Source organism: Humulus lupulus, chromosome 7 (genome assembly GCF_963169125.1).
Source record: "Humulus lupulus chromosome 7, drHumLupu1.1, whole genome shotgun sequence".
NCBI classification, from domain to species: Eukaryota; Viridiplantae; Streptophyta; class Magnoliopsida; order Rosales; family Cannabaceae; genus Humulus; species Humulus lupulus.
Genome location: NC_084799.1, coordinates 61,102,190 through 61,174,278, shown reverse-complemented (window position 1 = coordinate 61,174,278; position 72,089 = coordinate 61,102,190). Strand labels below are relative to the sequence as shown.

Below are 72,089 nucleotides of genomic sequence, written 5' to 3'. Positions count from 1 at the left end.
GAAGGAAGGTTGTATAGAAGAGGGTACTCTATGCCATTACTTCGATGTGTCACTCCACCCGAGGCAAAGAAAATTTTGGAAGAAATCCATGAAGGATTTTGTGGAGACCACACTGGGGGACATAGTCTATCCAAAAAGGTGACCAGACATGGGTATTTCTGGCCCACAGTCAAGGTAGACTCTTTCGAATATGTCAAACGATGTGATAAATGTCAAAGGTTTGCCTCAGTTCCACGAGCTCCACCTACCGAACTCAACATGATGAGCTCCCCATAGCCATTTGCATTACGGGGAATTGACCTCATAGGTTCATTTCCAACTGGAAAGGGTGGAGTAAGGTACGTTGTGGTCGCCGTCGACTATTTCACAAAATGTACCGAAGCTGAACCACTGGCCACTATTACCTCAAAAAAGTTCTTAGACTTTGTTGTAAAAAATATAGTCTGTCGATATGGGATGCCCAAAAAAATAGTATCAGACAATGGAACCCAATCCGACAGTGTTCTTTTTACCCATTTCTGTGAGAAAAATGGGATAATAAAAAGTTTCTTCTCCATGGCCCATCCCCAGTCAAATGGCCAGGTCGAAGTAATCAATAAAACCTTAAGGAGCAACATAAAGAAAATTTTAGAGGCAAAGGGGAAATGGCCCGAAGAGTTGCCTAACGTCTTGTGGGCTTATAAAACCACAGCACAGACTTCAACAGGACATACTCCCTTCTCCCTAGCTTATGGATGCAAGGCCATGTTGCCTATTGAGGTCGAAATCCCTACAATACGAAGCCATGCATACAATCAGGCCTCGAACCAATCTCAGTTCGAAGAAAGTCTAGACCTCATTGAATAAAGACGAAATGAAGCCCAATTGAAAAATGATGCATACCAGTAGCGAGCTACTAGATACTTCAACAAGAGGGTTCGAGATAGGAAATTCGGATTGGGAGACCTGATACTAAGGCGTGTATTTTTAGCTACACGAGACGCGTCTGCCGGGGTACTTGGACCTAACTGGGAAATACCTTACCAAATCGAGTCTGTCATTTGACCTGGGGTGTACAAACTGACAAGGCTAAACGAGGAGTTGGTGCCATGAGCTTGGAATAGCAAACATTTGCGACATTATTATCAATAATATAGGAATAGTGTTTCCACTACAACCAAGCATTTTTATTTTTTCTACTTTTCATCAATAAATTCTAAGTTTTATTTTCTTTTATTGTTGTATTTTTTGCAAACCCTTTTAATTTAATGACATATGATCACACTCACAGGATATTAAGGGGGGCATAAGTGGTATATGATCATACCATAGGTTTGAAAAAATAAATAACGTAAAATAAAACTATCTAGACATAACCCGACAGTAAATTTTTTAAGTGTATGGATCGCTAACCAAACATGAGCTAAATTAGTTTGGAACAAACCGACCTAAGTGACAATGAAGAAGTTGGAATTTAAATCCAACTGCGAATTAAAGTCGATCCCAAGGTTGGAAAGTTTTGCAAAATAAGTCTTGACCTCGTAACCTAGAGGATATACTCGAGGGTGAGAAAAAAGGACTAAAAAAGCAAGATATAACTAAACTATTAAAATTACATGCTGATTAAGTACTTTCGAGTGCATGGTAAAAGTAAGGTTCGACCTTGACATTAACGAAGTCGAACATGGATACTCTGAATAAAATTGTGCATGAGTGCATTGAAATTCGAGCTTAAATCCAACAGATGTATTTGTACAAATAAACAAATATAAAAGCAAGCCTTTTATGCTCGAAATATTTCGACCCAGAAATGTAAAGCATAATATTAAGGCAAAAAGCTTAAAATAAAATCAAATTCATAAAAGACTTTCGACCCAGAAAATTGTATGCATAAAGATAAAAGTTACTATTTAATAGCTATAAATCGAGCCATGTATTGTCTTCGCCCCAAGGGCACATAAAATAAATAACATATTAAGTTACAAAAGAATAATGGGATGTAGCCCATGCTCTCGTCTTCATGAGGTAGATGCCTCCCCACCAGCTGTGTCGGGTGCCTCTGCCGTCTTCTCAGCCTCGAGCTTGTCCTCCTCTTCTTCAAGCCGAGCTTGCCACTTGTCAACAAACTCGGCCTCTAAGTTGTATAAGAAGTTGGTATCGAGGTTAGGGTTGTTGACCCAGATTTGATACATCACCATGTCCACGGCGTGATCTTTCTTGGTCATAAACTCTTCAAGAAGGTGGGCCTTCTCACCTTCGATTATCTCGAAGGTTGCCCTCTTTTCCTCCTCCAACTTGACATTCAGCTCCTGAAGTTCCTTAATTTTGGAGTCATTCTCCTTGATCTCAGAATTCTTGGCCTCGACTTCTTTCAAAGTCACTGCCATAGTTGAGTCAAGGTCAGACACTCTCTGGACAGTCTCCAGGGTAGCCTCCAGCTTCAGTTTGAGTTCAGACACCTTGAGAATGGCTGCCTCCCCAGTCGCCGCCTCCAACTTCGCTGCTTTGAGCTCATCTGTGAGCTTCAGCTGGAGGTCCTTGGCCTTTTGAGCATGTGCCCTGCTTGTAGCCACCTCATTGTTCCACTTAAAGTAGCAAATGCCTGTAGACAAAAACAAATACAAGTTGTTAAGCACGCAATGCAAGTCAGTATGACAGTCACAATACAAAGGACTTACTAAAGATAAAAGCTCACCACCCTTGTCGAAGATGGTGTTGGCATCGTGGCAAGAGGTGAGGAACTCCCACTGAGTGGCACCGAGGCTGCTGAGACTCTGGCCAACGCAGGACAGGACATCTAAGCCTAGATTGATTCCGTGCGGCCCAGCTGCATTATCCATCACGTACTCTGGGACGTGAGTTGAGATCGACCAAAAACGTTCCCGTGTCGGGGTTTGTCTCTCTTGGGCAGCAGGAGTTTGTTAGGTGACTCAGAACGAATGAGGAGGCAGGGGATCTATGGGCACTATTGACTCAATTTCAATGGTTACCCTAATCTCGGGATTAGGGCTAGCAGCCTGGCTCGGGCCCTGAGTAGCCAAGACTGGAGGGTCCACCTCGAATTTCTTGGATACTTTGGAGGGACGTCCCCCTCTTTGAGATGCCCTTGGGTGTTTGCTTCCCCTTGCCACCAAGGGACAGTTGATCACATTATCGAGATCAGAATCCATGTCATCTACAAAAAACACAAATCACCTTAGTGATCAAACTAAGGTTACTAAAAAAGGCAAGACTATGGATAAAAGAAACACAATTGGTACTCTCAGCCGAGCTTGAGCTCGGCGACCAAGAGATTCCCCTATCTTCCGAGGACGCTGGGGGAGTCCCATCTCTATAAGTAGGAGATAGCCTCGAGAGGTCTCTATAAATGTTGGTTACGTATTGAACGACAACCCCATCCTAGACCTCGTTTAGACTATACATAGTTTGGTATTGGCCTAACTAGCTATCAAACCTACATACTCTATAATCTACCCATGACCAAACATAAAAGTTATCCCTAGGATTCGGAAAAAGGATCTGCTCGTCAGGTTTGTGTTTTAGCAAAGAGGGAGACCACATGGAGGAGCTAAGCACTACTTTACCCCCATCAACCGAGCTTGGTGAGGCTTCATCTTGGGCTTCGTTGCCCGAGGCAGGCTGATCGTGATGGCGGACCACAGGGGCATGAGCCCGCGAGCTCGAAGACCTCCACCTGGGGGGAGTTTGTCACCAGGAAGTGGCACATGGTCCCACTTCAGGTACTTGTGGTAAGCTGAGTCATCCATAGACTAGCCCTCCTCTAAGAGGCCACAGGCTCGGAGCCGGTCTTCGTGTAGAAGGTAGGACATGGACCTTCGACCATAGGGCAGTTGGAGCAAGGCTGCCCTATGCTCCACCATCGTTTCTGAGGGGGTGGGACGATGGTAATTGGATGCATGAATAATTAATTATCAATATCCTGAGCCTAATTTTTAAAAAAGGAAGAAAAAGGGGAATAAGTGTGATAAAATACTTACGGATACATTGAAATGAGTAGAATCTGGAAGGGGCGAGGCCGTCCGTCCAGAAGAAGGCGAGCTTGAAGTTTGGGGGATGGTTTGGCATATCTTCGAAGAGCTTTCCCTCCTTTGGGTAGCTCGATAAATAATAAAAGCCATCCCATCCATGAGCTCGAGATGGGTTGCTTTTGAGGTAAAAGAGATACAACATCTCTTGAGGCGAAGGCCCTTCCCACTTCAGCTCGTGGTACAGTGACGTGAGGGCTGATAACACCCTGAAGAAATTAGTTTGGAGCTGGAATAGGGTGAGCCCAACGAAATCCAAAAAATCCTTGAAATATGATTTCAGGGGTAGCAGAGCCCCTGCCCTCATGTGCTCGTGACTCCATGCAGTGAGTTTGATTTTACAATTAGGATTGTCATCTCCCAGGGCGAAGCAGCTCCGTTCGTTCGAAGTTGCAGGCCAACACATCTGGGAGCCAGAGAGCCTAAGGTCGTGGTACGCCAGCAGCTTGGATATATGACTGGTAGAAGTGACTGAGCTCCAATAGTGCTCAGCCTCGAAGAATTCTTCTTTCGAGGTGGGAATTAATGCGACTTGGGAGGTGGAAGGATGCTTTGAAGGATCTTCCATTAGTTTAAACAAAAGTGCACCAGGCTCGAAGGCAACGGTGACTTTGAGCTTGGGATCTAGTGGAATAGGCCTGATTTCGGGGTCCGGATTTGGATAAACCGCGACTCAGAGTTTTTTTCTCATTCTCTCCTCGACCTCATCTATTTGGTGTCGAAATCGATCTCGAATATCTTCTTGCTCACACCTTTCTCTATGCTCACGTATCAGATGCTAGTTTCGTGTGAAGGGAGATTCTGGACTGAGAGTTTACGGGGAGTAAGGAATGGCGATCTTAGGCCCCCACCGAGTCTCAGAGTACTGCGATATCTAACAAGAAAGAAAAGGGTGAGGGCCCAGAATATAGGAAATCACAGAAATTATAATTTTTACAATTTGAGCTCGAAAGTTCGAGGTCATGAAGTTACCTCAATCTAGACTATAGCCTCGAAAGGGCGAGATTAACTTGGATGTGATCCCCGAACTATTGTAAAGTTTGGACATCGAGGGGGCACTCATGCGAGAGTAGGAAAGTTAATACCAGTTTAATAGAATCCCAGATTTTCAGGGAAAAAGCTGGAAATTACCCAAAAAGGTGATGGTTTTGGGTTTTGTGTATTTAAAACCCTAAACCAAAAACCCCTATTTCTTAAGCTACACGGAATCTACTATTTTCAGAGAAACTCCATTTTTACATGTTCATACTAGAAATTGTGGGTCTGAAACAGTGATTCTAACTACATCAAAATTATTCGGATCAGAATTTTGCCTAGTATCGACGTAAAAGCTTAATAAAACTGGTAAAAATCAGAAAATGTATTCTCACAGACAGAAGAAGTATAAAAAAAAACATACAAAAAATAAAAAGGATCAAGAACATGAACTTACACAAAGTTGTTTGTGGGAATGATGAAATCGTCAACTGGAGGACTGGTTGCAGGAAAGATTTCACGGAGTTGAGTGTATTGGAGTTTCTTTGCTTCTTCGGTTTAGAGAACATGCAAAGGCAGAAATAAGGCTCTGGTTCATTTTCTTCTACCTGAAAGTCGGAGTGCAAAAATGGGAGTGATAAAGACGAAGTGGGCATATATATAGACCCCAGGGGATATCAAGGGTCAGACAAATCTGGGCCATTGGTTTGATTTGGAGCCAGATCTGATGGTTGGGATATAAATATGGAAATTGTAGCAAAAAGGAGATACAAAGAGACGTGGGCAGATGTAAAAGGTACTCAAGTACTCTGATTGTACAATCCTTAGCTGACGTCTATCCACACTCGAGTGTGGTAGGTGGCACGATTTTCAAAAGCAGCAGTTCAAAAGTTTCCTTCTCATATGATTCGAACTAATACTTTTGAGGGGGCAAAATGTTACACCCAAATTTCGAGAATAGAAATTTCTGATCTTGAAAGTCAGGCTCATAAGTTGTAAGCTCGAAATAAGTAGACTGGCCATGAGATCAGAATTAATGAGAGTCGAGTTTGACAATCTCGTTCAATATTAAAACGACGACGTCATAATTGGTAAGCACAGAACCACGTGATCTCGAAAGTGTTTTGAGGTTACAAGACAAGCTCAAAGCAACAGTGACAAGGGTTCAACTCTTGTTACATTTTCCTGGTCTGTTTGTATTAGCATCAGTCCAAAAGGTTCGAGCCTGAGCATTGCAAGCTCGGAGGAGACGACCTCGATAAAGTTACTTAATAAGACCAAGGGAAGCCGAGATAGCAAGCTCATGATGATTTTCCGATCCCAAAGATATGTAAGTCGAATGTTCGAGATCGATAGCCAAATGTGGACGCGGTTACTGTTTAAGAATCCCTATATTTAAGGGATTGGCTGTAATCTGTTAATAAATCCCTTATATCAGGGGATTTACATGCACATTATATATTTATATGCATTTAATTGTATTTATATTGAGATTTTTGAATCATAACTTCCCGAAATGTGAGGGGAGATATTCTGTAAACCAGTCTATAAATAGATTGGAGAAATTCATTTGTAGACACATTGAAATTGGGACTGAGAATACTTTGCTGAATTGCTTCCAAAAAGCTTTGAGAAACTTCCATAGTTGAATAACATCAACTTGTCGACTAGGCATATTTTAACTACTGAACCACATAAAAAATAGTGTTTTTCTAATTTTGTGTTTAGTGCTCTTCATTTCTAAGTTGACGAAAAACAACGTCAACAATAATAACTTAAATTAATTAATATATTAAGCTTAATAATATATTTATTTTTAATAATTGTTAAGTACATATTAATTTAAATATTAATATCTTGTAAATATCTTATTTAAGTTTAAAAAATATGCAACTACATTTTTTTAAATGTGCATGGTACATTTTTTTTAACTTAAATTTATTTTTTAGTTAATAATTACAAGTACTCCTTACCACCCAATTGTTGACGCTGTTTTTTGTCAACTTAAATCGTAGAGCAATTAAACAATATAAACTATGAAGTGAATGGATGATGAAGAGAAACAAGAAGATTTTTACGTGGTTCAGCAGTTAATTCTGCCTAGTCCACGAGTCTATGTTATTAAGACTTAGATTTTTCTGGAAATTCTTCAGAGATGAATTACCCAGAGCTTTCTCTCAAGAAATCAGAAATTCATCTTTTACAAGTGGTCATTCCTCCTCTATTTATAGGGAAGGTTACAGAGTTCATTCCCACATATTTCGGGAAGATATTCTGTATATTAAATCAAAATAATGACATTAAATGCAATATCTCCTATATACATGGAAACATCCCATAATAATTGGGAACATATAATAGACTAAATGGTGTCCCTTAAATATTGGGATTACACAACAATAAATATGTTCACACGTAATGGGCTATCCCAGGTGACTCATCAGGTCTTCGAGATCAGCAATCAGCCTTATGACTGTTAGGACTTAAGAAACTGCTATGAGCTTGCCACCCAACTTCAGGCCATGCTTGGGATAGGTAGGTATTGTTGAAGCTATCACACCCGAGTTTATACTTCCCAAGCTCGGACTGTTTTATCTGAAGACAATCGGTAAAATATGTATCCTAGTGTCGTGCCATTTCGAACTTAGAAAATATCCCGAGGTTACACATCTTCGAGGTCGTTGTTTTACTTCAGAGAGTTTTATGGCTGGACCATATGATGTTTTCATACGTTTCGAGCTCACACCTGACGAGCCCAGTTTTCGGGGTCATAACCTCTTGTCTCGAAATATGGGTGTAAGATTTTGCCCCCTCAAAAGTATCAGTTCGAATCCAATGAGAAGGAAACTTTTAAACTGCTCCTCTTTGGAACTGTACCGTCTAATACACTCGAGTGTGGACACGCGTCAGCCGGGCATTGAACAATCAAAGTACTTGAGTTCCTTAGAAATCTGCCCACGTTCGTTCGCCAGCCAACTTTATGGTACCATCTTCTCGTTTTTCCCTTGCCGTCGGTTCTGATACGGAATCTGGCCAATGGATCAGATTAATTCAACTTTTTACATTCTCAAGGGTCTATAAATATATCCCCATTCATATTCCCCTTTTTACTTTCACGTTCAAGCTTTTAGAGAGAGAAAGGAAGAAACCAAAAATTTCTTTACCAGTTCTTGCATGTTCTCCAAGCCAAGAAGACAAAGCAACGTTGGCCTCTTTGATTCCATGAGATCATCTTTGCAACTGCTTATTCGGTCATCAACCTCTCTATTTTCACCGACTACATTGTGTAAGTCTATGTTCATAGCATCGTATGCCCGTGTATATGCATTGTTTTCATGTACGTTTATATTGTTGCACTATTGGTTCACTTACTTGTTTTGCACACTGTAGTGTTTCAGTTGATAAATATTAGTCTTAAGTTCTGATATCACGGGTTCCAAACCCTGATCATGGTTCTTTTACTGAGTTTTTTAATTTCGAATGACATATCTTGTACACCAAGATATTGGGTGCAAAATTAGGGTTTTATAAATTGCACGTTTCCCAAAAATATCATTTTTTGAGTAACCGCCAACTTTTTTCCCTGAAAAATCGGGATCTTCAAAAATAAATCCACCTTCCTTTCATTTCGTGGAATACACGCTCTGAGACTGGCCTTGTCTTTTGGACCAAGTTTTCTTTGTAGCCTCGATCATTCGAGTTTAGATCATCCTGATTCTCATTCTTCATTTCTTGTTGGCCTGGCCCTCACCCTTTTGCTCTCTTGCTAGATGCCGCAGACCTCGGGAAAGCGGTGGGGGTCAAAGCTCGCAATTCCTTACTCACCGAAGGCTCCGAGCCCAAAGTCACCTTTCACCCGGAACCAGCGTCTGATTCGGGAGCACCAACTAAAGTGCGAGCAAGAAGATACCCGAGATTACTTTCGACGTCAAATCGAAGAGGTCGAGGAGGGGAAAAGGAAGCGCCTTAGGGTCGCCATATACCCAGATCTAGACCCCGAGCCCAGTCCAATCCCCATCGATCCCACTCTTAGAGTGACAATCGCCTCCAAGCCGGGGGACCTTCAATTTTCACTGATGGGAGAACCATCAAACCCCTCTTCCATCTCGCAATCAATCTCCATTCCCACCTCGAGGGAAGAATTCTTTGAGGCCGAGCACTACTGGAGCTAGGTTTCTTCATTGGGGTAGATCTCAAGGATTTTTTCCCTCCATGGGATCGGGCTGTCAGGCTCACTGAAGTGTCGAGCCTCGACCTCTCATGAGAAAAGTTGTCACGCTCCGGGAGATGGGAATTCTGACAACAAGCTGAAGTACGCGGCCTGGAGCCAGGAGCACATGAAGGCAAGGGCTCTATTGCCCTTGAAGTCCTTTTTCAAGGACTTTTTAGACTTTTTTGGGCTCGCCCCTTTCCAGCTCAACACTAATTCGTACAGGGTTTTGTCCGCCCTGAGGTCGCTTTACCACGAGCTAAAGTGGGAAGGACCTTCACCAAAGGAGATCCTGTATCTCTTTTGCCGAAAAAGCAATCCATCCCGAGCTCAGGGAGGGGACGGCTTCTACTACCTTTCGAGCTATACCAAGGAGAAGAAGATCTTTGAGGATCTACCCATCCATCCCCCAGATTTCAAGAAGGCTTTCTTTTGAAAGAATGGCCAGGCTCCTTCTAGACACTACTCGTTCAGGCGAATCCGTAAGTACATAAAAAATTTCTTCTTTTGGGCTCGAATTTTTGCTTAGGCTCGTACCAGTAATATTATGTTCATTTTTCCAGCCAACTACCATCAACCCACTCCCACCGTGAAGATGAAAGAGCATGAGGAGGCATTGCTCCAACTTCCCTATGGCAAGCGCTCCCTTTCCTATCTTCTTCATGAAGATAGGCTTCAAGCCTGTGGCCTCCTGGAGAAGGATCAGTCCACGTTCGACTGGTCCAACAAAAAATATACCAAGTGGGAGTTCGTGCCTCTCCCAACTGGTAGCCTTCCTTCGAGGCAAAGCGCTAAGCCACAATCCCCAGTTCGACGTCCCCGGAGTCCGCAATCGAGGAACGAGACCAATGATGAGGCCTCGAGCTCGAGCGACAGAGGTATGGTCATCCTTAGCTCGGACTTATGGTCTCCTTCACTACTTAAATATATGCCCGATAGATTAGTCCTGTGTAAGGATGATAGGGACCATTTTTATGTATGGTCCTGGGTAGATGAAAGGGTTCATAGGTTTGATAGTTGGCTCTGGAAGTATGACACTATGTATAGTCTGAACGAGGTATGGAACAGAATAGCCATTCAATATGGGACAAATGACTATAGAGACCTTTCGAGGTTGACCTCCACGTATAGGGAAGGTACTCCCCCTGCCTCCTCTGAAGATGGGGGAATTACGTGGTCGCCGAGCACAAGCTCGGGGGAGAGTTCCAGTTAGGTTTCTCTCTACTTGTCTTTTTATTCCTTGCCTATCTGCATCATGCTAAATTTTTTGTCTTGGAGTATCTTATAATGTGGTGTAATTGTGCAGGTTCTATGGAATCCGACCTCGACACCGTGCTCGCCAGTGGCGAGGGGGCCCAGAGGAGTAAGTGCCGAAGGGGCTCGTGAAAGTCAGACCGACCTGCCAAGGTCCTTAAGAGGACTAAGAAGACTCCTCCTCCACCAGTTCCCACTGTCACGAGCTCGGCTATGGACCCTACTTCCCAGGTCGAAGCTTCCACTATAGATGTCCCTTTAGTGCCTCCTACTATCCTAGTCCACCCAACTCTCGACCCTCCTCCGAAGAAGCCAGCGTCGAAAGAGCGCTTGTTGTCGATTTCTACTCATGTTGATGAGTATGTAATTGACAATGCTGCTGGGCCCCATGGGGCTACACTTGGCTCGGACATTCTGTCCCGAGTGGGCCAGAGTTTGGGTGGCTTCGACGCCCCTCAGTGGTAGTTTTTAAACAATGCTCGGGACTGCAATACACTTTACTACAAAAGTATCAAGCTCACTGCTGCGGTAACTTCTCTCATCTTTTTTCTTTTTCTTTTTTAGTTGTACTTATGCTTAGTGTATGTCCTAACTTGATTTCTTTATGTGCCAGGCTCTTACTGTCTCTGCTCAACTTAATTATAAGTTGAACAATGAGGTCCATTCGAGCATGTCCTATGCCCAGGAGTCGAAGGATCTCCAACTTAACCTTACTGACGAGCTCAAGGCCGTGAAGGCAAAGATGGAGGCTGAAGTTGAACAGATAAAGGCCAAGATAGCCAAGCTCAAGAAGGTGAATGACAAGCTCGCAGATCTTGAGAGGATCAATGCCAAGCTTGAGGAGGAGAAAGCGTCCACTTTCGAGATAATGGAGGGTGAAAAGGCTCGTCTCCTTGCAGAGTTTAAGGAGAAGAAGGATCGGGCGGTCGACCTGGCCATGTATAGGATATGGGCCAGTAATGCTGATCTCGATACCAGATTCCTAGGCTCCTTCGAGGCAGAACTCGTGGCCAAATGGCAGGCTCGGCTCGACGCGGAGGACGCTGCTTGGGATGAGGCAGAGAAAACCAATGAGGATGCTGAGGAGGCTAAGGAGGATGCTCCTCCCTCCTAAGTCTCGACTCGAGGCTGTGTCCCTTTGAATTTTTTTGTAATAGCTTTTATCCTATGTTTTTATGCCCCTGGGGTCGAAAAAATTTATAGCTCGTGTGAGAGCTATTTTTTCTTTTATTTATGATATTCATGGTTGACTTTACTTTAATATTTTTTCTTGTTATTTCTTCAGTTGAAATATTTCAAGAAATTCGTATTAAGTGTCCTTATGTCTGTTTATTCATACAAACATGTGGTGGATTTTAAGCTCGAGCTCTGATGCATTCATGCTTAGATTACTCGACGTATCCATGTCTGACCTTGTGATTTGTCAAGGTCAAAAGTTACTTTTACCATGCACTCGAAGGTACTAATATGGTGTGTAACGTATGTGGTTTAGTTATATCTTGCTTTTTTAGTTACTTTTCCTCATCCTTGGGTAGCTCCCCAAGGTTATGAGGTCGAAACTATCTTCTTGCAAGATATTCCAGCCTCGATCTCGACTTGGCTTGAAGTAGGTTATGTTCCAACTTACTGTCGATTAATTTGAGCTGGTTTGTTCCAAACCTATTCAGGTTGTGTTTTTGGTTCGTAGTCCATACACTTTTAGTTATGTCTTAGATCGTGCATTTGGTTATATCCAAATACTTTTATTTTTAATAATTTGGTTATGTCCAAACTATCTTAGCTCGCGCATCTGGTTATATCCAAACACTTTTATTTTTAATAATTTGGTTATGTCCAAACTATCTTAGCTCGCATATTTGGTTCTATCCAAACACTTTTATTTTTAATAATTTGGTTATGTCCAAACTATCTTATCTTGCGTATTTGGTTATATCCAAACACTTTTATGCTTTTCGTATATGCTATTTTATTTTTTCAAGCTGACGGTATATGTACCACTAATGCCCCATTAATATCCTATAAGTGTGACCATAGGTTATTAAATCAAGAGAGTTTACAAAAAATACAACATATTGAAATGAAAACGAGGTTTATTCGAAATTGAAAAATTTATTACAAAAACATAGCAAAGATAAACAAGCACGGTTACAGGTGTCATCGTTCCTACACTATTGATAGTAAGGTCGCAGATGTTCTCCATTCCATGTTCATGGTACCAAATTCCCATTCAATCTTGCCAACTTGTAGACGCCAGGTCGGATAACTGATTCGATCTGATAAGGTCCTCCCTAATTAGGCCTGAGCACGCCAGCAGCTGGGTCCCGTGAAGCCAAGAACACACGCCTCAGCACTAAATCACCCACACCGAATTTTCTATGTCGAACCCTCTTATCGAAATACTGGGTAGCCCACTGCAGGTATGCATCATTTTTTAGCTGAGCCTCATCCCTTCTTTCTTCAATCAGGTACAAATTTACTTCGAGATGGTATTGGTTCGAGGCTTAGTCATAAGCGTGGGTTCGGATGGTGGGTATTTCGACCTCGATTGGCAGCATAGCCTCGCATCCATATGCCAGAGAAAAAGGGGTGTGTCCCGTTGAAGTACGGGCTGTGGTTCGATATGCCCACAAAACTTGGGGCAATTCTTCAGGCCATTTCCCCTTAGCTTCTTCCAACTTCTTCTTCATTGAACTCTTCAGGGTTTTATTTACAGCCTCGACTTGGCCATTCGCTTGAGGATTAACTACGAAGGAGAAGCTTTTTATTATCCCATTTTTCTCGCAAAAGCTGGTAAACAAGTCGCTATCGAATTGAGTACCATTATCGGACACTATCTTCCTTGGCATCCCATATCGACAGATGATGTTCTTTACCATGAATTCCAAGACTTTTTTCGAGGTAATTTTTGCCAGAGGCTCAACCTCGGTCCACTACATAAAGTAATCTACTGCGACTACTGCATACTTGACTCCGCCTTTGCCAGTTGGAAACGAGCCTATGAGGTCAATTCCCTAGACCGCAATTGTCCATGGGGAGGTCATCATAGTTAGCTCGGAAGGTGGAGCTCAAGGGATTGTAGCGAACCGTTGACACTTATCGCATTTTTTGAGGTAATCAAACGAATCTGCTTTGATGGTAGGCCAGAAGTACCGTTGGCGTATGATTTTCTTGGATAGGCTATGTCCCCCAGTGTGGTGTCCACAAAATCCTTCATGAATCTCTTTCAATGATCTTCTTAGCCTCAGGTGGAGTCACGCATCAGAGTACCCTCTTCTATATAGCCTTCCATCCACAATGGTGTACCTGGGAATCTGATACATCAGTTTTCGAGCCTTGGTCCATTCTTCTAGGAGAATGCCAGTTTCAAGGTACTCAATTATTGGGGTCATCCAGGTTGGCTCGGAGTTAATCATGCAGACATCTTCCTGTTCAGGCTCACTTATACTGGGTGTCGATAGATGTTCAATTGGCACGACATTCAGCTCGTCGACCTCGGTGGATGTGGCGAGCCTGGCTAAGGTGTCTGCATTCGAATTTTGCTATCGGGGAACCTGTTCTATCGTGTAAAATTCAAAATGCTTGAGTGTTGCCTTTGATTTTTCTAAATATGCAGCCATTCTCGTCCCACGAGCCTGATATTCCCCTAAGATTTGGTTGACCACCAACTGGGAGTCACTGTGGCAATGTATCACCTTAGCCTTGAGTTCCTTGGCAATTCGAAGTCCTGCTAGTAGAGCTTCGTATTCAGCCTCGTTATTTGACGCTTCGAATTCAAATCTCAAAGCGGAGTGAAACCAACTTCCTGTTGGGGTGATCAATATTATTCCTGCCCCCGACCCATTTTCATTGGAAGACCCATCAACATAAATTTTCCACAGCTCGCGGGCTGGGGTTATAACTTCATCGTTAGTCATTCCAGTGCATTCAACTATGAAGTCTGCCTGGGCCTGTCCTCTTATGGTTGTCCTCGGATGGTAGGTGATCTCGAATTTTCCGAGTTCAACGAACAATTTTAGTAATCGGCCCGAGGCTTCTGGCTTGGATAAGACTTGTCTTAGTGGTTGATCGGTCAGCACATGGATGGGGTGCGCCTGGAAGTATGGTTGGAGATTTCGAGATGAGTGGATTAGGCTGAGAGCCTACTTCTCCATTAAGGGGTATCTCGATTCTGCCCCCAGTAACCTTTTGCTGACATAGTATACTGGCTTTTTCACCTTTTGTTCTTTTCGAATGAGCATGACGCTAATGGCGTGCTCGGTCGTAGCAAGATATATGTACAACACTTCTCCCTTGATAGGTTTTGACAAGATAGGAGGCTCCGCGAGGTTCTTCTTGAGCTCCAGAAAAGCTAGTTCACATTCTTCTGTCCACTCAAATTTTTTGCCTCCCCTCAAAAGGTTGAAAAATGGAAGATAGCGGTCTGTAGATTTCGCGATAAACCTACTCAGTGTCGTCATCTGTCTAGTCAAACTTTGGACATCCTTATGCTTTCGAGGTGAGGGCATATCAATTAGTGCCTGGATCTTTTCTGGATTAGCCTTTATTCCTCGGGCAATCACAATGAAACCTAGGAACTTTCTTGATGACACTCCAAAAGAGCACTTCTGGGGGTTGAGCTTCATGTCTTACTTCCGTAACATGACAAAGCATTCTTCAAGGTTGTCCACATGGTTATTGTTATGTTTAGATTTAACTAACATATCATCAACATAAACTTCCATGTTATTACCTATCTGTTCGGAGAATATCATGTTTACGAGCCGTTGGTATGTGGCTCTAGCATTCTTGAGTCCGAACAGCGTGACGTTGTAGCAATATAGTCCTTTGTCTGTCACAAAACTCGTATGCTCTTGGTCTAAGGCATGCATGGCGATCTGGTTATATCCAGAATAGGTGTCCATAAACGAAATAATTCCATGCCCAGTTGTGGCATCTACGAGCTGGTCGATCCGAGGTAGGGGAAGCAGTCCTTAGGAAAAGATTTATTGAGGTCTGAATAATCGATACAGGTTTGCCATGTCCCGTTAGGTTTCAGAACTAGCACCAGGTAGGCGACCCAATCGGGGTAGAAGGCATCTCGTATGAGTCGGTTTGCCTTTAACTGGTCGACCTCTTCCTTTAGAGCCTTCTTCCTGTCGTCGTGAATGAGTCTTCGCTTCTACTGCTTCGGGGGGAAGCTCTTGTCAATATTTAGAGCGTGGCTTACCACATTCATATTTATCCCTACCATGTTCGAATGTGACCATGCGAAAACATCCTGGTTCTTTTTCAAAAAGCAAATTAATTGCTATTTCGTTTCTTCTGGAAGGTTTTTCCCTACCTTCACTGTCTTCGGGGGGGTATACTTCTTCGAGCTTGACCTCTTCGAGCTCTTCTAATGGCTCGAGGTCAACTCTTTCCTCTATTCTCGGATCAATTTCTTCATCTATCTCGAAGACTGTCCCATCCTTATTCTGAATTATGACAAGTTTTTGTGCACTTGTCTGTTTCTTTCCTCTAATGGAAATGTTTTAACATTCCCTTCCTGCCACTAGAAGTCGGGAACTTGATGGCCAAGTGCCTCACAGACGAAATTGCCCCAAGCCCTACTAGGGCGGGTCTCCCGAGCAGTACTTTGTAGGCCGATGGTAGATCCACTACTATGAATTCCATCATCTTATTTGTCGAGACCGGGTAGTCTCCCAAGGTTACAGGGAGTTTGATGGATCCCATTCAGGCAATCCCTTCTCCTAAAAAGTCGTACAATGTCGTTGCACAGGCCTTTAGGTCACGAAGTGCGAGTCCCATCGTTTCTAAGGTGGATTTATAGAGGATATTCACTGAGCTCCCATTATCAACCAGGACTCAGTGAACCCTCTTGTTCGCGAGCTGAAGGGTGATGACCAGCGGGTCATTGTGAGGAAACTGCACATGAGACGCGTCGTCCTCAGTAAAAGTTATAGGTTGAGATTCAACCCTCTGGTGTTTTGGAGCTCTGGGTTCGGGTTCGTAACGGGATCCGTCAACAGTTTTTAGCTCATTCACGTATCATTTTTGGGCGTTCCTACCCGATCCTACAATATGAGGTCCATCCGAGATGGTTACGACATCTTCTCCATCAACCGGAGGGGGTCGCTCGTCCTCCCTTGCTCGGGAGTTACGGTTTTGGGCAGGCGGTGCTGCAGCTGCCCTCTGGCTGGTAGAAGCCTGATTGGGGTTTTTGTTCCTTACATATTTCCTGAAATACCCTCTCGAGATCAGGCCTTCAATCTCGTCCTTTAGTTTCCTGCATTCATTGGTTGTATGCCCGATATCTCTATGGAATCTGCAGTATTTGCTGGAGTCTCTCTTTGCTTTCTGGTTCCTCATGCGGTCTTGACGCCTGAAAGGGACCTGGTTTTCATTAGCTAGGTAGATATTCTCCCGAGACTCATTGAGCTCGGTATACACTTTGTACACGGAGAAATATCTTTCCCATTTCTTCTTCTTTCCTCCTTCTGCCTCGGGATTATTCCCTTCATTCTTCTTTCTTTTGGAAGGGTTGCCCGCAGGGGTTTTGAGGTCGTAGGATCCGTCGAGGTTGAGGCAGAGTTTACATTTGTTGTTGTAGTTGCGAGCTGAGAGGCCATATTCAATGCTGACCTTGCCTCTTCTACATCAACAAACCTCTTAGCTCGTCGATTGAACTCAGTTAATGACCTCACGGGTTTCCTCTGCATATCTTCCCAGAAAGAGCTTCCAGGCATTACTCCGGCTCAAAAAGCCATTAAATGGACGCTGTCATCTACGTCACGAGCTCGGGCGACTTCCAAATTGAACCTTGTAAGGAAACTTTTCAATGTTTCATTCGGCTGCTGTCGGACATTGGTCAAGGCAGACGCCTTTGGCCTTATTCCAATCATGGCCCTAAATTGCTTCTTGAAATCTCTAGACAATTGATCCCAAGAGGCAATCGAATGCCTCTTATATTTTTCAAACCAGTTTTTTGCTGGTCCTATGAGCAAGGCTGGAAACAGCATGCATCTAAGCTCGTAGCCCACATTACTCGCTCTCATAATTGTATTGAATGTACTCAAATGACTGTATGGATCGGAATTCCCATCAAATGGTGGGACATGAGGAATTCAGAATCCTTGAGGAAACGAGGTGTTGGAAATATGGGGGGCGAAAGGCTCGAGTTCCTCGTCGAACTCTTCGTCCCGATCCCTACCTCGTTCATTTTGTAAGAGGCTGAACCCTCTTTCCAGTTGTTCAATCCTTTCTTGGACTAGATCCACGGGGGTCTGACTTGAAACTGGTTATCGTTGATCACAATCCTAGCTTCGCGCCTCAGCATAGGATTCCTGCGTCCATTGAGGTGATCCCTCAGATCTGGGTTTGAGGGGTTATCATTACCCCTATTATGGTTTAAGTGTTCTTGTAAATTTGGGTGATCCCTTCGATTCTCAGTATTTCTGCATCCATGGTCATACATACTGACCGATCTAGTGTCTCCCAAGCCTTCACTGACATGGCTCGTCGCACGGTTGTTTCGAGATGGGTTCTTTTCTGGTTGCCTCGTCTCAATAGTATGAGACCCAGACATTTGGCTTCTCATGGGTTGGCTACCTCTATGCTCCCTAGCAGTCTCCCCATTTCCATGTTTTAGCCCAGCTCGCCTTTCCCTATCACCCTGAGTCGGTTGTGTGTTTCTCTGAGTTGGTGAGGGATACCTTATCGGCGACGGTGGGTGCCTTATGGGTGATGGTGGCTGCCATCCATTATGGGGCCTAGAAGGTCCCGAGTTTTCCTGAGCTGGTTCAGGAACGTTTTGCGCGTTATCAGGATTTTGGGTCCAAGTCTCCATGGGGGCTCAGTTATTCCCTATCTTGGCTGATACCTCTGCAGTTAAGTTGGCAGAGGCTCTAGCCCAGGTACTTCTCCGGGGCCTTGAGGGAGCAGGCTGTTCTGCAAGTGGCGGAGGTTGCTCTGTTCTTCGGGTGGCAGCATTTTTGCGAGGTCGTCCACGAGGCCTGCGTGGTGGAACATGAACATCTCGTGGAGGCGGAGCTTGGGCCTTGGCAGCCAGTCTGGATAGCTCCTCATTACATTTCTTGGCCTCCGCCAACTGTTTTCGCAGTTGACGATTTTCAAGCTCCACAATAGGGACATATCGTTCAGGGTTATAGTACATGTCCTCGTCGTCCCTGGGGGCCAGTGGTGCCGGTGGTCCTCGAGAGTCAGAGGACCCATTCCTCTCATCACGGTCTGAATTCACCATAGGCTGCTTCCCAAGGCGCCAGGGGTAGTCATCTTCCTCTAATATTTCCTCCTCAGGAACATTGGGATCATTCGCGGCCATAGTTGATTCAGGGAGGCCTCTTCGACTGAATAGACTCATGTACGCACTGCTTAATGCTCTCAATGAAAGCACCAAACTGTTGACGCTGTTTTTTGTCAACTTAAATCATAGAGTAATTAAACAACATAAACTATGAAGTGAATGGATGATGAAGAGAAACAAGAAGATTTTTATGTGGTTCAGCAGTTAATTCTGCCTAGTCCACGAGTCTATGTTATTAAGACTTAGAGTTTTCTTGAAAATCTTCAGAGATGAATTACCCAGAGCTTTCTCTCAAGAAATCAGAAATCCATCCTTTACAAGTGGTCATTCCTCCTCTATTTATAGGGAAGGTTACAGAGTTCATTCCCACATATTTCGGGAAGATATTATGTATATCAATTCAAAATAATGACATTAAATGCAATATCTCCTATATACATGGAAACATCCCATAATAATCGGGAACAGATAATAGACTAAATGGTGTCCCTTAAATATCGGGATTACACACCAATAAATACGTTCACACGTAATGGGCTATCCAAAGTGACTCATCAGGTCTTCGAGATTAGCAATCGGCCTTATGACTGTCAGGACTTATGAAACTGCTAAGAGCATGCCACCCAAACTCAGGCCATGCTCGGGATAGGTAGGTACTGTTGAAGCTATCACACCCGAGTTTGTACTTCCCAAGCTCGAACTGTTTTATCTTAAGACAATCGGTAAAATATGTATCCCAGTGTCGTGCCATTTCGAACTTAGAAAATATCCCGAGGTTACACATCTTCGAGGTCATTGTTTTACTTCAGAGAGTTTTATGGCTGGACCATATGATGTTTTCATACGTTTCGAGCTCACACCTGACGAGCCCAGTTTTCGGGGTCATAACCTCTTGTCTTGAAATCTGGGTGTAACACCAATCTTCCTAAAAAAAATTTAAAATTAAATTAATTATAATAGATAGAGTGGTTTAAAGAGTTTACATTTTTTTTAAACGTGTATGGTACATTTTTTTTAAATTAAATTTATTTTTGAGTAATTTTTAAAAAGTAGAATTAGAATTAATTACTATTATTATAATCTATAAAATGAATAAAAAATGATATTAAATGAAAAAATAGATAATGGTTTAAAAAGTTTTTAGAGTGTCACATCATATCTTTGGTGCTCTTTTGTAATTATTAAAAACTATGTATTTTTAAATATTTTTTGGGAGATTGTGTGGTAGAGATTTATTTTCACTCTACTCATACAACATGCTCTTTATATGGACACGTGAGGGCATCTTGACCACAATTTTTTTTCATGATGGTGTTTATTGTATAGGAAACCTCAAGCAGCGTTTCGAGAAATTATGAATAATTAAAGTACTGAAAATAAAGTTCAAAAAGCTTATTGTACGTGTGTTTTTATTTAATATTATTATTATTATACACTTTACGTGGTTTTTTTTTTAATAAAAAGTCTAAATTATGTATAAGAAAAATTATGTTTTGTGTAAATGTTATTTTGGCTAATTACTCGTTTGAACCTTTTTATTTTTAAAAATTTACTTTTAGACCTTGTATTTTGTCAAAATGTTAAAAATAGGAATAGATAGATCGATTGTTTGAACATTGTATTAAGGCCAATTACCTATTTTGACCATTTATTTTTAAAAATTAACCTTTGGACTATTTATTTAATCAAAAGGTTAAAAATTCTTTATAGAAAGTAAATTATATATATTTATATAATTTATGTTTCCTGTCAAGGTTCACACCATTTTGAAGCTTGTATTTTAGTCGATTACTTGTTGGGACCCTTTATTTTTTAAAATTAACTTGTGGATCTCAAGTTTTGTTGAAAGGATAAAAATAAAAATAGATAGATTGATCGATTATTGAACACTATATTTTGGTTGATTACCCATTTTGACCATTTATTTTTAAAAACTAACCTTTGGATCATGTATTTATTCAAAATGTCAAAATTCTTTATAAAAAGTAAATTATATAAATATATATAATTTATGTTTTCTATAAGGGTTCACACTATTTTGAATCTATTATCTTACCTGATTACCTGTTTGGACTCTTTATTTTTTAAAATTAACTTGTGGACTGGTTGAACCACGTGTATTTTGGTTGATTACCCGTTTAAACTAAAAAAAAAAAAAAGAACAAATGTTTATATTTATAATTTAATTAAACGATTTTTGTAATTAAATATCTAGTCAAATTTGAATTCAAATTATATATCATTTAAATAAATCAAATTTAAATTTAAATTATATATGTTGTTAAGATATATTTTTGTAAAACTATTTACGTTTAAATAAAAAACAAAAAATAATTTGAATAAACATTTATTACATTTATTATTATTATCATTATCGACCATGTTGACGCCGTTTTTCGTCAACAGTGAAAGAAGAGCACGTAAACAATAATCAGTAATGGCCAATAAAAATATGATAATATAAACACGATTTTTTACGTGGTTCAGCAGTTAAATCTGCCTAGTCCACGAGTCTTTCTTATTAAGACTTAGGAATATCTCTGAAAACCCTTCAAGGATGAATTCTCCAGAGTTTTCCTTAGGCTCACAAAATTTTGGTCCCTTTACAATGGTGCATGACCTCTCTATTTTTGGAGAAGATTTCAGAATACTATCCCACATATTTTGGGTAGTTACTCTTTTTATCCAAATAAATTAAATGGCCTTAAATGCCTATAATCCAATATAAAAGGAAACGTCCCCTGAAGACCAGGGGGCGTATAACTAATCAAATAATATCCCTTGATTGTAGGGGATTTATAGTAATAAATGTAGATCGCGTCTCTTATAGATGACTCATAGGATATTAAAAGTTATTATCCTATATCACCAAGGCCATATTCTCCTAGGTTTCTTACTGACTTTTGAGCTATAACATATCTCGAGGCCACATGACTTCGAGCTCGTATGCGCGTCAGGCTCGGAGCCCCTGATCCGAGGTCATCCTCGAGAACAGATGCACCTCGGGGTCTACCTTTCGAGCTTGTGAGGATTTCGAGGCTACCATCTTCGAAGTCGTCTCTATTTCGTAGGCTCGATGTTTAGATTTCGCACATATTCCAGACTTTACGAGTTCATTCATTATGCATTCAGTTTTCGAGGTCACACTCATCGTGGCTCGAAATCTGGGTATAACATCTTGCCCCCTCAAAAGTATTTGTTCGAATCCTAAGAGAAGGAAACTTTTGAACTACTTTCTTCGGGAATCGTACCGTCACATACTTAAGAATGGACACGCGTCAGTTGGGTATTGCTCATTCATGGCACTCGAGTACCTTGGAAATCTGCCCACGATCATTCGTTTGCCACCTTTTCGGTGCCATCATGTCGTCGATCCCTGACCGTTGGATTTTATAAGGATTCTGGCCAATGGCTCAGATTAATCCTTTTTATCACTTTCCTCCCTCTATATATACAGGGTCTTCTTCTTCCTCTTATTTTACACGCATCAAAGGAAAGAACAAAAACAAAACCAGAAAACTCTCCCTGGGAACTTTTTGCTTGTGCATGTTTTCTCAGCCGAAGAAACAGAGGACCGCCAATCTGGACTGCCAATCTGGACCGCCAATCTGTTCGGGACCGTAAGCTCATATCTGCAGCCTCTCCTTCAATCAACAATTTCTCTGCAATCGCCATTATTGTGTAAGTGTCCAATCTTTATTTTCCCTTATGCCAGTTTCTGTTCATATTGTTTTTGTTATTTCTGTGAATGTACTAGTTTACTTTCTTAGTGTGATACGTTAGGGAATTTTTGACCGATAGGATTCCATGTTTACGTCTCCATACTGGGTTTACATCACTGGTTCCATACCCAGTTTTGATGTTTGAGCAAGATCTCTTTTTTTTGGGTTTTAAAATTTTAAAAGACATTTCTTATACACCAAGATATCGGGTATAAAACCTTGGCCTTGATGAATGCACGATACCCAAGATTACCTTTTCTGGTTATCCGCCACTCTTTTTCCCCTGATTTTTGGGATTTACAAAAAAAATTGTCCACTCTCCTCCTGCTTTTCATAGAATACACGATCTGACTTTTTAATAAGGATCTTAGTATCGAGCTCGTTTTGTTCCTAAACTCCGAGCTTGTCCTGTCAAGCTCGTAATTCTTGCATGCATGGCCCTCACCATTTTTTCTTTCTCGCTAGATGTCACAGAATCTGGAAAGACGGTGGGGGTCGTTGCTGGCAATCCCTTATTCGCCCAAAACCCCGAGCCCGGAATCGCTGTTTGCTCGGAATCAACGTCGAATTCGCGAGTACGATCTCGCACGCGAACAGGAGGATATTCGAGCTCATTAGCGCCGCCAAATTGACGAGGTCATAGAGAAGAAAAGGAGGATCCTTCGAGAAGCTATTTACCCAGAATCCAATTCAGGGCCCAGGCCAATCCCACTCGACCCCAAACTGACAGTGACTGTTGCGTACAGTCCGGGAGAGCTCTAATTTTCACTTATGGGGGAACCTTCTACCTCGCAACTGAGGAGAGAAATCTTCGAGGCCGAGCACTATTGGAGCTCGGTTACCTCTACAAGTCAGATAACTGATATTCTAACCCTCCATGGCCTCAGGTTGTCAAGCTCCTTGAGGTGTCGAGCTCCGACTGCTATCGAGCGGAGCTGTTACGCCCCTGGGAACCCTGACAACAGGCTGAGGTACGCGGCATGGAGTCAGGAACACATGAAGGCAGGAGCGCTATTGCATTTGAAGTCTTTTTTCAAGGACTTCACGGATTTTGTTGGGTTGGCTCCGTTCCAGCTCAACACCAATTCTTACAGGGTTCTGTCTGCCCTGAGGTCGCTATATCACGAGCTGAGGTGGGAAGGACCTTCGCCGTAAGAGATTTTGTATCTCTTCTGTTTGAAAAGTAATCCCTCCCGAGCTCGGGGAGGAGATGGCTTTTACTACCTTTCGAGCTATCCCAAAGAGAAAAAGGTGTTTGAGGATCTCCCTAATCATCCACCTGATTTCAAAAAGGCCTTCTTCTTGACAGACGGCCTGTCCCCGTCTCGATGCTACTCATTCAGGCGGATTCGTAAGTATTCCAACCTTCTTTATTTCTGTGCTCGGGTTCTTATTTGTAGGTTCGTACTTAGTCGCCATGTGTCTTGTTTTCCAGCCAATTTCCTCCGTCCTACTCCTGACGAGGCAATGAAGGGGCATAGAGAGGCTCTACTCCAACTCCCTTACGGCAGGAGGTCTCTCTCGTACCTTTTGCATGAGGATAAGCTCCGAGCTTGCGGGCTTTTGGGAGATGGCCAGTCCACCTCGGACTGGTCCAACAAGAAGTATGATCATTGGGAGCAGGTGCCTTTGCCCACAGGCATCCTTCCCCCGAGGAGGGAGGTGAGGCCTCCACCTCCAGCTCGCCGAAGGAGTCCACCGTCGGGGAATGAGGCTAATGATGAAGCCTCAGGCTCAGACTCGGATGAAGAAGGTAAAGTCATCCATACCTCGAGAATGTGGTCCCCCCACCTTGTTAAAGCATAAACCCGATAGGTTAGTTTCATGCCCGTATGATAGATACCACTTCTATATATGGACTCGGGTAGACGATCGAGGTCATAGGTTTGATAGCTGGCTCGGGAAGTATGACACCATGTACAGTCCAAACGAGGTGTGGAACGGGATAGCTGTCCAATATGGGACAAATGACTATAGGGACCTTTCGTGGTTGACGTCCACCTATAGGGAAGGTACTCCCCCCGCCTCTTCTGAAGATGGGGGAATTTCATGGTCCCCGAGCTCTAGTTCGGGGAAGAGTTCCAGTTAGGTCTTTCTTTACTTGGTTTTTTCTTTTTTATTTTTCAAGCTTATTATCATTATGTCTAACTTCGATTGGAACCGTTCAGGTGCCATGGACTCCGACCTCGACAATATCATTGAGAGTGGTGGCGCCAAAAGGAGCAAGCGTCCCAGGGCGGGGTCGCGGAAGTTGGACCGGCCTGCCAAAGTCCCCAAGAGGGTCGAGAAGACGCCTCCTCCCCCAGCTCCGCCTGTTACCAGTTCCATCACGGCGCCGTCCTCGCAGGTCAGTGCCTCAACTGTGGCACCGACTTCGCAGGTCGATGCCTCTACCATGGCACCGACTTTGCAGGTTGATGCCTCTATCATGACCGAGCCCCAACTTCCTGTAGTGGTTCGGCCGACACTTGGTCTGCCTCCTAGAAAGCTTTCCGCTTCTCGAACTCACAAGCTGTCAGTTTCTACTCACATGGAGGAGTATGTAATTGACAATGCAACTGGGTCCCATGGGTCTACGCTGGGCTCGGATGTCATGTCCCGAATCAGCCAGAGCTTCAGCAGTCTCGAAGCTCCTCAATGGAAATACCTGAACAACGCTCGAGATTGCACTGCTCTCTATGAGAAGAGTATCGAGCTCGCTGCCGTGGTAAGTTTTCTTCTACTTCCTTGTTATATTTACACAGTCCTGGCGTTAATGACGGTTTTTTCTTTTGTCAATCTCTTGCCTTTACTGCCCAACTAAACTATAAGTTGAATAACGAGATCCACTCGAGCAAGTCTTATGCTCAGGAGGCAAAGGATCTTCAACTCAAGGCGAGTGACGAGTTGAAGGCAGCAAACGACAAGCTTGAGGCAGGAGCCGAGGAGCTTAAGGCCAAAGCATCCGAGCTTGAGAGGCTAAATACTAGGCTCGCGGAGCTCGAGAAAGAGAATGCCAGGCTCGCGGAGCTTGAGAAGAAGAACGCTCGGCTCCATGAGGCTAACAAAAAGCTCAAAGAAGATCAGGCCGCTACTTTTGACATAATTGAGGGCGAGAAGGCTCGTCTCCTTGCTGAATATAAGGAGAAGAAGGACCAGGCGGTTGACTCAGCCATGTACAGATTGTGGGCCAACAACGAAGACTTGGACACCAGTTTCTTAGGTCCTCTTGAGGCGAAGCTTCTGGATAAGTGGAATGCTCGGCTCGAGGTGGAAGAGGCTGCTCGGGAGGCTGCCTCCGAATGTGCTCAGGAGGATAGTCATGCTATTCGTCCTGAGGGATCCAGTGCTGCTGATGCTGAGAAGGCCAAGGAGACTCCTCCTTCTTAAATCTGATCTCGGAGGAATCTTATCTTGGGGCTGCGTCCCCTTATTTTTGTAATTTCTTTAATTTATGCCTACAGGGCTGATACAATTTCTTTTTATATTAACTTATATATGCTTTACATTTCTTGGCTCGAAATATTTTGCATATTTTATATTAATGAGTTTATGTTTATTTCTTCATACAAACATAGTTTGGATTTAAGCTCGAAACTCGATGCATTCACGCATAGTTTGTTCAAATTATCCGCTTCCAATCTCGTTATTCATCAAAATCGGATATTACTTTAACCACGAACTCGAAAGTACTTATATGGCGTGTAATGTGAATGGTTTAGTTATATCTTTTTTCTTAGTTACTTTTTCTTGTCCTCGGTTTTTACTCCAAGGTTAAGAGTTTGAAACTATTTTCTTTTAAGATATTCCATCCTTGATCTTGACTTATCTCGAAGTAGGTTTAGGTTCCTACTCCAGCCTTGATCTCGACTTATCTCGAAGTAGGTTTAGGTTCCTACTTATCGTCGATTAGTTTTGGCTGGTTTGCTCCAAACCTGTTAAGTTTGCACATCTGGTTAAATCCAAACATTATTATCTTTTGATAATTTGGTTGTCCAAACTATTTAAGCTCGCGTATCTGGTTACATCCAAATACTTTTATGTTTTTGATAGTTCGGTTATGTCCAAACTATCTTAGCTCGCGTATCTGGTTATATCCAGATACTTTTATGTTTTTGATAGTTCGGTTATGTCCAAACTATCTTAGCTCGCGTATCTGGTTATATCCAGATACTTTTATGTTTTTCGTGTATGTTATTTTATTTTTTAAGTTGATGGTATATGTACCAATGATGCCCCCTTAATATCCTATGAGTGTGACCATAGGTTATTAAATTAAGAGTGATTGCAAAAATAAAAAGAGATAGCATATTGAACAAAATAGATCTTTATTTGATGGAATTCAAAAGCAGACAAATTAGTACATATAATCAATCATGGTTATCAGCAACACACTTCCTATACTACTGATAGTAAGGTCTAAGGTGTTCGCCATTCCATGCTCGCGGTATCAGGCTCCCATCCAATCTCGCCAACTTGTAAACACCGGTCCGGATGACTGACTCTATCTGGTATGGTCCTTCCCAATTCAGTCCGAGCACACCAGCTGCTGGGTCTCGTGTTGCCAAAAATACGCGTCTTAACACCAGATCTCCCACACCGAATTTTCGATCTCGAACCCTTTTGTTGAAATATCTAGTAGCTCGTTGCTGGTAGGCAGCGTTCCTTAGCTAAGCCTCGTTTCTCTTTTCTTCAATCAAGTCTAAGGTTTCTTCGAGATGAGTGTGGTTTGAATCTTGGTCATAAATTTGAGTTCGGACTGTCGGAATTTCGACCTCAATTGGCAACATAGCCTCACATCCGTATGCTAGAGAGAACGGGGTGTGCCCCGTTGATGTTCGAGCCGTGGTTCTATAACCCCATAGGACTTGGGGCAATTCTTCGGGCCAACGTCCCTTTGCTTGCTCCAACTTTTTCTTTAATGAACTCTTGAGAGTTTTGTTTACAGCCTCGACCTGGCCATTTGCCTGAGGATGAGCTACTGACGAAAAACTCTTTATTATTCCATTCTTTTCACAAAAGTTGGTAAACAAATCGCTTTCGAACTGGGTCCCGTTGTCGGACACAATCTTCCTCGGCACCCCATATCGGCATACAATGTTCTTTACCACGAAGTCAAGAACTTTTTTGGAAGTTATTGTTGCCAATGGTTCAGCTTCCGTCCACTTTGTGAAGTAATCCACCGCGACTACAGCATATTTTACACCACCTTTGCCAGTTGGGAGAGAGCCAATGAGGTCGATTCCCCATATCGCGAATGGCCATGGGGATGTCAACATGGTCAGCTCGGATGGTGGAGCTCGAGGAATCGTGGCGAATCTCTGGCATTTGTTGCATTTCTTTACAAATTTGAAAGAATCTGACTTAATGGTGGGCCAAAAATATCCTTGGCGTATGATTTTCCTGGACAGGCTATGCCCCCCAGTATGGTCTCCACAGAACCCTTCGTGAATTTCTTCGATGATCCTCTTGGCTTCGAGTGGAGTTATGCACCGTAGTAATGGCATGGAATACCCCCTTCTATATAGCTTTCCGTCCATTATGGTGTATCAGGGAAGCTGATACATTAACTTTCGAGCCTGACTCTGGTCTTTTGGAAGGACTCCGGTCTCGAGATATTCCACTATCGGGGTCATCCATGTTGGTTCGGACTCGATCATACATACGTCTTCCTCCTCCGGCTCGTTAATGCTAGGTGCCGAGAGGTGTTCAATGGGGACAACGTTTAGTTCATCATTCTCAGCGGAGGTAGCAAGTCGAGCTAAAGCATCTGCATTTGAGTTCCACTCTCGGGGAACCTGTTCGATCGCATAAAATTCAAAACATTCTAATGCGGATTTTGCCTTCTCTAAGTAAGCTGCCATCCTTGTGCCACGAGCCTGGTATTCTCCCAAGATTTGATTAACCACGAGCTGGGAGTCACTGTAGCAATGTATAGCTTTGTCTTTGAGCTCTTTTGCTACGCAAAGTCCCGCGAGTAAAGCCTCGTATTCGGCTTCATTATTCGACGCTCTGAAGTCAAATCTCAAGGCAGAATGAAATCTGCTTCCTGCGGGGGTAATCAAAATGATTCCTGCCCCGATCCATTTTCATTGGATGAGCCGTCGACGTATAGTTTCCACAGCTCGTGGGCCGGGGTTATGACTTCGTCGTTGGTCATACCAGTACATTCCACTATAAAGTCTGCCAGCGCCTGCGCCTTAATGGTCGTTCTCGGGTGGTAGGTGATCTCGAACTGTCCGAGCTCAACAGCCCATTTAAGAAGTCAACCTGAAGCTTCTGGTTTAGACACGACTTGTCTAAGTGGTTGATCAGTCAGCACATGGATGGGATGCGCCTGAAAGTAGGGGCGGAGTTTACGGGACGAATGAATTAGACTAAGCGCCAGCTTCTCCATCAAGGGGTATCTTGACTCTGCCCCCAGTAATTTTTTACTGATGTAGTAAACTGGTCTTTGCACCTTCTCTTCTTCCCGAACGAGTACTGCGCTTATTGCGTGTTCGGTGGTTGAAAGGTATAGGTACAGTATTTCTCCCGTTTCGGGTTTTGACAGGATGGGTGGTTCCGCAAGGTGCTTTTTGAGCTCCTGAAAGGCCAGCTCGCACTCCTCCGTCCATTCAAATTTCTTACCTCCTCTCAATAGGTTGAAAAATGGAAGACCACGGTCCGTAGATTTCGAGATGAATCTGCTTAGGGCTGCCATCCTACCAGTCAAACTTTGGACGTCTTTGTGCCTTCGAGGTGAGAGCATGTCAATCAGGACCTTGATCTTGTCGGGGTTGGCCTCGATTCCACGAGAGTTCATGATAAAACCCAGAAATTTTCCTAAAGATACCCCAAAAGTGCACTTCTGAGGGTTTAGCTTCATGTTATACTTTCGGAGCACGCCGAAGCACTCTTCGAGGTCATCAACATGGTTTTTGTTGAGTTGAGACTTCACAAGCATGTCATCAACATAAACTTCCATGTTGTTCCCTATCTGTTCTGAAAACATCATGTTCACGAGCCGCTGGTATGTGGCCCCAGCATTTTTAAGCCCGAATGGCGTGACATTGTAGCAGTATAGCCCCTTATCCGTTATGAAGCTCGTATGTTCTTGGTCGAGGGCATGCATGGGAATCTGGTTGTATCCAGAATAGGCATCCATGAATGACATCAGGCCATGCCCCGCCGTGGCATCCACGAGCTGGTCAATCCTTGGTAACGGAAAACAGTCTTTCGGGCAAGCTTTGTTGAGATCTGAGTAGTCAATACAGGTCCGCCACGTCCCATTGGGTTTTGGGACCAACACCAGATTGGCTACCCAGTCAGGGTAAAAGGCATCCCTAATGAATCAGTTTTCCTTTAACCTGTCAACCTCCTCCTTTAGTGCCTTTTTTCTGTCTTCGTCCAGCTGTCTTCGCTTTTGTTGCTTCGGAGGGAAGCTTTTATCTATATTCAGTGCGTGGCTTGCTATATTTGGACTTATTCCCACCATGTCCGAGTGTGACCACGCGAAGACATCCTGGTTCTTCTTCAAAAAGCAAATTAGTTGCTATTTTGTCTCATCTTGGAGGTATTTTCCAACCTTCACCTTTTTTGAGGGACTGGTCTCTTTGAGCTGAATTTCTTCGAGCTCTTCCAAGGGTTCGAGGTCAACTTTCTCCCCAACCCTTGCATCGATCTCTTCATCAATTTCTAATACTGTCCCATCTTTATTTTGAATAATGACGAGTGTTTGTGTGCTCGTCTGTTTCTTTCCTCTCAAGGAAATGATGTAGCACTCCCTCCCAGCCAATTGATCTCCCTTCAATGTTCCAACACCACTTGGGGTTGGAAACTTAAGGGCTAGATGCCTTACCGATGAGACTTCCCCCAGCCCAACCAGGGTGGGTCTCCCGAGCAGCACATTGTAGGCTGATGGAAGATCTACTACCACGAACTCCATCATCTTGGTTGCCGAGACTGGGTAGTCTCCCAAGATTACTGGGAGCTCGATGGATCCCATACAAGCGGTCCCTTCTCCTGAAAAGCCGTATAGATTAGTTGCACATGCTTTCAGGTCACGAAGGGAGAGTCCCATCTTCTCGAGGGTTGCTTTGTAGAGGATGTTAACCGAGCTCCCATTGTCTATGAGAACTCGGTGGACCCTTATATTGGCCAGCTGGAGAGTGATGACCAGCGGATCATGGTGAGGAAACTGGACATGGGACGCGTCTTCCTCAGTGAAGGTTATTGGTTGTGTTTCAATCCTCTGGCTTTTTGGAGCCCTAGGTTCGGGTTCATAAGGAGACCCATCCCCAGTTTTTAGCTTGTTAACGTATCTTTTTTGGGCATTCCTGCCCACTCCTGTGGGATGAGGCCCTCCCGAGATGGTTATTACATCCTCTCCATCTATCGGCGGGGGCCTATCTTCTTCCCGAGCTCGGGAATTATTGTTTTGTGTGGTCGAAGGCGCGGCTATTCTCTGGCTCGTGGTCGCCTGATTAGTACTCTGGTTCTTGACGTATTGTCTAAAGTAACCTCTCGAGATCAATCCTTCGATCTCGTCTTTCAGTTGTCGACATTCATCAGTAGTATGCCCGGTGTCTCTGTGAAATCGGCAATACTTGCTTGAGTCCCTCTTGGAATTTTGATTTCTCATCGGGTCCGGACGCCTAAAGGGGACCTGGTTTTCATTAGCCAGGTATATGTTCTCCCGAGACTCGTTGAGCTCGGTGTACACTCTATACACGGAGAAATATCTCTCCCCCTTCTTTTTCTTTCCTCCTTCGGCCTCAGGGTTACTTCCTTCGTTCTTTTTCCTCTTGGAAGGGTTTTCCACAGCAGGCTTTGAAGCTACTGGGTCCGTCGAGGTTGAGGCAGAGTTTACGTTTATCGTTGTAGTTTCGGGCTGGGAAGTCACATTAAGTGTCGACCTCGCTTCCTCTACATTGACAAACCTTTGCGCTCGTCTATTAAACTCGGTTAGGGACCTCACCGGTTTTCTTTGCATATCGTCCCAGAGGGCGCTTCCTGGCATTACTCCGGCCTGGACAGCCATTAAGTGTCCACTGTCATCCACGTTCTGAGCTCGGGCAACTTCCAAGTTAAACCTTGTAAGGTAACTTTTTAATGTTTCGCCTGGTTGTTGCCGAACATTGGTTAGGGTTGACGCCTCACGTTGAACCCCCATCATGGCTTTGAACTGCTTTTTGAAGTCTTTAGAAAGCTGCTCCCAAGAGGTTATTGAATGTCTCTTATATTTTTCGAACCAGCTTTTAGCTGGTCCTGTCAATGATGCTGGAAATAACATGCATCTAAGCTCGTAAACCATGTTACTGGCCCTCATTATGGTGTTGAACGTACTCAGATGACTATATGGGTCGATCTTTCCCTCAAACGTCGGGACGTGAGGGATCTGAAACCCTTGTGGAAATGGAGTGTTGGAAATATGGGGAGCAAACGGTTCAAGCTCCTCATCAGAATCTTCATATCGATCATGCTCTTGCTCGTTTTTCAAAAGCCTAAAGGCCTTTTCGAGCTGATCAATTCTTTCTTGGACTGGGTCCACGAGAGGCAAAGTTTGAAATCAGTTATCGTCGATCACAATTCCAGGCTCGCGTCTCCGTAAAGGGTCTTTACGCCTATTCAAGCGATCCCTCAGGTCCGGATTTATCGGGTCAACATTACCCCGACTTTGATTCAGGTGCTCTCGCAGGTCGGGGCGATTTCTGCGGCTTCCGGCATTCTTACGACCTCGGTCATGCTTGCTGACCGACCTGGTGTCTCCAGAATCGTCGCTGGTAACACTCTTCACATAGTTATTTCGAGATGGATTTCTTCCATGCCGCCTCATCTCCGCCGTGCAAGACCAGGACGTTTGACTTCTTTCTGATGGGGCACCTCTCCGTTCCTGGAAAGTTCCCATATTTCCTTGTCTCATTTCCGCATGCCTTTCGCTCTGATCTCGAACTGGTTGTGTATTCTTGCGAGGAGGCGAAGGATATCTTATTGGTGATGGAGGGAACCGTATGGGCGACAGTGGCTGCCACCCATTTCGCGGCCTAGACGGTCCGGAGTTCGCCCGAGATGGGTTGGTTGCATGTGGTGCATTCCCAGGGGCTTGAGTCCGAGCCTCTACAGGGGCTCGGTTATTCTCAATTTCCCCAGGTGCTTCCACAGGTGGATCAACTGGGGCCCTAGCCCGAGTATTCCTCTGGGGCCTAGGTGGAGCGGATGGCTCTGTGGGTGCTGGAGGTTGAGCCGGCCTCCTCGTGGCAGCATCTTTCCGTGGACGCCCACGGGGTCTACGGGGAGGAACGTGTACGTCCCTTGGAGAAGGGGCTTGGTTTTCACGCGGAGGCGGGGGCTGAGCCACCTGCACCTCTGCAGCTATCCTTGCCAACTCCTCATTCCGTTTGTTGGCCTCTGTCAACTGCTATTTCAGTTGCCGGTTCTCGAGTTCCACAATAGGAACATATCGCTCAAGATTGTAGTACATATCCTCATCTCTTGGTGGGGGAGGCGGCCCTCTGCAGGGGCTCGGTTATTCTCAATTTCCCCAGGTGCTTCCACAGGTGGATCAACTGGGGCCCTAGCCCGAGTACTCCTCTGGGGCCTAGGTGGAGTGGATGGCTCTGTGGGTGCTGGAGGTTGAGCCGGCCTCCTCGTGGTAGCATCTTTCCGTGGACGCCCACGGGGTCTACGGGGAGGAACGTGTACGTCCCTTAGAGGAGGGGCTTGGTTTTCACGCGGAGGCGGGGGCTGAGCCAACTGCGCCTCTGCGGCTATCCTTGCCAACTCCTCATTCCGTTTGTTGGCCTCTGCCAACTGCTGTTTCAGTTGCCGGTTCTCGAGTTCCACAATAGGAACATATCGCTCCGGATTGTAGTACATATCCTCATCTCTTGGTGGGGGAGGCGGTCCTCTAGAATCGGAGGATCCACTCCTTTCTTCGACATCTGGGTTTTCCATTGGTTATTTCCCAGGATGTCTTGGATAATTTTCCTCAGGAGCGTTCTGATTATTAGTGGCCATGACTTACTCAGGGACTGAATGCTTAAGGCTCTCAATGAAAGCACCAAACTGTTGACGCCGTTTTTCATCAACAGTGAAAGAAGAGCATGTAAACAATAATCAGTAATGGCCAATAAAAATATGATAATATAAACACGATTTTTTACGTGGTTCAGCAGTTAAATCTGCCTAGTCCACGAGTCTTTCTTATTAAGACTTAGGAATATCTCTGAAAACCCTTCAAGGATGAATTCTCCAGAGTTTTCCTTAGGCTCACAAAAGTTCGGTCCCTTTACAATGGTGCATGACCTCTCTATTTATAGAGAAGATTTCAGAATACTATCCCACATATTTTGGGTAGTTACTCTTTTTATCCAAATAAATTAAATGGCCTTAAATTCCTATAATCCAATATAAAAGGAAACGTCCCCTGAAGACCAGGGGGCGTATAACTAATCAAATAATATCCCTTGATTGTAGGGGATTTACAGTAATAAATGTAGATCGCGTCTCTTATAGATGACTCATAGGATATTCAAAGTTATTATCCTATATCACCAAGGCCATATTCTCCCAGGTTTCTTACTGACTTTCAAGCTATAACATATCCCGAGGCCACATGACTTCGAGCTCGTACGCGCGTCAGGCTCGGAGCCCCTGATCCGAGGTCATCCTCGAGAACAGATGCACCTCGGGGTCTACCTTTCGAGCTTGTGAGGATTTCGAGGCTACCATCTTCGAAGTCGTCTCTGTTTCCCAGGCTCGATGTTTAGATTTCGCACATATTCCAGACTTTACGAGTTCATTCATTATGCATTCAGTTTTCGAGGTCACACTCATCGTGGCTCGAAATCTGGGTATAACAGACCATAAATTAGAAAAATGAGAAAAAAGAACAAAAAATATTTTGATGTCAATTGTTTAAGCAAGTGAATATGTATAACTTGAAAATAATTTATTCAAGCTTAAATTTTTAAAATTATAATTAATTTTTTTTATTATAGATATGAAAGGTTGTTAAAAAGTGAATTAAAAATAGAAAAAAGGAGGAAATATTAGAATATAAATACACAAAATAAGGGCTTTAGTTTTAATTGGTTTGAATTAATTAATTAATATATATATAGATGATGGCAAGTCACATTTTCCAAAAAAAAAATTGTGTTACTATTTTTAGAGAATGAACAAAAAATTATAAATGTTACATTAAATAAAATAATATATAGAGTATTTTAGTAATTTTCAATTGTGATATTCAATCTGTTATAATATAATAATTATTTAAATTTAAAGCCAATAAAAGCTTATTTGAATTTAAGTTACATAAAATAAAATAATATATATAATATTTTAGTAATTTTCAATAGTGATATTCAAAATAGATATTATCTAATAAAATAATATATTTTAATTTTATTTAGTAATTAATTAAAAATTATACATACATTTTTTTTTTACAAAATTCACTTTACGTTTTTTTTTAATTAGGTTTTTTTTTCTTTAATTATTAATTAATAATCACAAATTTTAAAAAGCAGAACATTTTTATAATTTTTTTTAAAAAAATTAAACATATATTTTTATTTTTTCTTTAATTATTTATTTATCATAAATATATTTTTCTAAGTATCTTTTACTCCTTACGTTTGTTTTTATTTTTTTTAAATTAGATATTTTTTTCTTTAATTAATAATCATTAAATTTTAAAAAGAAGAAGAAAAAAATGCTTTTTATGCTTTTTTTATTTTTAAAAAAAACATATATATATATAAAAACTTTTGTTTTTTTAATTATTAATTAATAATCATAAATTTTAAAAAAAAATGCTAACTAATAATTGTATTGGACAAAATCTGTCTACATGTTAAAAAAGTCCAACAAGCCATTCGGATTAGCCTGTCAAGCCCAATAATTCGGCCTGACTAGTGAGTAAGGCACAAACCAATGTAACTGGACTCGCATATATTAAAAGAACCATTCAAAATGACCAATCGACACCCGGACCTGAATCCGGATACACTCAGTCAGCTAGGGACCTTGAAACAGTCAAGGTACACGCCACATTTTCCATGAATTTTGGGAGGTAACCTATAACGCTCTGGCTAGCTAAGACCGTTACACTATGTATTTTAAATAGTGCTAGACTCGCTAAACGAGCCATTTGACCATAACCGCGTAACTAAACGTGATTAATAGTTTAGGGTCAAAATTTCGGTCAAAATGAATAGTTATTTCGTTAAAATGTTAAATTGTACATGAGATCCCATAATAAGTGTTTGTAAAGTTGTTTACAGTTCCAAAAGGGTAATTACAACTCAAAAGTTACAACCAGCCGACCCAAGTGGCAAAAATAGGGTTGAACCCTAGTTCCTCTGAGAAACCCTAGCCATGGTGGTCGAGCAGTCGCATATGTACACGTCGCCACCGAAGCTCTCCAACTTATGGTTGGTCTAGCTTCCCTTTTCCCTTACCTACACCACATAGCACCCATGAGCCAAGGCTCAACAAGAAAACTTAAACATGCTCATATGCAGTTAATAACACTTTACCAAATCATAATAAGCATGTCTAGTAGTAATAACCCTACTCATGCATGCATACCATTCATATAAATGACTACAACATCATAAGGGGTCGGTTGCCCTAATTAACTGACTAAATAAGTCAAACTGGGGCCCAATGCCCTAGGACATGGGACTAATAAGTCAACCCAGGGCTCGTTGCCCTATCCTCTGTATAACCAGCCTTGGAGCTGACTCAGCGTACCTAGCGCATAATTTTCCACGACCATTGGGTCGGGCAAGCATATGATGCACTCCTAATTAGGCCTAACCATATCGACCAGCGCTCAATGCACTATTGCCGCCGTTGACTCATAAGTCAATGCTTTTGACCAGCACTCAACACACTATTGTCGTTCTTGACTCATAAGTCAAGTCTTTTCAGTCAAATAATGCAGACAAGCATATATCATATCGAAAATATCTAGATACAGAGCATTCAGCATGCTTAATCAAACAATCTGAGGCATAATCATAATCATGCACATTTACAAGGGCCCAAGCCCTAATCCAATCCATATTTAACAACCGGGTCAAGCCCTAATCATGTACATCACGTATTGAGTGTAGATTTTTTACCTTAGGTCCAAGTATAATGATTATTAAGAACGAGCCTCGAGCATGATCCATTCCCGAGCCCTGGGTTCACACGGGTCGCAACGGCTACTCCAGACAGAACCCCCTGCGCCCTGGGTTCACACGGATCGCGGCGCCCTAAGAATAGGGTTGCGGCGTGACCCTTTGAACCTATATTTTCCCCTGTTTTCCTCAGCCAAACCTTACCCAAAAATCATCCCAACAAAGCCCCAAAATCATAATTCAGACCCATAACAACATTAGCATAAAACCAAATCTCCACCAAATCTCCAATCCAATACCTTGAACCTCAAAGCTCAAGAACACCATAAAACCAAAACAAAATTCAATTAAAACAGAGTTTATAGCTTACCTCAACTGTGAATTTAATCCCCTAGCTATAGATAGTTCACCCCTAACTCAAGCCTTCAATCCAAGCTTAGGAATCCACTAGTTTTTCCTCAAAATTCACCAAGCCACAAGAGAAAGAGAGAAACAAAGTGAGAGATAAAGAGAGAGTTGATAGTGTTTGTTCTTTGGGGTTTCCTTCAGCTGAAGGAGATAGTAACTAAGTCACTAATTTTTACACATAAAGACCTAAATGCCCCTAAGGCCAAATTTCTCTCTCAAAGCCCCTCAAGGGCAATTCAGTCATTTACCACTTTTCTCATTAATCATAATTACCGTCTCACAATTTCCGTTACTCCAATATCCTCAAATAATTAGCAAATAATTTCCCATTACCCGATCAATCTCATTAATGTACTAAATTACCAAATAACTCATAGGCTCACCCTGAGCCCGGTATTTGACCCTGTTTTGACTAAACTGCTAATTTTCTCCCTAGGTTCGGCTCGTGCCAAATAACTCAAACATATCAACATAATAATGTGGTCTCAATCCATAAACATACAAATATACAATTATGCTTACAAGGAGCCAAAATTACTAAAATTCCCTTCTAAAAGAAACGGGCCCACATGCATGTCAATACAGCCATATAATAATACAACTGTAAAATGCCCTAATCTAATACATTGTAAACTTTTACATACTCATAAACTTATAGAAGATAGCCACTTATTATATGAAAATCCTAGTGAGGCCTTGCTAAAACATGCAAGTTGGGCCCAATAGTTTAAAATAAAAAATAAAAGTTTTCATGAAACGTTTTAAAAATAAATAAAGTTCAAGTCCCATTGATAAGTTTTGAAAAGTAAAAAAAAATAACATTGTTCTTTAGAAATTGGTGTTAAGATGATCGTTTGTTCACCAATAGGATACCCCCACGCCATACACACCTTGACGTCAACTCCCCACATCACCACACATGCCAAAGAGAAATCTTATTTGTTACCTGGAAGGAAAGTAAGGGGGTGAGCTAAAAGCCAAGTAAGGAAGTACAAAAAACACACAAGTAAACACAACAAACATATACACGTTCATACATCGTTATACATCATACTTAACTTTATCATCATACGTCATCATCATACACATCATCATTATAAACATTATCATCATCATACGTCATCATCATACACATCATCATTATAAACAGTATCATCATAAACATTATCATCACATGCATCATCATCATATCTTTGTGAACATGGCATGCTAACTTGTCCATGTCACATCTTGAGGTAAACAGGATCTCTGGTCCTTGAATAACCTCGGCGCGTCCGCCCTATGAGTTACGTCTTCACATCCTTAGTAACTCAGGTTACATCTTCATATCCTTAGTAACCCTTTTGTTGTGTCGTGTTCAACATGCTAACAACCATTACATATCATACAACATACAGAAATACATGCAATCCAGTCATATCACAGTCAAGGAAAACTACATGAATTTCTTAAAATCATCATATCATATCAAAATAGCATTTCATACATGGTACATCATCATATATATCATTTATATTCATACAAGACAATCTTACCGTTCATAGCATAAACAAATAGAATTCTATCTAACTTCCTTACCTCAGGTCCAAGCAAAGCAAAAATTGACAAACTTCACAACAAGCCTATAACCATAATCAAATATCATTATTTAGCATCACATAAGACTTTCTTGTGCCCAACTCATATACCCCATGTGTGCATGGGTCATGCACATATGGTGAAAACTACTCATAATTTTCAAACATGCATATTTACACATAAAATAACCAAAAGAATAATGAAACTTATACTTATTTTACATGCGTGATTTTTAAGTAAAAATCATAGGGTTGAATATTAGACATATTTTTTAACGTAAAAGTGCATTTGCATGCGACATGTATACGTTGGAACGTTGTTAAAAAAAAGTGTTAAAATTGATAATTTTCACGCGCTTATTTCTATAATTTTCAAAATAAAGATTAAGCAACATACTTTCTTACCATTATTTATCTCATTAAAATCACTAAGTTGATTAAGCCTCTTAAAACATTATTTTTATTTCATAAAAATAATTTATTTAGCCATTTTAAAAAATATAATAAATCCATTTATTATTTTAAATTACATAGAAATAATAAAGGCTTGAAATTATTTAAAATACTTATAATTATCATGTTTCCTTTAGAAAATAACATATATTTTTTTAAATGAACAAAATTACAAAAAATGATGTGAGAAAAATATAAATTTTAGGTGTGAGAAAAATATATTTTACTTATATTATCTTATGACTTAATCTTATGTAGTATAAATTCATAAGTGATAATCAAATAATTATTTTTAAATTAAACTAAAAACTTTCAACCACTATTTAATTTATTTAAAAATCGCAAGTGAATTAATCTCAGTATTTTTCTTAATTAAAATAAAGAAAATCCTATCCATTAAAATGAACACTCATTGTTACATTTAAAAATACCATTTTTAATATTTACATAGTTTAGGGTTATATTATTTCAACAAACACACAAACTTTCTTTCATTTAAAAGACTTTTCATATTTTTACCAAAACTTCCAGCAACAATTAAAACCCTCAAAATCACCATCACGGAATTAAAACTCATATTTTCCTTATAAAATATATATAAAAAAAAATTGTAGGTATTTATTGGGTAACTCCATGAACTAACCCTATTCAGCCCCATATTTATAACTCTAACCCTTAGTTAAACTTTTTCACATTTTTAACTCTTTAAGACAAAATTACCCCTTTTGTTAAACAACTCAAATAACTCTTTCAGTTTCTTACTCTTCCCCCTTCCCGTCCATTGAAAACCCTCCCTCCCAAACCCAGATTTTTTCCCGTCGAAGCTGCGGTGGTACTCCGGCCAGCACCCACCTCGTCCCTCCTCCCACTTGCATCATCATCTCCACAGCCACCAGCCCCTTTTACACTCTTGGTCCCGAACCCACGAACCCATCCCCTCCGCTTGGTCTCGACGCCGAACCCACCCACATTTCAGCCATATCGTCGAGCCCACGTCGCCGGAGCCCACGTCGCCGGAGCCCAAGGTTTACAACACCTAAGACCCCACACTCCCCTTGCAAGCCCGATGCCCTAGCCCAAGGTATTGTTGTTGGGATCCCTTGTTGTTATTATGACTCCTTTGTTTATTTTGAATTTTTACTTTGGTTAAATTTCGGAATTTCTAACTACTTGAGGCATGTTTTAATTGGGAAATAAGGAGTGAATTTAGTGTGAATTTGGTGTGAAAGAACGAGTGTGAACCATATGTAATTTCAGTGAACAATATGTGAAATTGGTGTGAACCATGTGTGATTGTGGTGTGAATTTAGTGTGAACCATGTGTGAAGTGAAGTTGTTGTGAACCATATGTAATTTCAGTGTGAACAATGTGTGAAATTGGTGTGAACCATGTGTGATTGTGGTGTGAACCATGTATGAAGTGAAGTTGGTGTGAACCATGTGTGATTTTAGTGTGAATAGTGTGTGAATTTGGTGTGAATAGTGTGTGAACGATGTGCGAACCATGTTCCGAAATTATGATGAACAATGTGAGAATGATGTGTGAACCATGTGTGAATTTGGTGTGAATGGTTTGTGAACCATGTTCTGAACTTATGGTGAATAATGTGTGAATTATAAAAGGAAACTATACTAACTAACCCTATTAAAAGTGATTCTTGAACCTTTTCTTGATTATAATAAGCCATTATTAGACTTATTTCCTTGTAGTGAGGCAAGAGTATGATGAGAAACTTGTACATACTGTCAATATCAAATTGTACTGTCTTATTTTGAAGTGTTGAAATAATTTCTAAGTGATGTGTATTATGGTATGGCCTCGGCTGAAATCATGAATATATATACATATATTTCTTTAATATAACCAAGAAAAGGTTGACTAGAATGAGGAATGGGACTGTATTTTGGGAACTTTTGAGGAAAATATATTCTGGTTGTTGTGGGGTATGCACTATGATTAGGCTTGTTTTAGTTATAATAACTGTTATTTAAGGATGTCTCTCACATTAGTTACCATATGTACTAAGTGGTCAAGAGTAAGACATAGCTTATGGCAATGCTGGCCAGAGTTGCATTTGGTTCTGCAATTGCAGCCAAGGTGGTTTAAAATTAAGGTGACAACTAGAATTTGCAGTTGGTACAAATGATTGGCTGAGTTATGGAAAACTTGTACGGTAGATGGCTGGTGAAAAAGGTAGAGAATAGAGAAAAAGAGAGAAGAGAAGCTCTGTAACTCTTTGAGAATAGCGAATTGAGATGGCAAGACTAGCAAAATGAACTTTTTTATGCTCTAAACTCCCCTGTGTTTTCTTTACTTGCCATTGCTGCAGTGTTTGGTATTTTGGTTTGGTGTGATTTGGTTGCTGTAGAGTTTCTAAACTAGTGTACATAAAATGTACCTCAATAGTAACTATGTGTGAACTGTGTGTGAACTGTGTGTGAACTGTGTGTGAACTATGTGAGGTTGGTGTGAATTTGGGTGAGCTATGCGTGAACCATGTGTAAATAATGTGTGAACCGTATGTGAAGAAAGTGTGAATATATATGAGTTATGTATTAAGCGCTTATTTAATTTACCTTTTCAGATGTCACTCCTCATGCTTCCTACTGAAAGGCATTATCCAGCAAAGGCTGCGTATAGGGGAGGGAGCATTATGAGTACAATAATAGCAAAGTTCACGACATTTGACTTGTTGGAACGAGCGAAACAGTCACCATTCAAGCAATTCTTCTTAGCTCCGCCTCTACAATATTCTGGAGTTATTATTCACCAGTTACTGCTTAGGAGAGTTGTTGGTAGAGGAAAGAACGAATACTGCTTGAATTTTAATATTTGTGGTCAGAATACAAGGTTTGGAATTAGTGAATTTGGTTTGATCACTGGATTGAATTGTGGAATTTCTCCGGATCAGGCAACGTATAAAGAAATGACCAAGAGTAAAAGACTTCTCCAGACATACTTGAACAATAAAGAATGTTTGTCTTCTGAAGAGTTGGAAGATGGATTCAAAAGGTGCGATGTGAAAGAAGACGTATGGAAATTAGGTCTATGTTTTTTGGTAGACTCTCTTTTATTACCTAGTGAACCAAAGATGAAATGATTTATTGATGTCCTTTCCATGGTGGAAAATGAAGATGACTTCTTCAACTATCCTTGGGGGAGATTATCGTACGAGAAGACATTATTCGGCTTGGCAAAAGATATGGAAAGGCTAAGGAATAAATACTTGAAGAATGTTGAGCAAAAGAGAAAAAGACCAGTACCTCAGTACACAATTTATGGTTATGCCATTGCTCTGCAATATTGGGCCTATGAAATTTTCACAAAGTTCTCTGCATTTGCTGATCAACAACCCCTGGCCTTTCCAAGAATGCTTAGCTGGTCAGCGCATAAAATGCTGAAAGAGAAAGATATTGAAGGTGTATTTAAGAAAAAAAGTGTAAGTCGTTAAGATTTTATTTGAGTTTGTGATTTATAAGTAATGTTTATACTTTATTAATTTATTATTTTGTTGCAGAATCTTGTGAAGGCCACGCTCAATCCAAGACCCGAAGAGAAAGAATTTCATGACTCTATTATTCAAGGACCAGATGAACTACTCATGGGACGTGTTATTAGCTTTGTAGACGATGATGTGGAATTGGAGTTTGAAAGGGAAGAACGTGAGGAATCTCCCACAAAGCCCGATGTAGCAGATGGGCATCGTCACGAGCAAGACAAGAAAGAGATACCAACTCCAATTAACACCCACCATGAAAAGTTGTTAGCTGATATTGACACTTTGAAAAGTAACCAACAAAGAATGGAGGAGAAGTTGGATTATCTAATTGAATTAGTGCTCTCGTAACGTAAAGGTAGTGATTCTGAGGATTCATTATCAGATGAGCATCTTGCTTCACCACACCATACATTTATTATGGAGCACGTTGTTGGAGAAGATAGCCCTAGCTGTAAGGTGGTATCTCCTGGAGATATGGCTGGGGTGGAATTCAAGAGAAGGAGGGTTCCAACGAAAAGAATTTTTGGTTCCGAGTTTACTGATCCAACTAAGAAGAAAAAGAAAGCAAAGACAATTGTAACTGATCCTTGTGAAATTAATCCCCTACAGCCATATGACGAAAAGCAAATGAGACGTTTTAAGAAATGGGTAATTGGTTTAAAAAAGAATGATAAGCCTATTTCTCTCTTGGCTGGTTCGTGCACTGCGAAATGGTTTATTCAGCTACTTACACCACGTACATGGCTGGACGGACTGGTAAGACTACTGAAATAATTTTTTTTTAAAAATATATATAATTTGAATGCATATATACTTATAATATTTGGCATGCAGCACATTGATGCAGCTTTAGGGTTGATGAAAGAACGAGTGTACACTTACAAGAAGACTTACTCCGAAAGATTCACCATCGTGGATTCTATGTTCCAACAGTTCTTCGAACCACATTGGGAACAATTCAACAAGAAGAAAATCAAATCAAGCTACATTTGGCCACAAGAAGTGCTTGATTACTTGGTAGGTGATGATAACAATTTCAAAAGGAGTTGGAAAGACATTGATGAAGTGTTTACCCCAATTAATTTTTCTGGGACACATTGGGTGTTGTTAGAGATATCATTGACAAGCTGTCTTATAAAAGCTTATGACTCTGATATCACTGTGGTCTCCAACAAGGAGTTTGAGAATAAAATGAGCAGATGGGGAAAAATGCTACCATTTCTAATTCAATCCAGTGGGCTGTTAAGCCATAGGAAAGATGTCCAACTACAAGCACAGAAAGTGCGTTTTGAGTTCACAAGACTTGGCACAGAAAAAGTGCCACAGACCAAAACTAGGTATAACTTTGTTAACCATATTTATATTAAAAGACTTTGGTCTTCCAATAATCAATATGGTCTTCCAATAATTAAAAAACTTTATTTCCTTTGCAGTGGCAATTGTGGGGTATATGTCATCAAACATCTAGAGTACTTGCTAGCCAAAAAACCGCTATCCGAAGTGAATGACGACAACATGGATTTCTTTAGAAAAAAGACTTGTGTAGATTTGTTTTACCATAACTTACAACCATAGTTGTCTTTTATTTAATTATATGTATCTTACTTTTGAATGTATGAAGAAACTATGTCAACTTCATCTCATTAAATGGTATTGAATGACTTCGTTTATTTCATCTTAATAGTGGAATGGATAAATCTTTGTCACTTTTATCTTATTAAGTTATGTGTGAATTGGGTGTGAATTAAGTGTGAATCAGGATTGAAATATGTGTGAACCAGGATTGAACTATGTGTGAACTAGGTGTGAACCAGGTGTGAATTATGTGTGAACCGCGTGTGAAATATGTGTGAATAATGTGTGAACTATGTGTGAATTAGGTGTGAATTATGTGTGAATATGAATTAGGTGTGTCCGAAACAACAAACTTTAACACAAAAAGTCGTATTACTGAACCAATCTAAAAATTCAAATTCCACAAACTAAGTACAAACTAAGTAAAACAATAAAAGTACAAAGTAAAACAATAAAAGTACAAACTAAGCATGTCTAGACGGCGGGGGACAAACAGTGGTGCACGTCACTCGATTGTGGCCCAGGACACCACATCTACTACATCTATGTTGTTTTCTATTCTTCTCACCCTTTGATAAACGTCGTTTCTTCTTTGGACGGCCAGCCTTCTGCTTCACTAAAGGAGGAGCTATCATCATACTTCCTATGTCATTTGGTATCACCCAAGATTCTTCATTACCCAGCGTATATACAGATCCACCATAGGATGACAACCACGCTTCAACTGTGTAGAATCTGGAGCATAAACTATATGGACTAATGCCACGATCTCGAGCACCAGCTAGAGCGTGTTCACAAGGAAGACCTGTCAAATCAAATCTTCTACAACTACATGTTTTCCTCCTCAGGTCGACATCTCCATCAAGATCACCATCCAATACTGTTATTTCATACTGACTAGACGGAAAAGAGAACGAGGTAGTGGACTTGTCTGCTAACTTTCGCAAATCAGCTTCCACTTCTGTGGCAAGAGGACTTGTAGCCGCTGATGCTGCAGTTCGACGCTCGAAAAACCATTTTTGTAAAGTGTGCCTCATAAATTCCATGAGACAAGTAATTGGCCACCCACGTGCCTCAGCAATGACATTGTTCCAGCTTTCGGCAATACCTGTAGTCATTAAATTATATCGATGGCCAGGAAAGAAAGAACGAGCCCACTTTTCAAAACCCACTTGATTCTCTAAGTATTGAGCAATTGCAAGATCTTTGAATTTAATCTTCTCAAAATGGCGTAAAAACTCTCGCTTTTTATAAGCTTTCGCTGCAAGGAAGAATTCTTCATGGCAATGGTCAGTTTTGAACTTCGCACGAATATTCATGCTAACATGATGTATACAAGCATCGTGGTGTGCCTCAGGAAAATTTTTAGTCAAGGCACTTGCTATACTAGTATGTCTATCAGACACGAATACTAGATTCTCCACTTCACCAATCGCTTCCTTCAACCTCAGTAGAAAATACAACCATGAGTCATTATTCTCTGAGTCAACTACTGAAAATGCAATTGGATATATTTGCTTGTTAGCATCTTGTCCCATGGCACATAACAAAGTACCTCCACACTGAGTAGTCAAGAAGGTTCCATCTACACATATAACTGGGCGAATATATGTCTTAAACCCCATTATAGAAACACCTAAGGCCATGAAGCAATATTTGAACCTACCTTCATTGTCCATCTGCAAATGAGTAACAGTTCCAGGATTTTTTTGCTCCATCATGTATAGAAATGAGGGAAGTTTCTGAAATGATGATTCTGGTGTACCTCTTATGTAAGCCAATGCATGCTCTCGACACCTCCAAGCTTTAGCATAGCTCATATGAACTCCATATGATAAACTCATATCTTTTACAATTGACCTTGGCTTGTAATTAACATCATCACCCTCAAATTTTCTCCTTATGACATGTCCAATAAGCCATGGGGATGCCTGACGGTGATCTTTATGTCGAACATCCAATGAGCATGTGTGTTCACCGAAAAATTTACGAACCTCGAACATATTGGAATTAACCAATTTTGTAGCCCTCAACCTCCATTTGCATTTATCATCAACACATACTGTACACCATATATTTTTCGCAGACTTCTTTACTTTAAACTCAAAGTTTTTCTTTAATGCATAAAGATGGAGTTTCATCTTCAACTCTTGCTTGTTCTCAAATATTTGACCCTCTTTTATTTCCCACGAATTGATACTCGAAGAAGATGTTAGTAATTGAGTTGTTGAGGCTGAAGTAGAGCCTTTTTCCCCTTGATTCAACAAAAGTGGAGTACTCCATAGATTATCTTCGCCAACCTGTCTTACTTTACGACCTCTATTATTTGAGGAATCATGGCTCTTCAATACTTCATTGGAGGTTGACTGTTGTAAATTATGCTTCACAAGTACATCATTGCAGGTAGACCTATCAATATTTTCATTATCATCTGAGCTTAATGCATCATTATTATCATCATCACAACTGTCTTCATTGCCATCTGCATCATTATTATCACCATCACAACTCTCTTCATTGCCATCTGCATCATTATTATCATCATCACAACTGTCTTCATTGCCATCAATGCAAAAATCATCATTCACTTTGGTTTCAACTGGAGGAATAGTATACAACTCACGTGTTTTAGTAACCAAAGGATCATTACTTCTCTTCTCTGTAGTAGACACACATAGGGGTGTCCGATGATTGATAGATGTTCCTATCTCATCAAGAAAAAAAACAACATCTTCATCATTACTAATTAAAGATGGAGGGATACCTTTACTTCCAAAATGATAGATTACATTTAAGTCAAGATCAATACGAGACTTGTCAGCTCCGATTAAAGTATACAATTGATCAACAAGACTATTGTAAGTGATAGTCTTTGGCACCTTCATACCCTTGCTTTGTTTAGCACTAAATGACCAACCTTCGTTCAAAACTTGTTCCCACGATCCATTATATAACACCACAATATTTATATGTGTTTGACCTGCATAACATATGACAAAAGGTTCGAAATCCAAAGGTTATTAGGTAAAACTAGCCAAAAGAAATAAGAAATAAATGTGTAAAGTAAGCATGTGTGAAGCATGTGTGAACCAAGTGTGAAACGTGTGTGAACAATGTGTGAACTGTGTGTGAACCCAGTGTGAATTATGTGTGAACCAAGTGTGAATCATGTGTGAACCAAATGTGAATCATGTGTTAAGTACTCGTGAACCAAGTCTGAACCAAGTATGAATCATGTGTGAACAAAGTGTGAACGCAGTGACCAAAATTGCGAAAATGTGAACCAAGTGTGAACAAAGTGTGAATAATGTGTGAACAAAGTGTGAATACAGTGAGAACACAGTGACTTAAATCGCGAAAATTATTCGAAAATTCGTCATCTCAACATAAAATTATCTCTTTTCACAGATTTTTTAGTGTATAGTAGTTCCAAAATTCTATTTAAACTATTACACAAGACACCCATAACCTATAAATAAAAAAATACTTACTCATTATCAAATCAAATGTTCAATCTTCTTCAAGTTTGGGAGATGATTTTTATTTAATCTTCTTCAACTTGGGTGAGAAGAAAAGAGATGTGGGAGATAACGTCACTTTCTAAATCTTGGTGCGAAAAAATGGTGATGACCTTTGAGATTTGATGATTTGAGAGAGAATATGTGTTTGCTATATTTTGTGAGAGTAGATCATTTCCATGGCTGCTAGGTACGTGCAAGACAAATAAAAGAGAGAACAACTTAATATCTATTGAAGGGTATTGATGTCTTTTTAAGTGCCTATAAGGTCATTAATGTGAGAAACATTAATGAGGGGTTATGGTTATAAATATATGGTGAAAAAGGGTTAATTCATGGAGTTACCCCTATTTATTTGAGTAAAAATATCATTTTAATGTATATTGAAATTCCCTTTAATTTCTTAAAACATCATAGCACTTGCAAACTCATTTAAGCATGCTAAAACATTTTTTTCATCATATCCTACACCATTTAAACACAAAAATCAGCAAGCCTAACAAGTCAAGAAATTCATCATGTCTCACAAAATTCATACATTATTCATACATGTTAAATCAACAAAATTTAACACAAACCCTAGCATGTTTCTATCATTCAAATAATCCAAAATAAAAACAAAAAATATCATAGACCCATTTAAAAATCTTACAAACCTATCATGTTTCTAAGATTGTATTGGCATGAACACATAAAGGTGAATTAACATGCTTGAATGACCACACCTAGGACGAAATCCTTATAGCCCAAAATAATCAAATCCTTTCATGTTTACGTATAGAACATCTAAGCCAAACCATACATAGCATCAAATCATAGGAAAAACCTTAGGAGACATAACATCAACACCACCATGCTTATGATTTAAGATCAAAACAATTATTCATAACAAAAGATTGGCATAACACCATACATCAATAATCAATCCAAACACACATACCATGAATATATATTGTTACACCAAGATTTCGAACATGAGAAGTTATGATCTCGAAATCTAGGCTCGTTAGGTGTAAGCTCAAAAAATGCACGATCGTCATATGATCCGTCAGTCAGACCGCTTTATGGTAAATAACGACCTCGAAAAGCTTGAGGGTGTGTAGCCTCGAATGTGCTCTGAGGTCGCAAATAACCAGGTTTTGATACATATATTTCCCTGATGCATCTCTTGCCTTCGAGACGAGATGGTTCTAGCTCGGGAAGTGTAAGCTCGAATGTGATGACTTCATCAGTGGTTATTTGTTCTGAGCGTAGGCGAAGTTAGGTAACGAGCTCGCGATTGATGGATAGTCTTGGAGATATAATGAACTCTGTGTTTGAGCTAATCGGCTACATATGAATGTATTTATTGTTGCAAAATCCCAATGTTTAAGGGATACTATTTAATTTGTTATCCAATCCCACATTTTATGGGATGTTTTCGTATGTGTAGGGAATAATGCATTAAATAGCATTATATTATTTGATTCACATACTATCTTCCCGAAATATGTGGGAATGAATTCTGAAACCTTCTCTATAAATAGAGAAGGGAACTTCATTTGTAAGGGACCGAATTTCTGAGATCTTGAGAAAAAACTCTGGGCAACTATTCTCTGAAAAGTTTCCAGAAAACTCCTAAGTACTAATAACACATACTCGTGGACTAGGCAGATTTAACTGCTGAACCACGTAAAAATCTCCTGTATGCATCTTCTTTCATTTCCTCTGATATCTTCTTGTTTAATTGCTCTCCTTTTCAAGTTGACGAAAAATGACATCAACAGTTTGGTGCTTTGATTGAGAGCCATTAAACAGTGCTTGAATCTGTTTAATCAAAGAGCCTCTCAAATTAGCAATGGCTGCAAATGATCCCAACATTTCTGAGGATGAAATTCTAGATGAAGATGAATACCCCCAGCACCCTGGAAAAAGCAACCTATGGTGAATTCTGATCCCGATGAAAGGAATGGTTCATCTGACTCTCGAGGACCACCTACTCCCAAGGCCGACGAGGATATGTACTACAATCCCGAGAGATATGTCCCAATTGTGGAACTCAAAAATGGCCAATTGTGTAAACAGTTGGCAGAAGCTAAAAATGCAACAAAGAGCTAGCCAGACTAGCTGCTGAAGCATAGGCGGCTCAGGCCCCGCCTCCGCAAACTGCCCAGGCGTGGCGTGGGACGTTCACGTCCCACCTCGTAGGCCCCGGGGACGGCCATGCAAAAATGCAGCCACAAGAAGAGCAGAGCAACCTCCACCACCAGCAGAGCAGCCTGTCCAACCAAGACCCCGGAGAGGTAACCAGGCATTCGGTGCTGCCAACCTAAATGCAGAGGCGCTTGTAGGAATAGGGAATAACCGAGCCCCCTCAGAGGCTCGGACCTGAAATCCTAGTGCCACGCAGAATGTGCCAGAGCCTGATCGAGCGAATTCAGGGCCTTCTAGGCCCCATAATGGACGATAGCCACCTTCTCCAATAAGACACCCACCATCGTCAATAAGGCACCCCGAGCCAGTTCGAAGGGATGCGCAACTGGCCAATCGTGATAGGGAAAGGCGAGCTGGGCGAAGACATGGGAATGAAGAAACTGCTAGGGAGCATAAGGGTCCCCATCCCACGAGGAGCCAAGTGTCTCAATCTCAAACTATTGAGACAAGGAGACTAGCATGAAACCCATCTCGTAATAATCATGCAACGAGCCATGTCAACGAAAGCTCGGGTAACACCAGATCCGTGAGTATATATAACTCGGAGCCCAGAAACACTGGAAATCGAGGAGATCACCCAGATTTACAGGAGCATTTAAACCATAATCGGGGACATGATAATCCCCTGAATCTAGATATGAGAGATCATCTCAACGAGCGCAAACAACTCGCGTCGAGGTGGGGAACTGGAGTTGTAATCAACGATAACCAGTTCCCCCTGGTTCAGGCCAGACCTCCCATAGATCTAGTCCAAGAAAGGATTGACCAATCGGAAAGAGCATTCAAGCTCTGGTAGAACGAACGTAGCCAGAAACGAGATGAAGAGTTCGATGAGGAACTCGAGCCCTTTGCCCCGCATATCTCTAACACCCCGTTTCCTCAAGGACTTAGAATTCCCCATGTCCTGCCATTCGATGGAAATTCAGATCCATGCAACCACTTAAGCACGTTCAACACAATTATGCGAGTTAGAGTTGTGGGCTACGAGCTCAGGTGTATGCTGTTCTTAGCCTCTCTCACGGGACCAGCAAAAAACTGGTTTGAAAAATACAAAAGACATCTGATTGCTTTTTGGGACCAACTATCAAGAGATTTCAAGAAACAATTCAAAGCCATGGTCGGCATCAGGCCTGAGGCTTCTACCTTGACTAATGTCCGACAACAGCCAAATGAGTAACTAAAAGGTTATCTCACAAGGTTTAACTTGGAAGTCGCTTAAGCTCATGATGTCGACGATAGTGGCCATTTAATGGCTGTTCGAGCCGGAGTAATGCCTAGAAGTCCTCTCTGGGAAGATTTGCAAAGGAAGTCTGTAAGGTCCTTAACCGAGTTCAATCGACGAGCACAAAGGTTTGTTAATGTATAAGAGGTGAGGTCAGCATTGAATATGACCTCTCAGCCCGTAACTACAGCAAACACAAAATCTGCCTCGACCTTGGCAGATCCTACGACTTCAAAACCCACCGGAGACAACCCTTCTAAGAGAAAGAAAAATGAAGGGAATAACCCCGAGCTCAATGAGGAAAGGGGAAAGATACTTCTCCGTATACAAGGTGTATACCGAGCTCAATGAGTCTCAGGAGAATATCTACCTGGCTAATGAAAACCAGGTCCCTTTCAAACGACCTGGTCCCATGAAGAACCAAAAGGCAAAAAGAGACTCCAAAAACTACTGTAGATTCCACCGAGACATCAGACATACAACCTATGAGTATAGACAGCTAAAGGATGAGATCAAAGGATTGATCTTGAGGTGATATTTTGGGAAATATGTAAGAAACCAGAACCCCAACCAGGCTTCCGCCAGCCAAAGGGCAGCAGCTGCAGCAGCTGCCCAAAATAATAACTCTTGACCTCGGGAGGATGAGCGACCCCCTCCGATTGATGGAGAGGATGTGATAACCATCTTGGGGGGACCTCACATCGCAAGCTCGGGCAAGAATGCCTAGAAAAGATATGCCAATGAGTTAAAAACTGGTGACGGTTCTCCCTACGAGCCCGAACCTAGAGCTCTGAAACAAGAAAGGGTTGAAACACAACCCATAACCTTTACTGAAGAGGATGTGTCTCATGTCCAATTCCCCTATAATGACCCCCTGGATCACCCTTCCGTTTGCAAACAAGAGGGTACACCGAGTCCTGATTGATAATGGGAGCTTAGTAAATATCCACTACAAAGCCACTTTAGAAAAGATGGGACTCGCACTTCGCGACCTAAAAGCCTGTGCAACTACGTTGTATGGCTTTTCAGGAGAAGGGATGGCCTGTATGCGATCCATCAAACTACCTGTAACTTTGGGAGACTACCCAATCTCGGTAACCAAGATGATGGAATTCGTCGTGGTGGATCTCCCATCAGCCCATAACGTATTACTCGGGAGACCCGCCCTGGTAAGGCTGGGGGCAGTTTCGTCCATTTGGCATCTGGCCATCAAGTTCCCGACTTCTAGTGGCACCGGGACTGTAAAAGGGAACCAGCTCGCATGAAGGGAATGCTACAACATTTCTGTTAGAGGGAAAAAGCAAACAAATGCAAAAACACTTGTTGTGATTCAGAATAAGGATGGGACAATCTTCAAAATAAACGAAGAGATCGATCCTTGAATAGAGGAAAGGGTTGACCTCGAGCCTCTAGAGGAGCTCAAAGAGGTCGAGCTCGAAGAAGTTGATCCCCTAAAAACTGTGAAGGTGGGCAAAAACCTTTAAGAAAAAACAAAGTAGCAATTAATTTGCTTCTTGAGGAAGAACCAGGATGTTTTCGCATGGTCACATTCGGACATGGTAGGGATAAGTCCGAATGTGATAAGCCATGCACTTAACATTGACAAGAGCTTCCCCTCAAAGCAGCAAAAATGAAGACTCCTGGACAATGATAGGAAGAAATCCCTGAAAGCCCTTAACATCAGTGCTGTGCTCGTCTGAGAAGACCAGAGGGTGCAAGAACCAGTGTACTATATCAGCAAGAGGTTACTGGGGGCAGAATCAAGATACCCAATAATGGAAAAACTGGCTCTTAGCCTGATCCACTCATCTCGAAAGCTTCGACCTTACTTCCAAGCACACCCCATCCATGTGCTGACTGACCAACCGCTACGACAAGTCTTGTCCAAACCAGAAGCCTCAGGCAGATTGCTAAAATGGGTTGTTGAGCTTGGGCAGTTCGAGATCGCGTATCATCCAACAACAACCATAAAAGGGCAGGCCCTGACAGACTTCATTATGGAATGTACGGGAGTGTTTGATGATGAAGTCGTAACCTCAACCCACAAATTGTGGAAACTTTACATCGATGGATCTTCCAACGAAAATGGATCGTGGGCAGGGATTATATTGATCACTCCAACTGGAAGTCGATTCCACTCTGCCTTAAGGTTCAGCTTCGAAACAAATAACAATGAGGCTGAGTACGAGGCTCTATTGGCTGGACTCCGAATAGCCAAAGAACTCAAGGCCAAAGCACTACATTGTTACAGTGATTCGCAGTTGGTGGTTAACCAAATCCTAGGGGAATATCAAGCTCGTGGCACAAAGATGGCAGCATATTTAGAAAAAGCGAAAGCAGCGCTCGAACATTTCGAGTTCTATACTATAGAGCAAGTTCCCCGAGAACAAAACTCAAATGCGGACGCCTTAGCCAGACTCGCCACATCCAACAAGGTCGATGCGTTGAATGTAGTGCCAATTGAGCACCTGTCGACTCCCAGTATTAGCGAGCCTGAATAGGAAGTTGTATGCATGATTGGCTCCGAACCAACCTGGATGACCCAGATTTCGAACATGAGAAGTTATGATCCCAAAATCTAGGCTTGTTAGGTGTAAGCTCGAAAAATGCACGGTCGTCATATGATCTGTCAGTCAGACCGCTTTGTGGTAAATAATGACCTCGAAAAGCTCAAGGGTGTGTAGCCTCGAATGTACTCTGAGCTCACAAATAACCAGGGTTTGATACATATATTTCCCTGATGCATCTCTTGCCTTCGAGGCGAGATGGTTCGAGCTCGGGAAGTGTAAGCTCGAATGTGATGACTTCCTCAGTGGTTATTTATTCTGAGCGTAGGTGAAGTTAGGTAACGAGCTCGCGATTGACGGATAGTCTCGGAGATCTAATGAACTCTGTGTTTGAGCTAATCGGCTACATATGAATGTATTTATTGTTGTAAAATCCCAATGTTTAAGGGATACTATTTAATTTTTTATCCAATCCCACATTTTATGGGATGTTTCCGTATGCGTAGGGAATAATGAATTAAATAGCATTATATTATTTGATTCATAGAATATCTTCCCGAAATATGTGGGAACGAATTCTGAAACCTTCTCTATAAATAGAGAAGGGAACTTCATTTGTAAGGGATCGAATTTCTGAGATCTTGAGAAAAAACTCTAGGCAAGTATTCTTTGAAAAGTTTCCAGGAAACTCCCAAGTGCTAATAACACAGACTCGTGGACTAGGCAGATTTAACTCCTGAACCACGTAAAAATCTCCTGTATTCATCTTCTTTCATTTTCTTTGATATCTTCTTGTTTAATTGCTCTCCTTTTCAAGTTGACGAAAAAACGACATCAACATATATATATATATAAAAAGGTTACAACAATAAGAATCAAAATCAAGAATAGAGGTTCAATTACCTCCTTTGATCAAAATCAAAGAACCCAAACAAAATAGTTATGGTCACCCTCTTGTTTGCTAGCCTCCAACACCTTATTGTCACCACCAAATCATCAGACCAACAAACCAAAAATCCCAAATAAATCAACATTAGAAAAATCAAATCACCCTTACCCTTGTAGGCTGAAACCCTAAACAACAATCCATATGCTCTTGTGAGATTAGAACCTAGCATCATCAAGGACTTCCATTAAACTAGAACCAAGAAGAAGAGAACAAGAAAATCACAACCCGAGCCCATACCTTAGAGACTTCGATTTCCCTTCTTCTTCTTCTTCTTCTTCATGTTTTTTCCTCCTCCTCTAGAAAAATGGCAGCCTCTCACTCACTCTCTCCCTCTCTAACTGTTGGTACCAATGAGCAAAAATGCTCCTCACTTCTTTCCTTCCCTCTTTATTCTATCCTAGCCAAAATTAGCCTAATAAATATAATGGGTAAGTTTCCTCACTGTGTGTTTTTTTCTTTTATTTTTGATTTATCTTTATAAGGGGAAAAATAAGGAGTGCATAAAGATGACAACTCCTTCTTCCATTTTTAACTAAAAATCACCCAAATAAAATGGGAATGTAGTCCCTCCTTTCCCACTATGCTCACACGTCTAAGCCATCCCTTTCCTTTTCTTTTATTTATTTTTTCAATTAAATAAACTAAATAAATCTAATAAAAGAAAATAATAAAGTGTGTAGAAAATTCCACACAAGTGCACCATCCAACCATGCACACACTAAATCACTAGGGTACATCACTACCTACCATGCACCTTGGTGCATTCAACCAAAACTCAATTATTCACATATTAAAATAAATAAACAATTAAATTCATCAAAATTCTACCAAACAATTCTAACAATTAAATAAATTAAAGCACAAAATTTGAATAAATAAAAAAAATTTGGTGCGCTACAACAACTCACATAATCATGCATATTATCACATAATAATACAATAAACCAGTTATTGCCCTCCTGGGCCCCTAATCAAGACACTAAGTCATATTAGGGAATTTGGGACGTTACACAACTACTTGGAGCAAGTCAGACTGATCAGGAAGGTGGAGGAGTAATGGAAAAGAAAATGATTCTAAGAAAGACCCTAGGGGGCGAAGGAAGGACTATCGGACAACCATCACTCTGAATACTCTCTTGGACTAAGAACACTTTCTTTAAGCTGATCTTGTCAAGCAAGATGAATCAATCAGACTGACCTGGCCAGATTGACGAGCTTCGTCGTAGCCTGACCACGAACCTGTCAGACTGACCTGACCGGACAGGACCGTCAAGCTCCGCCATCACTCACTCATCATTCCATTCACCTACTCAATATTACTTTCGTTATTCTTTACTTTTTTTATTATCTTTCACGACAATCTGACTAACTTGAGCATCATAATCCCTTTGGCTGACACCCAATCAGTGCTCCCAGTTGAACTACTGCCTTCTTCTTTGTTCTTAACAGGTTGTTAGTGTCCATTTCATCAATTGTAGGAATCAGCCTGTACAATATTCATAAATTTTAAAGAGAAGAATAAAAAAAAATGATCTTTAGGGATAGATATATATATATATATATATAAATTATGATCTTTAGAGAAGAATAAATTATTATTAATAAATTTAAAAAGTGATTTTTAATTTAACATAAATATATTTTTCTAAATTTTTTACTCTTTACGTTTTTTTGTTTTTTTTCTTAAATTAATAATTATTAATCATAATTTTTTTAGAAAAGATCTTTACGTTATTTTTAAATTAGATAGACATTTTTGTTTTTCTTTTAATTATTAATTAATAATCATAAATTTAAAAAAAAATGTTTATTAATAATCGTAAATTTTAAAGAGAAGAATAAAAAAAAAATGCTCTTTAGATATAGATATATATAGATATAAATTATGATATATTTTTTTGTTTAAATAAATAAACTTATTAATATTATTAATTAATTAAAAAAGTGATATGGGAACGTTGAAAAGCTTTCACACGTTTTTTGTTTTTGAATAATTATTATCATTCATAATTAATATAAAAATTTTAAAAATTACGTTTTTTTTAATAATTATAATACATTTTTGTTTAAATAAATAAATAATTAAATTTTATATTTTATAATTAGATATTTTACTTTTGTTTGTTTAATTATTAATTAATAATCATATATTTGAAAAAGAATAATTAAAAAATATAAAAAGGAGAGAAAATAGAAAGGGTGATTTGGAGTAATTTTAGAGTGTCATATCAGGCTCTCCTTTATATAAATATATAGTGTTGACGCTGTTTTTCGTCAACTTAAATCGTATAGCAATTAAACAATGTGAACTATGAAGCGAATGAATAATAAAGAAAAACAAAAAGGTTTTTACATGGTTCAGCAGTTAATTCTGCCTAGTCCACGAGTCTATGTTATTAAGACTTAGAGTTTTCTGGAAATTCTTTAGAGATGAATTACCCAGAGCTTTCTCTCAAGCAATCAAAAATCGATCATCTACAAGTGGCCATTCCTCCTCTATTTATAGGGAGGGTTACAGAGTTCATTCCCGCATATTTCGGGAAGATATTCTGTATATCAATTCAAATAATGACATTAACTGCAATATCTCCTATATACAGAGAAACATTCCATAAGAATCGGGAACGGATAACAGACTAAATAGTATCCCTTAAATATTGGGATTACACAACAATAAATATGTTCACGCGTAATGGGCTATCCCAGGTGACTCATCAGGTCTTCGAGATCAGCAATCGGCGTCGTGACTGTCAAGACTTATGGAATTGTTACGAACTTGTCACCCAACTTCTGGACATGCTCAGAGTAGATAGATACTGTCGAAGCTATTACACCCGAGCTTGCACTTCCCAAGCTCGGCCTGTTTTATCTTAAGACAAACGGTAACAGATGTATCCCAGTGTCGTGCCATTCGAACTCAGAAAATATCCCGAGTTTACACATCTTCGAGGTCGTAGTTTTACTTCAGAGATTTTACAGCTGGACCCAAAAGATGTTTTCATACGTTTCGAGCTCACACCTGACGAGCCCAGTTTTCGGGGCCATAACCTCTTGTCTCAAAATCTGGGTGTAACATTTTGCCCCCTTAAAAGTATCAGTTCGAATCCTATGAGAAGGAAACTTTTGAACTGCTCTTCTCGGAAATTGTACCATCAAATACACTCAAGTATGGACACGCGTCAGCCGGGTATTAACCAATCAAAGTACTTGAGTGCCTTGGAACCTTGCCCACGTTCGTTTGCCTGCCAACTTTATGGTACTATCATTTCACTAGTCCCTGACCGTTGGATCAGATACAAAATTTGGCCAATGGTCCAGATTAATTCGGCTTTTCACACTCCCAGGGGTCTATAAATATATCCCCATTCGTCTTGCCCTTTTTATTTTCACGTTCGAGCGTTCAGAGATAAGAAAAAACCAGAAACTTCTTTACCAGTTCTTGCATGTTCTACAAGCCAAGAAGACAAAGCTATGTTGGCCTCTTTGATTCCGTGAGATCGTCTTTGCAACTGCTTATTCGGTCATCAACCTCTCTGTTTTCGCCGACTACATTGTGTAAGATTCTGTTCATAGCTTCGTATGCCTGTATATATACATTGTTTTCATGTATGTTTATATTGTTGAACTGTTGGTTTACTCACTAGTTTTTCACAGTAGAATGTTTCAGCTAATAAATATTTGTCTTAAGTTCTAATACCATGGGTTCCAAATCCAGATTCTGCGTAAAAGACCCAAATCTAGTTCTTTTACTGAATTTTTGAATTTTGGATGACATATCTTATACACCAAGATATTGGATACAAAATTAGGGTTTTATAAATTGCACGTTTCCCAAAAATATCATTTTTTGAGTAACCACCAACTTTTTTTCCCTAAAATATCGGGATCTTCAAAAATAAATCCACCTTCCTTTCTTTTCGTGGAATACACGCTCCGAGACTGGCCTCGTCTTTTGGACCGAGTTTGCCTTGTAGCCTCGATCATTCGAGCTTCGATCATCCTGATTTTCATTCTTAATTTCTTGTTCGCCTAGCCCTCACCCTTTTGCTTTATTGCTAGATGTTGCAGAATTTGGGAAAGCGGTGGGGGTCAAAGCTCGCAATTCCTTATTCATCGAAGGCTTCGAGCCCGGAGTCACCTTTCACCCGGAACCAGCGTCTAATTCTGGAGCACCAACTAAGGCGCAAGCAAGAAGATACTTGAGATCACTTTCGACGTCAAATCGACAAGGTCGAGGAGGGGAAAAGGAAGTGACTTAGGGTCGCCATATATCCAGATCCAGACCCCGAGCTCAGACCAATTCCCATCAATCCCACTCTTAGAGTGACAATCGCCTTCAAGCCGGGGGACTTTCAATTTTCACTAATGGGAGAACCATCAAACCCCCCCCCCCCCCCTTCTACCTCGCAATCAATCTCCATTCCCACTTCGAGGGAAGAATTCTTCGAGGCCGAGCACTACTGGTGATGGACCCAAAATGGGTATGTTTTAAAAATTTATACTCACAAGCGCACGAATCATATATATATAATATAGTGTTCGTGTAAGCACAAGATCGAACCCAAAGGAATTGTCTAAAATCGAAAAGGAAACTATTTTAAACCAAAATTAATAAATTCTAACCTAGCCCCAAAGATTGATTAGAATTTGTGACAATAAAATAAAATAAAATATAATAATAAAGATATTAAAGACAATATATATAACTAAATTAAAAGTAGAAATCAAGATAGTAAAAGAAAGATTATTAAGATAATAGAATCCAAAAAATATAAGTTCAATAATATTTAAAAGTACATTGATTCCCAAGTTCTAGTAATAGTAGAAATTAATAAAACCATCACTTATTCAAATTAGATATTCTATTTAAGCACAAGTTTTTATCAAAATATAGGATTTATCTTCACTTTTAAAATTATAATTTCAAAGCATTTAGTGTAAATTAATCTAATGAAATAACAAATAAGTCAATGAACATTATTTATAAGGAAAAACATAATATTTTTGTTCTAAGCATGGATGTGTACAATTTAATGACACATCTTACACAGAATATTATGTTTTTGCAAAATGAAGAACAAAGTGCAATATTATCTAACAGACCAAAATATGAGATATTGAAGATGAAAGACATATATGAAGAAGAAAAATCCATAAACTTTGTTGCACAAAATGGGAAATAAATATACAAAATAAACACTATCTAGTTACATATTGTTTCATCACCACTATCTAGAAACTCATAACTAAAATAGAAAATACAAACAACAAAAAATTACAAACATAAATAGGAAAATTTGCAGGAGAAACCCCCAAATTTTTCCTCTAAAATCTCATAGGAAAAATGACAAAAACGAAGAAAAAGATGAAGACAATTCAGAGGTCTTGAAAGTGTAGAACTTGTGGTATGGTAACCTCTCCCAAAATAAGCACTAAACTCCCTTATTTATAGCAAAAAAAAGTATTAAAATAATCAATTTAAATTAATAAAATTGATTAAATTAATTTAATTAATTATAATATGGAAAATAGGGGTAAATTGTAGGGAGTAATGATGATTTTTGGGTAAAATATGTAGAAAGGTTTGGGTAAAAAGTTGGCATTTTTGGCAAAGGGGACAAGTAGACAAAATGTATTTGTTGGGCTCAAAAAATGGGGAAATGGCAGCTGTTGGGTGGCTGGGCCAGGTGTTTAGGCGGCTGGTTGCAGCATGGGGGGGAGACGGGCCTGGTTAGGACGTGGGGTATTGTTGGTGGAGCTGGGCCCAGGTGGGGAGGTGGAAGGGAAGGGAACGGCTGGCAGCTATTGGCGTTGGGCTTCAGAGTGCTGGGTGGCAGGCGTGGGCCTGGGAAGCTGCTGGGTGGAAGGAAAGGCAGGCGTGTGGTGTGAGCTGGAGCTTGATGGGCGTGCGTGGACTGCTGGGTTGGCAAAGGGACTTCTGGTGCTGGGCCGAGCTTATGGCAGGCGGACAGAGGAGGAGGCCCAAGAGTGCTGGGGCTGGCTGGAGGAAGTGAATCAGTGGGCCTCGGGCCTGGGCAGAGGCATTGGGCCTTGTGTGAGGTGAAGGGCTGTCTTATGGCATTTGAAAAATGCCATTTTTCCTTTCTTTCATTCCCTTACTTTTAAAAGTCCAAAAATGCCATAAATTCCCTAGAAAATAAATATAAAATAATTCATAATAAAATATTTTCAGCTATAAAATAAATCAATTTAATTCTTTGAAAATATTAATTATAACTTAATTTATATTTAAAATTTAAGTTCAATAATACAACATTTTTTTACCTCAAACTAAACAACAATAATTCAAATAATTAACTACAACATTTTACAACAAAATAACTACAAAAATACACAAAAATCTATAAAATTAAAATAAACCTAATAAATTCAAAATTACTTAAAAACTTAATAAATAAATTAAAAACTCAATAATTAGGCAACAATTAGCGCATAAAAAGTGGTCAAATAACTCTATTTTGTAGAGTTATCAACTGGAGCTCGGTTTCTTCATTGGGGCAGATCTCTGGGATTGTGTCCCTCCACGGGATCGGACTGTCAGGCTCGCTGAAGTGTCAAGCCTCGACCTCCCACGAGCGAAGTTGTCGCGCTCCGGGAGATGGGAATCCTGACAACAAGCTGAAGTATGCAGCCTGGAGCCAGGAGCACATGAAGGCAGGGGCTCTATTGCCCTTGAAGTCCTTTTTCAAGGACTATTTAGACTTTATTGGGCTCACCCCTTTCCAGCTCAACACCAATTCGTACAGGGTTTTTTCTACCTTGAGGTCGCTTTACCATGAGCTAAAGTGGGAAAGACCTTCACCAAAGGAGATCCTATATCTCTTTTTTTTTATAAAAGTAATCCCTCCCGAGCTCGGGGAGAGGACAGCTTCTACTACCTTTCGAGCTATCCCAAGGAGAAGAATATCTTTGAGGATCTACCCAACCATCCCCCAGATTTCAAGAAGGCTTTCTTTTGGACGGATGGCCTGGCTCCTTCCAGACACTACTCGTTCAGGTGAATCCGTAAGTACATAAAAAATTTCTTCTTTTCGGCTCGAGTTTTTGTTTAGGCTCGCACTAGTCATAATATGTTCATTTTTCCAGCCAACTACCGTCGGTCCACTCCCACCAAGGATATGAAAGAGCATAAGGAGTCTTTGCTCCAACTTCCCTACGGCAGGCACTCCCTTTCTTATCTTCTTCATGAAGATATGCTTCGAGCCTGCGACCTCCTTGAGAAGGATCAGTCCACGTCCGACTGGTCCATCAAAAAATATACCAAATGGGAGTTCATACATCTCCCAACTGGAAGCCTTCCTTCGAGGCGAAATGCTAGGCCACAATCCCCAGCTCGACGTCGCATGAGTCCGCAATCGGGGAATGAAGCCAATGACGAGGCCTCGAGCTCAAGCGACAGAGTTACGGTCATCCTTAGCTCGGAATTATGGTCTCCCTCACTACTTAAACATAAGCCCGATAGATTAGTCTTTTGTAAGGATGATAGGGACCATTTTTATCTATGGTCCTCGGTAGATGAGAGGGTTCATAGGATCGATAGTTGGCTCGGGAAGTATGACACTGTGTATAGTCTGAACGAGGTATGGAACGGAATAGCCGTTCGATACTGAACAAACGATTATAGAGACCTTTCGAGGTTGACTTCCACGTATAGGGAAGGTACTCCCCCTGCCTCCTCTGAAGATGGGGGAATTACATGGTCGTCGAGCACGAGCTCGGGGGAGAGTTCCAGTTAGGTTTCTCTCTACTTGTCTTTTTATTCCTTGCCTGTCTGCATCATGCTAACTTTTTTGTCTTGGAATATCTTATAATGTGGTGTAATTGTGTAGGTGCTATGGACTCCGATCTTGACACCGTGCTCGCCAGTGGCGAGGGGGCCCAGAGGAGTAAGCGCCCGAGAGGCTCGCGAAAGTCAGATCGACCTGCCAAGGTCCTTAAGAGGACTGAGAAGATTCCTCCTCCACCAGCTCCAACTGTTACGAGCCCAGCTATGGATCCGAATCCTCAGGTCGAAGCGTCCACTACGGTCAAGCTCCAGCCTCCTCCGATCATGGTACTCAACACTTGGCCTACCCCCAAAAAAGCCCTCAGCCTCCACAACACGCATGTTGTTGATTTCTACTCACGTCGATGAGTATGTAATCGACAATGCTACCGGGCCCCATGGGGCTACACTTGGCTCGAACATTCTATCTCGAGTGGGCCAGAGCTTTGGTGGCTTTGACGCCCCTTAGTGGCAGTTTTTGAACAATGCTCGGGACTACAATACACTTTATGACAAGAGTATCGAGCTCACTATTGTGGTAACTTCCCTCATCTTATTATTAGTTGTACTTGTACTTAGTGTATGTTCTAATTTGATTTCTTTGTGTGTTTGGCTCTTGCTGTCTCTGCTCAGCTTAATTATAAGTTGAACAATGAGGTCCATTCGAGCATGTCCTATGCCTAGGAGTCGAAGGATCTCTAACTCAAGCTTACTGACGAGCTCAAGGCTGCAAAGGCAAAGATGGAGGCTGAAGCTAAACAAATAAAGGCCAAGACAACTGAGCTCGAGAAGCTGAATGCTCGGCTCACGGAGCTTGAGAGGTTCAATGCCAAGCTTGAGGAGGATAAAGCATCCACTTTCGAGATAATGGAGGGCGAGAAGGCTTGTCTCCTCGTAGAGTTTAAGGAGAAGAAGGATCAGGCGATCGACCTGGCCATGTATAGAATCTGGGCCAGTAATGCCGATCTCGATACCCGCTTCCTAGGCTCTTTCGAGGTAGAACTCGTGGCCAAATGGCAGGCTCGGCTCGAGAAGGAGGAGGCTGCTTGGGAGGAGGCAGAGAGGGCCAAGAAGGATGCTGAGAAGGCTAAGGAAGATGCTCCTCCCTCCTAAGTCTCTACCTGGGGCTGCATCCCTTTAAATCTTTTGTAATAGCTTTTATACTCTATTTTTTATGCCCCTGGGGCCAAGACAATTTATAGCTCGTTTAAGAGCTATTTTTTCTTTTGTTCATGATATTTGTGATACCATTTTTTACTTTACTTTAATATTGCTTTAAATTTCCTAAGATGAAACATTTCAAGCAATTTATATTAAAGAGTCCTTATGTCTATTTATTCATACAAACACGTGGTGGATTTTTAAGCTCAAGCTTCGATGCATTCATGCATAGTTTACTTGACGTATCCATGTCCGATCTCGTTATTTGTCAAGGTCGAAAGTTACTTTTACCATGCACCCGAAGATAGTTATATGGCATGTAATGTAGGTGGTTTAGTTATATCTTTCTTTTTTAGTCACTTTCCCTCGTCCTTGGGTAGCTCCCCAAGGTTATGAGGTCGAAACTATCTTTTTGCAAGATATTCCAGCCTCGATCTCAACTTAGCTTGAAGTAGGTTATGTTCCAACTTACTGTTGATTATTTTGAGCTAGTTTGTTCCAAACTTATTTAGGTTGTGTTTGGTTTGTAATCCATACACTTATATTCTTGATCTAGTTATATCTAGATCACATATTTCGTTATATCCAAATTATCTTAGCTCGTGCATCTGGTTATATCCAAACATATTTATCTTTAATAATTTGGTTATGTCCAAACTATCTTAGCTCGCGTATTTGGTTATATCCAAACATTTTTATTTTTAATAATTTGGTTATGTCCAAACTATCTTAACTCGCGTATTTGGTTATATCCAAACACTTTTATTTTTATTAATTTGGTTATGTCCAAACTATCTTAGCTCGCGTATTTGGTTATATCCAAACACTTTTATTCTTTTCATATATGCTATTTTATTTTTTCAAGCTCACGGTATATATACCACTAATGCCCCCCTTAATATCCTATGAGTGTGACCATAGGTTATTAAATCAAGAGAGTTTGCAAAAAATACAGCATATTGAAACGAAAACGAGGTTTGTTCGAAATTGAACTATTTATTAACAAAAACATAGCAAAGATAAACAAACATAGTTACAGGTGTCATTATTCCTATACTACTGATAGTAAGGTCACAAATGTTCGCCATTCCATGCTCGTGGTACCAAATTCCCATTCAATCTTGCCAACTTGTAGACGCCAGGTCAGATAACTGATTCGATCTGATAAGGTCCTTCCCAATTAGGCCCGAGCACGCCAGCAGCTGGGTCCCATGTTGCCAAGAACACACGCCTTAGCACCAAATCTCCCACACTAAATTTTCTATCTCGAACCCTTTTGTTGAAATACTGGGTAGCTCACTGTTGGTATGTAGCATTTTTTAGTTGAGCCTCGTCCCTTTTTTCTTCAATCAGGTCCAGACTTACTTTGAGCAGGGATTGGTTCGAGGTTTGATCTTAAGCATGGGTTCGAATGGTGGGTATTTCGACCTCGATTGGAAGCATAGCCTCGCATCCATATGCCAGAGAAAAAGAGGTGTGTTCCGTTGAAGTACGGGCTGTGGTTCGATATGCCCACAAAACTTGGGGCAATTCTTCGGGCCATTTCCCATTATCTTCTTCCAACTTCTTCTTCATAGAACTCTTCAGGGTTTTATTTACGACCTCGACTTGGCCATTCACTTGGGGATGGGCCACAGAGGAGAAGCTTTTTATTATCCCATTTTTCTCGCAAAAGCTGGTAAACAAGTGGCTATCGAATTGAGTACCGTTATCGGACACTATCTTCCTTGGCATCCTATATCAGCATATGATATTCTTTACCACAAAGTCCAAGAATTTTTTCGAGGTAATTGTCGCCAGAGGCTCAACCTCGTTCCACTTCGTAAAGTAATCTACTACGACTACTGTGTACTTGACTCCACCATTGCCAGTTGGCAACGAGCCTATGAGGTCAATTCCCTAGACCGTAAATGGCCATGGGGAGGTCATCATAGTTAGCTCGGAAGGCAGAGCTCGAGGGATTGTGGCAAACCATTGACACTTATCGCATTTCTTGACGTAATTAAACGAATCTGCTTTGATGGTAGGCCAGAAGTACCCTTGGTGTATGATTTTCGTGGATAGGCTATGCCCTCCAGAGTGGTCTCCACAGAATCCTTCAAGAATCTCTTCTATGATCTTCTTAGCCTCGGGGGGAGTCACACATCGGAGTAATGGCATAGAGTATCCTCTTCTGTATAGCCTTCCATCCATAGTGGTGTATCTGGGAATCTGATACATCAGTTTTTGAGCCTTGGTCCGTTCTTTTGGGAGAATGTCGGTTTCAAGGTACTTAATTATTGGGGTCATCCAAGTTGGCTCGGAGTTTATCATGCAAACATCTTCCTATTTAGGCTCGCTTATACTTGGTGTCGATAGATGTTCGATTGGCACGACATTTAGCTCGTCGACCTCAGTGGATGTGGCGAGCCTCGCTAAGGCATCTGCATTCTAATTTTGCTATCGAGAACCTATTCTATCTTGTAAAATTCGAAATGCTCGAGTGCTATCCTTGCTTTTTCTAAATATGCGGCCATTCTCGTCCCACAAGCCTGGTATTCCCCTAAGATTTGATTGACCACCAACTAGGAGTCACTGTAGCAATGTATCGCCTTAGCCTTGAGTTCCTTGGCTATTCAAAGTCCTGCCAGTAAAGCTTCGTATTCAGCCTCGTTATTTGACGCTTTGAAGTCAAATCTCAAAGCGGAGTGAAACTGACTTCCTGTTGGGGTGATCAGTATTATTCCTGCCCCCGACCCATTTTCATTGGAAGACCCATCAACATAAAGTTTCCACAGCTCGCGGGTTGGGGTTATAACTTCATCGTCAGTCATTCCAGTGCATTCCACTATGAAGTCAGCCAGGGCCCGTGGTTGTCCTCGAATGGTAGGTAATCTCGAATTGTCCGAGTTCAACGACCCATTTTGGTAACCGGCCTGAGGCTTCTAGCTTGGATAAGACTTGTCTTAGTGGTTATTTGGTTAGCACATGGATGGGGTGCGCTTGGAAGTAAGGTCAGAGCTTTCGAGATGAATGGATTAGGCTGAGAGCCAACTTCTCCATTAGGGGATACCTCGATTCTGCCCCCAGTAACCTTTTGCTGACATAGTATACTGGTTTTTGCACCTTCTGTTCTTCTTGGACGAGCACAACGCTAATGGCGTGCTCGGTCGTAGCAAGATATAGGTACAAAACTTCTCCTGTGATAGGTTTTGACAAGATGGGAGGCTCCGCGAGGTGCTTCTTGAGCTCCTGAAAAGCTAGCTCGCATTCTTCTGTCCACTCAAATTTTTTGCCTCCCCTCAAAAGGTTGAAAAATGGAAGACAGCAGTCTGTAGATTTCGAGATAAACCTACTCAGTGTCGCCATCCGTCCAGTCAAACTTTGGACATCCTTATGCTTTCGAGGTGAGGGCATATCAATTAGAGCCTGGATCTTGTCTGGATTAGCCTCTATTCCCTGGGCATTCACAATGAAACCTAGGAACTTCCCTGACGACACTCCAAAAGAGCACTTCTGGGGGTTGAGCTTCATGTCGTACCTCCATAACACGGCAAAGCACTCTTCAAGGTCGTCCACATGGTTATTGTTATGTTTAGATTTAATTAACATATCATCAACATAAACTTCCATGTTATTACCTATCTGTTCGGAGAACATCATGTTTACGAGCCGTTGGTAAGTGGCTCCAGCATTCTTGAGTCCAAACGACATGACATTGTAGCAGTATAGTCTTTTTTTTGTCACAAAACTCGTATGCTCTTGACCTGGGGCGTGCATGGAAATCTGGTTATATCCAGAATAGGCATCCATAAATGACATAAGTCCATGCCCAGTTGTGGCATCTACGAGCTGGTCGATCCGAGGTAGGGGAAACAGTCTTTAGGGCAGGCCTTATTGAGGTCTGAGTAATGAATACAGGTCTTACATGTCTCGTTAGGTTTCGGAACTAGCACTGGGTTGGCGACCCAATCGGGGTAGAAGGCATCTCGTATGAATCGGTTTGCCTTCAACCTGTCGACCTCTTCCTTTAGGGCCTTCTTCCTGTCGTCATGCAGAAGTCTTCGCTTTTGCTGCTTTGGGGGGAAGCTCTTGTCAATATTTAGAGCGTGGCTTACCACATTCGGATTTATCCCTACCATGTCCGAATGTGACCATGCAAAAACATTCTGGTTCTTTTTCAAAAAGCAAATTAATTGCTATTTCGTTTCTTTTGGAAGGTTTTTCCCCACCTTCACTATCTTTGGGGGGTCTACTTCTTAGAGCTTAACCTCTTTGAGCTATTCTAATGCCTCTAGGGTGGCTCTTTCCTCTATTCTCGGATCAATTTCTTCGTCTATCTCGAAGACTATCCCATCCTTATTCTGAATTATGACTAGTGTTTGTGCACTTGTCTGTTTCTTTCCTCTAATGGAAATTCTATAGCAATCCCTTCCTTGGAGCTGGTCTCCTTTCAGTGTCCCGATGCCACTAGAAGTCAGGAACTTGATGGCCAAGTGCCTCACAGACGAAACTGCCCCCATCCCTACTAGGGCGGGTCTCCCGAGCAGTACATTGTAGGCCGATGGTAGATCCACTACTATGAATTCCATCATCTTGGTTGTCGAGAACGGGAAGTCTCCCAAGGTTACAGGGAGTTCGATGGATCTCATACAGGCAATCCCTTCTCCTGAAAATCCGTACAATGTCATTGCACAAGCCTTTAGGTCACAAAGCGTGAGTCCCATCTTTTCTAAGGTGGCCTTATAGAGGATATTCACTGAGCTCCCGTTATCAACCAGGACTCAGTGAACCCTCTTGTTCGAGAGCTGAAGGGTAATGACCAGCGGGTCGTTGTGAGGAAATTGCACATGAGACGCGTCGTCCTCAGTAAAAGTTATAGGTTGAGATTCAACCCTCTGGTGTTTCAAAGCCCTGGGTTCGAGTTGGTAAGAGGACCAGTCACCAGTTTTCAGCTTATTCAAGTATCATTTTTGGGCGTTCCTGCTCGATCCTGCAATATGAGGTCCCCCGAGATGGTTATGAAATCTTCTCCATCAATTGGAGGGGGCCGCTCGTCCTCCCTTGTTCGGGAGTTACTGTTTTGGGCAGGCGGTGCTGCAGCTACCCTTTAGCTAGTAGAAGCCTGATTGGGGTTTTGGTTCCTTACATATTGCCTGAAATACCTTCTCAAGATCAGGCCTTTAATCTCGTCCTTCAGTTGCCTGCATTCATTGGTTGTATGTCCGATATCTCTATGGAATCTGCAGTATTTGCTGGAGTCTCTCTTCGCTTTCTGGTTCCTCATGGGGTCCGGACGCCTGAAAGGGACTGGTTTTCATTAGCCAGGTAGATATTCTCCTGAGACTCATTGAGCTTGGTATACACTTTGTACAAGGAGAAATATCTTTCCCATTTTTTCTTCTTCTTTCCCCCTTCCGCCTCGGGATTATTCCCTTCATTCTTCTTTCTTTTAGAAGGGTCATCCACAGGGGGTTTTGAGGTCGTAGGATCCACCGAGGTCAAGGCAGAGTTTACGTTTGTTGTTGTAGTTACGGGATGAGAGGCCATATTCAATGCTGACCTCGCCTCTTCTACATTAAAAAACCTCTGAGCTCGTCGATTTAACTCGGTTAAGGACCTCACGGGTTTCATCTGCATATCTTCCCAGAGAGGGCTTCCAGGTATTACTCCGGCTCAAACAGCCATTAAATGGCCGCTGTCATCTACATCATGAGCTCGGGCTACTTCCAAATTGAACCTTGTAAGGTAACTTTTCAATGTTTCATTCGGCTGCTGTTGGACATTGGTCAAGGCAGACACCTCGGGCCTTATTCCAATCATGGCTCTGAATTGCTTCTTGAAATATCTAGATAATTGATCCCAAGAAGCAATCGAATGCCTCTTATATTTTTCGAACCAGTTTTTTGCTGCTCCTGTGAGTGAGGCTGGAAACAGCATGCATCTAAGCTCGTATCCCACATTACTCGCTCTCATAATTGTATTGAACGTACTCAAATAACAGTGTGGATCATAATTCCCATCAAATGGTGGGAAATGAGGAATTCGGAATCCTTGAGGAAACGGGGTGTTGGAAATATGGGGGGGGGGGTGAATGGATCGAGTTCCTCGTCGAACTTTTCATCCCGATCCTGACCTCGTTCATTTTGTAAGAGCCTGGACGCTCTTTCCAGTTGTTCAATTCTTTCTTGGACTGGATCCACGGGGGGTCTAACTTGAAACTGGTTATCGTTGATCACAATTCCAGCTTCGCGCCTCCGCATAGGATTCTTGCGTCCATTGAGGTGATCACTCAGGTCTGGGTTCGAGGGGTTACCATTACCCCGATTTTTGTTCAGGTGTTCTCGTAAATCTGGGTGATCCCTTCAATTCCAAGTATTTATGCGTCCTTGGTCATACATACTGACCGATCTCGTGTCTCCCGAGCCTTCACTGACATGGCTCATTGTGTGGTTGTTTCGAGATGGGTTCCTTTCTGGTTGCCTCATCTCAATAGTATGAGACCGAGACATTTGGCTTCTCGTGGGTTGGGTAGCTCTATGCTCCCTAGCAGTCTCCCCATTCCCATGTTTTCGCCCAGCTCGCCTTTCCCTTTCACCCTAAGTCGGCTGCGTGTTTCTCTGAGTTGGTGAGGGATACCTTATCGACGATGGTGGGTGCCTTATGGGTGGTGATTGCTGCCATCCATTACGGGGCCTAGAAGGTCCCGAGTTTGCCTGAGCTGGTTCAGGAACATTCTGCGTGTTACCAGGATTTTGGGTCCGAGCCTCCGTGGGGGCTCAGTTATTCTTTATCTCGGCCGATACCTCTACAGTTAAGTTGGCAGGAGCTCCAGCCTAGCTACTTCTCCCAAGCCTTGAGGGAGCAGGCTATTCTGCAGGTGGCAGAGGTTGCTCCATCCTTCGGGTGGCAGCATTTTTGCGAGGTCACCCACGAGGCCTGCGTGGTGGAACATGAACATCTTGTGGAAGCGGAGCTTGGGCTTCTGGCGGAGGTGGGGGCTGAGCAGCCAATCTGTCCAGCTCTTCGTTACATTTCTTGGCCTCCGCCAACTGCTTTCACAGTTGACGATTTTCAAGCTCCACAATAGGGACATACCGTTCTGGATGATAATACATGTCCTCGTCATCCCTAGGGGTCAGTGGTCCTCGAGAGTCTGAGGACCCACTCCTCTCATCAGGGTCTGAATTCATCATGGGCTGCTTTCCAGCACGTCGGGGGTAGTCAGCTTCCTCTAAGATTTCCTCCTTAGGAAAATTGGGATCATTCGCAACCATAGTTGATTCAGGGAGGCTTCTTCGACTGAATAGACTTACACACGTACTATTTACCGCAAAAAAAAAATTAGGTATTAAAGTGTAACTTTTGGAAAAAAAATAGGTATTATCATTTTTTAAAAACAATTTAAAGAATATTTGTCGATATAATGCTAAAGATTTGATAATATTGTTGTAAAAAAATAAAAAAAAATTGGTACTTAACTACAACTATTAACACAGAATTGATATTTTTATTGCAAATAGAAAATAATTGGTACTTGAGTGCAATTATTATCAAAGATTTGGTAATATTGAAGCTAAAGAAATTGGTATTTAAGTGCAGCTATCAACAAAGATTTGATATTTTTGACACAAATATCCCTTCAAAATTTATTAGTATTTGGTTATATATGGAGAAATTGAGGGCAAAATTCATTAACTTTATGCAAAAGTTGCATTTAAACTCTAATTTTTTTAAGACATAACTCACTTCAATCAACAAAGTGTTGCAACAAGTTGTCCCTATTTATTAAGTATTGCTAATGATAAATTTTGTCAACCAACAGTAATAAAGAATCGTTGCTTGCTTTCTGTGATTAATCAGAAAGATCAAAGAAATAAAACAAAGATTTTGAAGTAGTTTGACTCGAAAGAAAGTAATTTACATCTACATGAGAGGCTGCATATCTAAATATAATTATATATATTTATATAGGGATATTTGCGGCAAAAATATCAAAATTATTACGTTTGTAGTACTTAAGTACCTAAGTTATTTTTTTACGAGCAAAAGTACACTTCGTCCATGTTTTGTTGCAGCCGTCAGTTCCAACCGTTAAGTGTGTGTTACACCCAAATTTCAAGGATGGAAATCTTGATCTCGAAATTCAGGTTCGTAAGGTGTGAGCTCGAAATAAGCACAGTCGTCATGTGATCTACAAGTCAGAGACAGTTTCGTTGTAAGTGATAACCCCGTGAGCTCGAGCATGATGTAGTCTTGAAAGTGTCCGAGCTTATAAGGTGAACTCGCAACTCACGATAGCAAGGGTTCAACACTTGTATAAGTTTCTTGATGCATCTCTTGCCCTCAGACAAGATGGTTCGAGCTCGAGAGGTGTAAGCTCGAAGGTGACAACTTCATCAATGGTTACTTGTTAGGAGCATAGGCGAAGTGAGATGACAAGCTCGTAATAGATAAATGGTCTCGAAGGCACATGGATCTGGTGTCTAAGCTTTTCGGCTGTGTGTAAACATATTTATTGTTATAAATTTCCTATGTTTAAGGGATTTGGTGTAATTTGTTATCCAATCCCACATTTTATGGGATATTACCGCGTACGTAGTAACTAATGCATTTATTGACATTATATTATTTGATTGGCAGAATATCTTCTCGATATATGTGGGAAGTAATTCTG

General features: G+C 41.2%; 2 protein-coding genes across 2 annotated transcripts; one reads left to right on the top strand and one right to left on the bottom strand.

The window, feature by feature from the left end:
* The first annotated feature begins 42,293 nt into the window (after nt 1-42,293).
* Nucleotides 42,294-44,408, top strand: LOC133791763 (uncharacterized). The gene is made up of 5 exons (XM_062229679.1): nt 42,294-42,462; nt 42,541-43,278; nt 43,357-43,859; nt 43,956-44,064; nt 44,403-44,408. Exons 2-5 carry the CDS (start codon nt 42,940-42,942, stop codon nt 44,406-44,408), a joined length of 957 nt encoding a protein of 318 aa, XP_062085663.1. The 5' UTR covers nt 42,294-42,462; nt 42,541-42,939.
* A 153-nt stretch (nt 44,409-44,561) lies between these two features.
* On the bottom strand, nt 44,562-47,955 carry LOC133791762 (uncharacterized). Its single transcript, XM_062229678.1, has 2 exons — nt 47,589-47,955; nt 44,562-47,077 (listed from the first exon to the last, which is right to left on the bottom strand). Exons 1-2 carry the CDS (start codon nt 47,590-47,592, stop codon nt 44,562-44,564), a joined length of 2,520 nt encoding a protein of 839 aa, XP_062085662.1. The 5' UTR covers nt 47,593-47,955.
* Between the last annotated feature and the right edge of the window lie 24,134 nt (nt 47,956-72,089).

What these genes read in the sequence shown, in the direction of transcription:
- LOC133791763 (XM_062229679.1), top strand. Translation starts at nt 42,940, where the DNA reads ATGGAGCACGTTGTTGGAGAAGATAGCCCTAGCTGTAAGGTGGTATCT. An exon ending in GTACATGGCTGGACGGACTG is followed by an intron (nt 43,279 to 43,356) that starts GTAAGACTACTG and finishes TTTGGCATGCAG; the next exon opens with CACATTGATGCAGCTTTAGG. An exon ending in GTGCCACAGACCAAAACTAG is followed by an intron (nt 43,860 to 43,955) that starts GTATAACTTTGT and finishes TTTCCTTTGCAG; the next exon opens with TGGCAATTGTGGGGTATATG.